General features: G+C 41.6%; 3 protein-coding genes, 1 long non-coding RNA gene and 1 pseudogene across 4 annotated transcripts; 1 reads left to right on the top strand and 4 right to left on the bottom strand.

Moving 5' to 3' along the window:
- The first annotated feature begins 13,098 nt into the window (after nucleotides 1-13,098).
- Nucleotides 13,099-14,639, top strand: LOC105924208 (annotated as a pseudogene).
- A 17,478-nt stretch (nucleotides 14,640-32,117) lies between these two features.
- On the bottom strand, nucleotides 32,118-33,241 carry LOC105916131 (forkhead box protein D2). The gene has a single exon (XM_021309488.2). The coding sequence runs from the start codon at nucleotides 33,055-33,057 to the stop codon at nucleotides 32,257-32,259; it is 801 nt and encodes a 266-aa protein (XP_021165163.2). The 5' UTR covers nucleotides 33,058-33,241; the 3' UTR covers nucleotides 32,118-32,256.
- A 2,966-nt stretch (nucleotides 33,242-36,207) lies between these two features.
- zglp1 (zinc finger GATA like protein 1) lies at nucleotides 36,208-44,985 on the bottom strand. The gene is made up of 6 exons (XM_036136613.1): nucleotides 44,955-44,985; nucleotides 43,679-43,754; nucleotides 40,424-41,752; nucleotides 40,211-40,323; nucleotides 37,091-37,184; nucleotides 36,208-36,918 (listed from the first exon to the last, which is right to left on the bottom strand). Exons 1-6 carry the CDS (start codon nucleotides 44,983-44,985, stop codon nucleotides 36,786-36,788), a joined length of 1,776 nt encoding a protein of 591 aa, XP_035992506.1. The 3' UTR covers nucleotides 36,208-36,785.
- A 392-nt stretch (nucleotides 44,986-45,377) lies between these two features.
- Nucleotides 45,378-50,480, bottom strand: fdx2 (ferredoxin 2). The gene is made up of 5 exons (XM_012850480.3): nucleotides 50,270-50,480; nucleotides 49,906-49,957; nucleotides 46,689-46,795; nucleotides 46,524-46,611; nucleotides 45,378-46,450 (listed from the first exon to the last, which is right to left on the bottom strand). Exons 1-5 carry the CDS (start codon nucleotides 50,454-50,456, stop codon nucleotides 46,294-46,296), a joined length of 591 nt encoding a protein of 196 aa, XP_012705934.2. The 5' UTR covers nucleotides 50,457-50,480; the 3' UTR covers nucleotides 45,378-46,293.
- Nucleotides 50,481-66,706: 16,226 nt separating this feature from the next.
- On the bottom strand, nucleotides 66,707-68,063 carry LOC118563069. The gene is made up of 3 exons (XR_004930991.1): nucleotides 68,042-68,063; nucleotides 66,927-67,117; nucleotides 66,707-66,781 (listed from the first exon to the last, which is right to left on the bottom strand). It is a non-coding gene; the product is annotated as an uncharacterized LOC118563069 (long non-coding RNA).
- Between the last annotated feature and the right edge of the window lie 3,836 nt (nucleotides 68,064-71,899).

Raw genomic sequence — 71,899 nt, 5'->3', positions numbered from 1 at the left:
GTGTTTTAAAATGAAATGCGTGTGTGACATCCTTGTGGGGATAATGCAGAGTTGTAAAAATGTTTCCTATCTAAGGAAACCCAGTAGATTAAAATTTAGTCTTTATTTGACAACATGAAGCTCATATATTTTCATTAAACATAGAGTGAAATATTTCAAGCTGTTATTTCCTGCAAATTTGAAGATTATGGCTCACAGATAACAAACAAAAAAAAATGTGTCTCAAAAATTGTGAAAAAGTTAAATATCAGAAACTTGTGTCACGTCCTTATGAACTAATTGACAATAAACACCAGCAGAGGTTCCCTGAGCCTCTACACTCAACTCAAGTTTCATTTCAATTTCATTTATACAGTGCCAATTGACAACATGTCAGCTCAAGGCACTTTACAAAGTCAAATTCAATCAAGTCCTACAGGTCTTAGTCTGGGTCAGTAGGCAGCACCATCATGGGGAAGACTGCTGACTGGACAGATGTCCCGGACACCCTTGTGAAGGAGCAGGTTGTTCACAGAGTGCTGTATCCGAGATTATTCATAGAAAGTTGTGTGGAAGGAAAAGGTGTTGTAGGAAAAGCTGCACCGGGATGACTTAATGACGACTGTGGCTTGATGGGTTGAGTAGTCATCTGGCACCCAGAAGGTTGTGGGTTCGATTCCAGCTTCCACATGTTGATGTGCCCCTGGGCAAGGCACTTAACCCCAAATTGCCTACTGAGCTGCGTCACGGTGTATGGGGAGTGTTGGCCTAGTGGTTAGAGCAGCGCGCTTGCACTCAGTACCCAGTTCAATCCCCAGCGCCTGCACTCTGGGTCCCTGAGCAAGACCCTTAACCCCAGATTGCTCCCGGGGCGCCGCACATGGCAGCCCACTGCTCCCCAAGGGTGATGTGTTAAAAGCAGAGAACAAATTTTGTTGTAATGTATGTTTCAATGACAAAAAAGATGATATTACTTGAAATATTATATATTACCAGTCTCAGGACCTTCAGTTTTTTATGTATATATTTTCATCATTTCCTTGTCATTTTCTTTAGTTTTTGCCATATTCAAGGTTCTTTATCATTAGACAGATACTGCTTCTTTATTTTATTTCCTTGTGCTTAGGAATTGTTGTGCCCGTTAATTGCTGTGCCCGTTAATCATATTCATGCCACCTATCTGTCTCAACTGCTATTTAGATTCTTGTTTTTTCTTTCCCCTTCCCCATTATGGGTCAATAAAGGTATTTCTTGTTTTGTCTAACTGCAGAGGAGTTTGGCCACGATAGTCAGTGTTATATTAGGAGGAAAAGGGGCGACAGCTTTACAAGACTGAAATCGCCTCGCCAACTGTGAGGTTTGGGATGGCGGTATGAGGTAAGATCACTGTCAAAATAAACTTGTACATAAAAGCACAGCTGTGTGCATATTAGTCAGAAGCTGTGCGTAACAAACATTTGTAAACTCATAATAATTGAAATATCATGCAAAAGATACAACATACACTTTAAACAGTTACAACTTCAATATCTAATATATACAAATTTCAAGTTAAAATTTGGGCTTTATTCTTCATGAACACAAACAGCGGCGGCTGTTTGAGAATACAGATTTTTTCTTTGAGAATACGAATTCACAACAGTGGTCTGACGTCACGGTTTCCAAGGCTGGTTAATGGAAACATGGGAAACAGGTCATGGCTTTCACGGAAGTGTGGTCTCCTTCCCAGCTCAAAATGAAGCTGCAGCAGAAGGTGTTGCAACCCAATTGCTGTTATACACCCACCCCAAGGATAACTGTAAAAGGCATAATTTAGGTGTGTTTCTGAACAAAACCCCATCTGATCCAAAGGCATGGAGCGAACCCTGGATCCTGTATCACGGACCCAGTGGTTACTCAGACCTGGCTTACCTTGGTGATGGTTGGTTTGCGTGTCTGTTTGAATGTGGGTAGAATCACGAAACTGAGCAGATAGCTTTAAAAATCTTTCACTTCACTGAAATTAAGGTTGACACCAAAGAAAGTAATTCCTGCACTTTGCAGGGGTCCACTATGTCTTTTGGGAGTGAAAATCTTTACTTGCTTTTCCTAAGTAAATAAAAATCCTGTACTTTAAACAAACTGATGATTCAGAAAGGCTGATGTAAAAGAAATTCTGAATGCACGAGATTATATTATAGTAGATAGAACTTGGTAAGTCCTGAACGGGGAAGAGAGACAGTGTCCAGTTTCACGGGCGGCTCTTGCACAGTTATTGCAGTGTACATGATTATTGCACAGGTTATTGCACAGTGTATGAAATAGTTATTGCACAGTGATTACAGTGTTATTACGGCAGGTTAAAGTGTAGTGACATTGTAAAGTCTGATGGCAGCGGGGATAAATGGCCTGCGATAGCGCTCCTTTTTACAAACCGGGTGTATAAGTCTGTTACTAAAGGAGCTGCTCAGCTCCTCTACAGTCTGGTGCAGGGGCTGAAAGGTCAGAATCAGAAATACTTTAATGATCCCAGGGGGACATTACTTTTGTTACATGCTCCAGAATACACACATTGTTATATATATGAAAAGTTTCATCGCAAAACGCGATATGCGCCAAATTTGAATTTTTTAAACTACCCGTACCAATTCATTGCTGATGGAGAGGGCAATGTGGGTGCTGAATCATTTTTCAGCAAAACAAGTTAAATCCCACAGACACGGAGGCTCTAAAACACGCCTTCTTTTCAAAACGCGATACAAGCCTGAACGTTTCCACAAAAACAGCGATGCATCCTCTCAGCCAATCAGCGCACGCGTTGGTCCGCCGCAGAAACAAAGAAGACGAAGCCCACGCTCGCCGCATTGCTAACAAAACATTGCACAAAACTGGCTCAAACACAAGAAAATTAACACTTTTGACAGCTTAGAGGAACCAATACTACTCGCCCCTCGTCCACGGAAGCGGGGGCGATCTACGGAATACCACGAACGCGAGAAAAAGCGCAAAATCAGGCATTCTGGTGGCGGAAAAATTCCCCAGATTTCCTGCGATCACAATGCAAGAGACAATCCTCATCTGTGTCATGCTGATCTCATTACGGACGCAGACCTGGCTCTAAATCATGCCAAATTCTATGACAATCCTAGTAAGGTAGTCCAGGATGCCTTTTTTCTGAGTTTAATGGACATTTCCGAACCAAAACACCGGCGTGTGCAAGATGAAATTGTTCGAAAACACAAGGATGTCACTATGAAGTACACACTCTGAGAAAGAACACCCAAAGAAGATTCCAGTTTGCAAGAAAACTTTTGTTAAAGTGTTTGGTAAGTCAGATTTGTTTTCTTGTTTTACGTAGTTAACTTTTTGATAACGTCAGCAGCGCCAATTCTGCAAGCTACTAGCTGCTAGCTAGCTAGCAGCTAGTAGCTAGCTGCTAGCTAGCTACTAGCTGCTCGTATCCCTAGTGCTTAAAGTAGCTGCCTTTCGGTGTTTATTTAGGTTAAGATGATTATGAACATTGAGGCTAAATTTATTTATGTCAAGCTGTCATTGTCTCGTGAAGTGTTAGAGAGGATGGGTACACACCATAATATAAAACGTTATTTTGTCACCATCACAAATACATTTATTTTGTTTTTGTGTATCATAAAATTGAGAAATAAGACAAACACACATTAAACAATACAGACAGGAAAAAATCTTTGTCCTCTTAGTGTCTACTTTTTTGAAAGTACTTAGTTACAATAAAAGCAAACACAAAAGATGGGTCAGGAATGATGGGTAAGAAGATGTCACAGTAGTATATCGCAATATTATTATTATTAATGTTATTATCATGATTATTTTAGGAGACAAACAATTTAGATGGGGAGGACATTTTCTACATTTCTGTTTAGTTCTGTAGGGGAAAGCCGATTGCGTAAGCAGTTATGCATCTGTTTGGATGAAATAGATCTTGGTTTCATGCATAGGCGTAACTTCCTTAAGGACTGGTGTGGACATGTCCCCACCAATCTTGACCGGTAGGGGGACAGTCCCCACCAATATTTTGTACACGTATTTTACTTTCGGTGCTGTGTATATCTGATTAAAACCCCATTCTGGCCGCTCCTCAGAAAGAAAATAAAAAAGTTCTCCCCGCTGCTCACCGTCCACAAACCCCGACAAAAAAAAAAAAAAAAAAAAAAAAAAAACTCCGCCGCTCCTCAGGAAAAAAAAAATCTGTTGCCTCTCGCTTTCTCCCCATCACCCCCCCCCCCCCCCCCCCCCCCCCCCCCCCCTGTCGCTTCCTTTCAAAAGCCCCCGCTATTGCTACTCCCACCATTTGATGTGATCGACAGGAGGAGAGATAGCTACACAGCAGTGTTCATTAAATTTAACCGGTAGCTAACCTATTGGACTCAGGGTTGGCAAAAAATGCCACCGAAAAAGCTGCCTGTCATCCGGAGCTTTTTCACCAAACAGCAGCAACGTGTAAGTTTTTTTGGGCGAATTAAAATCAGTAACAAAACATGACAGCATTTAATGCAGGTTATTCTTCTTTCTAACAGGGAACAAATATAATTCAGATCGCTTCCTCAGTGGAAGATGCTATGGGTTTTCAGGTAAAATGCAAACAGTGTTGTGAAAATATTCTTGATGAGATGTGTGAGATAAAGGAATAAAGGACATTTTAAGGTTCTATTGTTGTATATGTGTCATTCAGCAGGCCACAAGCATGCTAACCGATTCAGGGATAGCAGTGGACTCAGACTTGCAGGTGGGAGGGACTTGTGGAAATAATAAGACCTAATATTACTCAGGAGTGACTTAAAGTAGTAAAAGAATAGAGAATAGTGTATAAATAAGGGAATACCTTATTTAAAATATAACTGAACCGTTGGAAAAAAAACCTCAAACCACTTTTTTCCCGCCCTGTTATGTCAGCTGCACTACATTCAGTATCGTTACCATAGAAACAGACAACAGCGCCAATATATCAGAATTATACTAAAAGACACGCAAATAATTTCCCACATAAAAAACAGGACTTTCAGTCCATTACAGTTTTCCGTTTTTAGAGGGTTGTTTATTTTGCGTTTATTAAGTGATGGCTGTGGTATATTAGCTTTTACTGCAATAAGCTTTCGCAGCAGTGATTGAATAATTTAAACACCTGCTCTACTGAGCGTCTATCGGAGTTGGTATTTAGGTTGAACATAAAGAACACCTTTTATTTGAAGCTTCTTGTGCTGTTGTAATCCCGGCTTCACTTAATTAAAACTTTTTCCTGACCTTGTTATCTAGTTGTCATAGTGTTGACATTCAGTAGCAAGCACTGCGGCCCTTTTTCTTTTATATGTCCACGTACATTTAAGATTTAGCGTGTTATGTTGACAACTCATGAGCAAGCTGCTTTTTGCAATCTAGCAGGAAGGTAAGGATAGGATCTTGCAGGTGTGACGTCACGCTGCAGGGGGTCCAACAATGACTCAAGTAAGGCTTAACAATGCTGCTGTGTGCCATGTCCACCAAACAAAACTAGACAATTTAGACATTGATCAAATATGTCAGCGGTTTGTGTCAGTGAGTGACAGAAGAAGGCAGGTGTTTGGCACTTTTAAATGAGTCTGTGCTGGGGCTTCTTTCAAAGTTTAGGTTTAATGTCAAAATCTCAGATGGAAGGCAGGGGTATCAAGCCGTTAATCAATATTGAATCTGTTTTCCTGTTAATGAATATTGTAATCCTTTCCAACAAAAAAAAAAAAAAAATGCGTCGCGCAGGTAGCTCCCTTTCCCTATGAGCCGTCCCCACCAACATTCAACACAAAGTTACACCCTTGGTTTCATGACATGTATATTCTTATTCTAAGCTGTGCTTTTCTTGTGTCATTTCAGGCATCAGCAAGGACAGACCATCCCGCATCGCCCAGTATTACTCCACCAATGCAGAGCCTCGTCCTGAAAACCACGGAGGGCTGCGCAATACTGAAGAAGTGGTTAGGAAGCGAGAGCAGGTCAAGATACACATACAGACTTTCACCTGTCGTGCAAGTCATTATGGACGGAGAGGAGCCCCTGGACGCAAATATTTGCCTTCTGATATTTCAGTTTGACGCATGCATGAACTATTTAAACAACAGAACCACGACCAAGTCAGCTACTCTTTGTACTACACAATTTTTTCCAAAGAATTTAATCTCGGGTTTGGGCATCCAGCAACTGATGCCTGTGCCACCTGCACAAAACATCGACTCTCTATGAAGGATCCAAGTTTGACAGATGAAGAAAAACGAACAAAAAGTGCGATGTTCATCCTGCATCGAAGACGAGCTCGAGTATTTTACGACCAGCTGAATATTGTGGACCCCAATGCACTCACCGTTTGCTTTGACATGATGCAAAACATGGCTCTGCCACGAACACCGATCGGGCAGGCATACTATTCAAGGCAGCTCTACCTGTATCTGTTTGCCGTGGTGGTACATCATGGTGAAGTCAGTAATCAAACAAAAAATGATGTCCATCTTTATGTGTGGATGGAGCATGAAAACAAAAAGGACTCAAACATGATTGCCTCTGCACTGGACGACTGCTTTCGAGTTCGGTTGGAGGGTATTCTGCATCAAAAAACTAAACTCAGACTGTTCAGTGACTCCTGCTTTGGGCAGAAAAAGAATATGAATGTACTGTCCATGCTCTGTGCCTTACGAAAGTCTGCATTTCCTGACACTGAAATTGAATTCACATTCCCCATTCGTGGACATAGTTTTCTGCCAGCTGACAGAGTGTTTGGGCGGATTGAGCAGATGATACGTAAACAGGATACAATCCTGCACCCTAAAGACTACTATGCAATATTACGTAAGCACGGTAACTTGCACATCTATGGCACTGATTGGAATGCACGAGACTTTAAATCTGAAACACAAAACTTTGTTAAATTACAAAGGTCATTCAAGCTGAGTGACGCCCGGATGCTGTGTATCAGGAATGATCAGATTGGTTACAAAACGTCCTATTCTGCAGAATATTGCTACCATTTTGTTCTAAAACGTGGAAAGCAATGGAGGAAGTTCAACCCAAAGCCTCTTGAGATGGTGTCTACTGTGAAGGCAGCAAAAAAGACTGACGCTGCAAACCTTCTGTCTGAAATTGGAGCTTCAGCCGATGTCACTGAGTTCTATCGCCAAGCTTTGTCTTGTGCAAGTTATAACACCGAGGTTGACAGTGATGTTCATTCTAACCGGGAGACTGAAAATGAGGAATGAGGAGTTTATGAAGGTTGTTTGTTCTGATGATGCACTTTGACTTTGTGTCATTTGTTCTGATGATGCACTATGAATTTGTGCAATTTGCTTATTCTGTTCAGTTAGGATGGTGAAATACTAAGCTACTACAGTTTTACAGTCACTACACAGTGTTTTATATAAATTGTTTTAAAAAAGTTAATCTCAGGAAGTTATGTTGGTTTACTGACAGTTGAATGTCTGGGGGGGGGGGGGTCATAAAATCAGTTTGAATAATATTCAAGCAGTAGCAATGTGAAGATGCTGTTTTATAATCTATTTTCAATCCGAGATGGATATGTCTCACTTTGTGAAATTATTTGCACTTGGATATGTTGCGTTTTGCAAAAAAAGTTATGAAATTTACATTTTTCTCAAAAATGTTACATTTTCAATATATTTTTAATGCAGTATTTTTATGCACTTATGAAATAAAGTCTAAAAAAGATTATATGGTTTTCTTCCTTTGTTATATATGATTATAGTAAAAAAAGTAATTTTTCTCAAAAATGCTAAAATGGATATATCTCGTTTTGCGATGAAACTCTTCATATATTTACAACATTTCACACAAGGTATTACCATATCACAATAGTCATATCACTTCACCTTGGGAATCCCAGTGAAGTGATAGTGACTTGTGCAAGAACAGTGCAGAGAATGCATAAATGACAGTTACAGAGGGGGGTGTTAGAATAACTGAGGGAGGTGTTGTAAAGGTTGATGGCCACAGGCAGGAATGCTTTCCTGTGGCGATCAGTGGTGCATCTGGGTAAGAGGAGCCTTCTGCTAAAAGAGCTCATCTGCTGGGTCAGTGTGTCATGGAGAGGGTGTGAGATATTGTCTAAGATGGACTGTAGCCTGGACAGCATCCTCCTCTTTGCTACGGTCGTAAGAGTGTCCAGCTCCTCCCCCACAACATCCCCCACCCTCCTGATTACTTTGTTCAGTCTGTTGTTGTCTGCAGCCCACAGCCCACTGCCCCAGCATGTGACAGCAAAGAAGAGCGTACTGGCAACAACAGACTCATAAAACATTCTCAGCATCGTCCCACAGATGTTAAAGGACCTCATCCTCCTCAGGAAGAAGAGTCGGCTTTGGCCCCTTTTGTAGACCACCTCGGTGTTCCCGGTCTAGTCAAGCTTGTTGTTAAGATACACTCCAAGGTACTTATACTCCTCCACAGTGTCTACAGGGACCCCTTGGATGGAAACAGGGGTCACAGGTGTTTTTGTCCTCCTCATATCCACTATTAGCTCCTTAGTCTTTGTCACGTTGAGCTGCAGATGGTTCAGCTCACTCCAAGTGACAAAGTTGTCCAACACTGTCCTATATTCACTCTCATCACCCCCTTCAATGCAGCCAACTATTGCTGAGTCATCAGAAAACTTCTGAAGGTGACAGGACTCAGTGCAGTAGTTGGAGTTTGAGGTGAAAAGGGTGAAGAGGAAAGGGGAGAGGACAGTCCCCTGAGGGGCCCCAGTGTTGCTGACCACCCTATCAGACCCACAGTTCTGCAGGCGTACATACTGTGGTCTGCCCGTCAGGTAATCAACAATCCAGGACACCATGGGGGCCTCCACCTGCATCGCCGTCTTCTTCTCACCCAGTAGAGCCGGGCGGATGGTGTTGAAGGCATTGGAGAAATCAAAGAACATGATTCTCACAGTGCTCGCTGGCTTGTCCAGATGAGTGTAGACTCTGTTCAGCAGGAAGATGATGCTGTCCTCAACTCCCAGGCGGGGCTGGTAGGCGAACTGTAGTGGATCAGTGAAGGGCCTGACCATGGGACTTAGCTTCTCCAGGACTAGCCTCTTAAAGGTCTTCATGATGTGGGACGTCAGTGCTACCGGTCTGAAGTCCTGAGGGCCACTAGGACGCAGCGTCTTTGGCACAGGAACGATGCAGGACGATTTACACAGCACGGGGACTATCTGGAGGTGCATACTCAGACTGAAGACAAGGCCAAGTACACCACACGGCTGGTCGGCACAAGCTTTGAGCACCCTGGGGAATACACCATCGGGGCCTGCAGCTTTGCCGGAATGCAGTCTGGTAAGCTGTTTTCTCACCATGTCAGGTGTGAAGGACACTGTAGTGGCAGCAGTAGGGGGAGGGGTGAGGACCTTAGATCGTGGAGGACGTGAGCAGGGGGGGGGGGTCGATGGATGTGTATTGGGATGGTGAGGAGCAGACAAGGGGTCTATAAGGAGGAGGAGGAGTGGGGTGAGGTGGATCGGGCCTTGTAGGCAAGTCAGCAGTGGGGTGTTGTGGGGGGTGAGCTGCAGTATCAAACCTATCAAAAAATAAGTTCAGTTCATTGGCCCGGTCCACGCGACTTTCCAACCCCATGCCAGTGGACTTCTGGAACCCTGTTATGGCCCTCATCCCACTCCACACATCTCTCACGTTGTTGGTCTGCAGTTTCATCTCCAGCTTCCTCCTGTATTTGTCCTTAGCCTTCCTGATTTTACGCTTCACATCATGGTGTTGTCCATGATGGATGTAAGCTTGGACAACACCCTCCTCTCGGCTACTTCCTCCACCGAGTCCAGAGTGCCGCCCAGGACAGATGTGGCCTTCCTCACCCGGACTAATTCACACTCGGACAATAGAAACTAGCCCATCAGACCATCAGCCGGAAAGATCAGGAAGCAAAATGGCTAGTGTTGGTGCTAGCTTCTTGGAAAGGGACAGCTACCTGTTTCTACTGACAACAGAACAAATGACCCACCACCTCAGGTAGTGTTGAGCCACTCCAGCGCTGCGCTGAAGTCCGCTACAAGTGCAGCGCAACCCGCATCCTGTGTGAAAGGCGCACGAGCATTTCCCGGAGATCTGTTTACCATCAGACTCTTTGAGAAACATGTAATAAATCATGACCTTTTGGTTACGTCTTGTTGTAACATCAAGAAAATCATTGTTATATTATGTGCACTATTTCTGAACTGAAAAGTATCATTAAAAATCACTTTCATAATTGCTGTCTAGAAACATGTTTCCCCATCCTTTACATTCTGGTTAAATGTCCCTTGAGGATTGCCATAGGCTAGGCAGTAAGCTAACAGGTGTGTTGGAAAAATTAGACTCCATCTGAACCATGCGTCGACCTAAAAGCCCAGCACTTAGTCCAGTCTCCTTCCACCTCATGCGGTGCCATCAACAAACCCAGAAAGCTCGATTATGCTACTAATTAAATGTGGCTACCATCAGACTTCTGTCTGAACGGTTCAGGTCCCCAGAGCAACCCGGCTGCGCATATAACAGACGAAGAGGTCACACAGCAGTGAATACCAGCATCTCTGTGTTATTAGGAAGTTGTTGAGAAATAGGAGCAGATATTAAGACCATATTATGACAAGAAAGGCAAGAAGAAACAGCCCAGCCATTAACAGTGGCCCTTTTTGGAGCCGTGGCTGCTACTGCTATCAAGAAGTGTGTGTGGATGTGTAGTGAGAATCAGGACAGTGACAGAAACAGTGGGTGAACATCTTGTGAAAGTTGTTGCTGTACTTATCAAAACCCAATAAAGGTGACGCTAACCGGTCTACAAACCATTTCTACAATTAGTGTGAGGGATGAGGCAACGGATGAAAAGTTAGCTCAACAATTATCTGTTTGCAGATTAGCGTGACTGTGCCCATAATTGGGTGTTTATGTTTTTGCTTCCCCCGATTACGTCACCAAATGGAAGCGACGTTTGACCCATTTGCAACAAATAAACTCCAGAATGCGATGCAATTTATGGTAATGTGTCCTGGACCCTTTGATAGTTAAATACAATAAACAGAAACTAATATTTTTATATAAGTTACAGCTTCCAAACTGCTGGGATTCAACAGTTTATTTTGGCTAAAGCCTAAATATTGGTCTGGATCTAAGTATTTTTTAATAACAGTTACTATTAGAATTATTTTTACTATTCGCTATATGCTCTTTTATTTTACATATTCATTGTATTTACTCAATAGTATTAAAAAGGTTTTACGTTTGAGTTTATTCAGATATTAAAGTGTCTTTCAGATGGCTCATCTTTTGCAGCACTATCTGCAACTGTGAGTAATTGCACCTCGGCATATGAAGCAACTCCTTTCTCTGAGAACTGATTGCTCAATTGTTCTGTGTAACTGAACTGCTAATTTGTGAAGCTGAAGGTCATCATTGCAGTTTGCTTCCCTGGGAAAATAAAAAGTAAGGGGAGGCACAGGTTCACTTCAGAGCGATGGGAGACACACAAGTGTGTTCCTGCCGTTCTTCTTGCAAGAGAAGATCTGTTGTCTTTCCTTTTTGTGTTTTTTAATGAATGTCTTAGGTGTTTGAACCTGACATTTACTGTCTTGAACTGTTAGCCGCAGTACTTTCTTTAAAAGTATTGTGGTTGATAGTGGAGTTGAATATTTCATGATTATAATTTTTTCTCTCTAAAAAATTGAAAGGTCTTGAAAAGATGAAGAAAGAGAAAAGGGTTATCAAGGAAGACCATAGTTCACATTTACTGGAAGAATCACTAATTTCATTATTCTCTCACCAGGATTGAGTACAAGGTTTCCCTCCTCACACATCAATGCATCCATTGACATGCCCCCACATACCTCCAAGAACTTATCAACCCACAGAAGACAACCCGCTCCCTTCGCTACACTCACTCAAACCTCCTCCACATTCCCAGAACCAGACTCAGGACAAATGGAGATAGGGCATTTTGTTCTGCTGCCCCACATCTGTGAAATGCCCTCCCTGACACCTTGAGGGCACCTCAATCCACTGAGTGTGTTAAAAAAGGCCTTAAAACATTTCTTTTTAGCAAAGCTTTTGGTCCCCTTTAGATGTTTTTTTTTCTCTTCTAAAAATGGCCTTTTAATTACTATTTTTTATGCTTTTTTTCTTTTTTACCTGTAGTACTTTGAGATATTTTGATGGAAAGTGCAGTATAAATTATATGTATTATTATTATTATTATTATTATTATTATTATTATTATTATTATTATTATTATTATTATTATTATTATCTACTAATTAAATGATTTGCTAAAAGAACAAAAACTGTTGTGATTTGGTTGGAAAAAATTAAGATATTAGTGCATACAGTCGTTTTTATGTTGACTTCAGCTTGGTGAGATGTTCTAGTTCTGCTTTTGATCTTCTCAGGTTTCTGGTAATATTTCTGCAGTTGTCCTCGTCAGTTCTCAGAAGAGACAATTTGAACATTCATACTGCAATTTTTTTTACTGGGGACGTACATTTTTCTAGCTGAGATGGATTTTTAGGTGATATTATGTATCTTTGCAATGAAGTTAAACTTAAAAGCTTGAACTTTCTCTTTGTAAATTATCAAATCCACAATCTCAACAGTTGATGAAATGTTTTTTTTTTCCCCACCGTGCACAGTCAAAGTTCATTTAGTCATTGGCTATTACTCACCCATTTATTTGGAAACCGCTGTAACATGCATTCTTATTTAAGAAGATAAGAATAATAAGAATGCATGTTACAGCAGGTTCCAAATAAATGGGAACTTTGGCTGTGCACGGTGGGGAAAAAAAACATTTCATCAACTGTTGAGATTGTGGATTTGATAATTTACAAAGAGAAAGTTCAAGATCAGAATTAGTAATCTCCATTTTAATGGAGATTACTAATTCTTCCTTTTTCTCAAGATAATATTTATCTGTACAACAAGATAATCTGTAAACAACTGTTAGAGACAGGAGTTCATCTGATGGAAAATCTTCAGATGTGGTTGTTGTGTGTGTGTGTGTGTGTGTGTGTGTGTGTGTGTGTGTGTGTGTGTGTGTGTGTGTGTGTGTGTGTGTGTGTGTGTGTAAGAGAGGGAGAGATGGAAGCAGTGATTTTGACTCTCTCTTCTTCCTTCATGCACTGCCACTCCCAAACTAACAGTATAAAACCCTCAGCTAAACTGAGACCATCACTGAGCTGCTCTGTGCAGATCTCATAACGCACCAGCAATGGACAGATCATACTCCGAAGAAGTTCCACAAACTATATTCCAACAAAAGTTTTCACGGATTCCTGCGATTTCGAAGGTGGAAGAAAATCTTCTGGTCTTTGCTGAACAAAGGAATGGAAAAGCTGATGAGGCTGCAGAGAGGCTGATTATGAAAACAGGAGAGTTAAAAAAGGAGAATGAACGTTATACAGTGCAGGTAATTTGTCTATATTTTCCACAAGACACACTTTGTTTTCAGGTTTTTCACTAACACCTCTGAATGATGTGTTTTTCAGTGGACCGAGCAAAGAGTGGTGGAAGAGGCACACATTGATGGATACCGCACCATGAACCCCTGCCCAGTGTACGACAGCGCAAACAGGAAAAGTCTTCTTGTTCTTCATCTGTGTAGAAGGAAACTGCACTGAATGGTGGCAAATAGAAAATTACCACAACAAAGCCCGCCTCTGCTACATCACAAGTGAGAATTGTGGACAAACCTGGAGTGGACTGACTGAATTGACTGACCTTCTACCTGTTGATTGTGTCACTTTTGCTGTGGGGCCAGGTCATGGGCTTCAAACAGAGAATGGGACACTAATGGTTCCAGCTTATGTTTATGTAGGTGTGAAGCCTGCAAAACCTATTCCACGGGCTGTCTCCCTGTACAGCAATGATTCTGGTAAAAGCTGGCATTTTGGCTCTTTGCTTGAAGGAAAATCAATAGAGTGTCAAATGGCTGAGGTTTCTGATGCAAGTGGCAGATTCATCTACTGCAATGCCCGCAGTAAGGGACGGTATCGGGTGGAAGCTTCTAGTGACAGTGAAGGACAAAGCTTTACCATACATAGTGAGAAAAAGCTTTGGGAAACAGGTTGAGGCTGCCAGGGAAGTGTGGTCTCCTTCCCAGCTCAAACTGAAGCTGCAGCAGAAGGTGTTGCCACCCAATGGCTGTTATACACCCACCCAAGCCATAAGTGTAAAAGGCGTGATTTAGGTGTGTTTCTGAACAAAACCCCATCTGATCCAAAGGCATGGAGCGAACCCTGGATCCTGTATCAAGGACCCAGTGCTTACTCAGACCTGGCTTACCTTGGTGATGGTTGGTTTGCGTGTCTGTTTGAATGTGGGAAGAATCACGAAACTGAGCAGATAGCTTTAAAAATCTTTCACTTCAAAGAGGTTAAGAAAGGCATCGAAAGGAATAGTTGTACCCTTTTTTAACCGTGCCGAGAACGGTCTGAGTTCCGTACCTTAGATAACTATTGAGTGTAAATGGAACACAAACTGAAATGAACCAGACACAACCAGATCGTGCTAAATCTAGACCAGCTCAATAGGAGGGTTCGGCTCGGTTTTTCAGTAGCCCGGTTCTCTTATAACAAAGAGTGCATGAGCAGACTGCGTCATCTCCTTACAGCCAGCTGAAATTTCAGACATTTATAAAAATACTAGCTTCCCTAGTGACACGATTTCCAGTGATGATTCTGCTTAGCAGTGTGATGAACCTCAGCATCTGTCGTTGTTTCCTGCGTCTGTAAATCCTTATTAGACGTTCGTTTGTCTTATCCACGTCCCAAAAGCCGATTCTGTTAAGTAAATTCACCAAAAGTTGCCGTCTTCGCCTGACTCTCCGCAAACATGGAATATCATAATAATAATCAAGCATAACTTCCTGAATGTTACAGGTGCCGCCATTTTGATTCGCTTGATTCCCTCCTTCAATACTAGAGAGCAGTAGTACCGTAGATTGTCACTAGGAGGCGAGGAACCAAGGAACCGACATAGTGTGATGTGTAAATGGTCGTCAGAACCAAGCTCTGCTTGGTTAACTGATCCAAGCTCGGACCGAGCCCAGCATGGATCGGTTTAACAAGGGTAGTATAAATGGGGCTTAAGAAAGTAGAGAATCTCACCCCAGTTCTAAAGTCCTTACACTGATTCCCTGTATCTCAGAGAATAGACTTTAAAATACTTCTGTTAGTCTATAAATCCAGACAACTAAGGTCTTCTGGCTCCAGCCTACTCTGCATACCTAGAACCAGACATGGACAAGCAGCATTTAGTTCCTATGCTCCACTTATCTGGAACAAACTCCCAGAAAACTGTGAAAATGCTAAAAGCCTGGATTCTTTTGAATCAAGATTAAAATCACATTTGTTTAGGATTGCCTTTGACTGTTCTAGTTAAACTGTTTTACTGAAACATCATTAGTTCAACTTTGTAGTCCAACTGTATTTATTGTTTGCTTTTAGTTTCTATTTTTCCATGTTCTATTATGTTTCTACATTTTATTCCTACTTGCTTTTATTCTGTATTTTAATCATATAAAGCACTTTGCATTGTCTCTGTACTGAAATGTGCTAAACAAATAAATTTGCCTTTGCCTCTGTTCGTAAACAAAGCTCAGCCCAGCTCCATTCGTTTACTGATGTAAGAACTAAAGGAAAGTGAGCAGGTGTTGGAAGAAATGTATATAAACTTATAATACCTTTAATAGTTATGATGTATAATGTTGCTTGTGTATACTTAATCAACTTATTGTAAAATGTGTTTGTGCTATACTAACCTGTTTATCTGGACAATTCAAGTCCATTGTGAAACTGCAGAAGATCCTCTTTTTGAATATTTCTCGGAAAGATAAAATAAGATATTCTTTATTGATCTCACAATGGAGAAATTCACTCGTCACATCAGCTCATACAAGAAGGTGCAGAATAGGGAAGGTGCATTCAGTTATATACAGTGAATCTTCATATATACAATGGATCAAAAAGAATACCAAAAAAATACAAAAAAAGAAATAGGAATGGGCATATGATGTCTCATTTACATTCTTAGTGGTCTATATATATATATAAACATATCTATATACTTAAATATATACATATATCTATGTGCCTACATACATACATACCTACGCGTATATATGTGCATATACATTGTATACATTTGTACATACATACATACATACATGTGTACTGACTTATGTTCAGGTGTTGATAGCAGCAGAAGTCACTACATCAGGATTATTGCACGGGTTGTAGGAAAGTGTATTAATTAGATTATTGCACATTAGTTATTGCACATTACTTATTACACCAGTCAGATTTTACAATGCTGCAGTTACAGTGCAGCATTGTAAAATCTGATAGTGTCTGATAGTGAATGAATGACCTGCGGTAGCGCTCCTTTTTACAGACAGGATGTCTAAGTCTTGCACTGAAGGAGCTGCTCAGCTCCTCTACAGTCTGGTGCAGGGGGTGGAAGGTGTTATCCATGATGGATGTGAGCTTGGACAACACCCTCCTCTCAGCTACTTCCTCCACAGAGTCCAGAGTACAGCCCAGGACAGAAGGGGCCTTCCTCACCAGCTTATTCAGCCTCATTCTGTCCTGTTCTGTGCTGCCAGGAGCCCAGCAGACAACAGCATAGAGGAGGGCTGAGGCCACCACAGAGTCATAGAAAGTTTTTAGCAGAGGCCGGCTCACTCCAAAGGACCTCAGCCTCCTCAGGAGGTGGAGCCGGCTCTGGCCCTTCTTATACAGGGCGTATGTGTTGTGAGTCCAGTTCAGCTTATTGTTGACGTGAACACCCAGGTATTTGAAACTCTCCACAGTTTCTATGTCCTGCCCCTGGATGTTCACAGGTGAGTGAGGTGGGGGTCTTCTCCTGAAGTCGATCACCATCTCCTTGGTCTTACTGGTGTTTAAGCACAGATGGTTCTTCTCACACCAGTCCACAAAGTTCATGATGACCGACCGGTACTCCAGCTCGTTCCCCTCAGACACACAGCCCACAATGGCCGAGTCATCAGAGAACTTCTGAAGGTGGCAGCTGTCCGTGTTGTAGGTGAAGTCCGAGGTGTAAAGGGTGAAGAGAAACGGAGACAGAACGGTGCCCTGAGGGGCCCCGGTGCTGCAGAGTGCCACCTCTTACTGACAGCCGTGCAGCCGCACGTACTGAGGGCGGTTAGTGAGGTAGTCCATGGTCCAGTCAGCCAGATGTTTGTCCACCCCAGAGTCCTCCAGCTTCCCCCTCAGCAGCACCGGTCTGATGGTGCTGAAAGCGCTGGAGAAGTCAAAGAACATGACTCTCACAGCGCTCCCGGTGGTCTCCAGGTGGGTGAGCGCCCGCTGCAGCAGGTAGATGATGGCATCCTTTACTCCGATGTTGGGCTGGTAGGCAAACTGCAGCGGGTCCAGGGTGGGGCTCACCACGGTGCGCAGGTGAGCTAGGATGAGGCGCTCCATGGTCTTCATCAGGTGGGAGGTCAGAGTAACTGGTCTGAAGTGGGCCGGTTCCTTGGCGTGCGGCGTTTTGGGAACCGGCACCACACAGGAGGTCTTCCACAGGGTGGGCACCACCCCGAGGCTGAGGCTCAGGTTGTAGATGTAGCTGGGGACCTCACAGAGCTCATCTGCACATGTCCTCAGCAGCCTGGGGGGGGTGCCGTCCGGTCCTGAGGCTTTCCTTTGTTTCAGCTTCATCAGCTGACATAGCGGCGGTCGACTGCCGCTATGTTCTCTATCTGAAGCTGCAGCTGTTATGATCCCCACCCTTTAGTGCAGCTTCAGACATGTAACTAGGGACCACCCTAAACTAAATAAAGTTGTGAGGAGAACACTGAGTCCGGCAGAGTGGGTTGGAGATTGTAACTGCACTGTCTCTTCCTACTCTCCTCACGAGTAAAACTTAACTAACTGCCTCTGTGCCTTTCTTTCCCTGTTAGTATGATGTTTTAGGTGTTTAGACCTAACAGCAGGCTTTGGATAGTACTCTCATTTTAGCTGCCTAAGTTAGAACAATTTTAAGTTCAGCGTGTGCATACCCTAAAATACTATTTAGAAAGATTAATATGAAAGTTAAAATCTTTTTTCCTTGGAAATATAAACAAGAGAATTTTGTAGAAGCAGATAAATTCTCAGAGGATTTCCACTTCCTGGTTGGATCCTTCCAGGAAGCCAATGATAAAAAAAAATTCCAGAAGCACCAGTGTTTGCCAAAGACAAGGGAAATATGATTTTCTTTTGTGTAATAAATGCACTTTGTTGTTAACATCAAAACATAAACACGTGTAACATTAACTGGGACAAATAAATGCTCTGTACTTCTAATATGCATAATAAATTTAGAACCTATATTCAGAATCACAAAGAATAAAATGTATGCTGAAAATTTGTGGAAAATCAAATCAAAATGACAAGCAATGTTTATATTTCTTTTTGCTTAATTGTTTTGCTTATTCTTGTACCCGTGTGACTCTGTGCTCCGAAGACCAGTCTTCTGAATCCCTGCCTGCTCAGATTCTGCTCTGGCAATCTCCCCCTCTAACTCCCTTGGTGTTACCAAGCCGGGCACAAGGTTCCCCTTCCTGGATTCACCCTGGTACTTCTTGACTCACTCTGGATCTTCCAGCTGCTCCTTTTGCCCCCGCTGCTGTGGGCTGCTCGAGCTCCCCACCAGAATAACATCTGCCAGCCCTCCCGTCACTCAGCCACCTACTACCATCAGTGAGGTCACGGCCACAGAACTCCTTCCCCACTCATCTTCCCCAGATAGGTCCTCTTGACTAAGCGGTAAGCATTGCAGCATCTGGGGACTGCCCCTGGCTCGAACAGAGTTAATCTTGTTCCCCCTTTCCTCCAGTCCCTGACGTTCCGACCTCGCTCTTTGGTCTCTTTTGTGTGCAGTCCCCCGTTCCTGCCTGTTGCTCACGTTGTGTGCAAGAACTTGCAGAGCGTTTAATAAACACCTTAAAACTGTTTCTGAATCCGCTTCTGTCTGCATGTGGGCCAAACACCTTAAATCCATGACACTTGATTTAAGTGTCATTGATTTATCATGAGCTGTTGCTTTTTATTAGTCATTCCTACTTTATCCATTACAGATATACACGTGTAACTGTTTTGAGCAGTTTTATTAAAAGTACAAAGTGCTTCCACAAATGTACTTTGAATAAGATTGGTGACACCAAGACTGTAGACCGCACATTCTGGTTATGCCTGGAGTACCACTTCCAGACTCCTAAAGGTGCCATGTTCATCTGTTCAAACAATGCACCAGATTAAACATCACAGGGATGTCGAGTTATCAGGAAAGGACGAGTTCTGTCCCAAAGACGGATGTGTTTTGAAGTGAAATGCGTGTGTAACATCCTTGTGGGGATAATGCAGAGTGGAAAGTTCCCTATCTAAGGAAACCCAGTAGACTGAATTTAGTCTTTATTTGACAACATGAAGCTCATATATTTTCATTAAACATAGAGTGAAATATTTCAAGCTGTTATTTCCTGCAAATTTGATGATTATGGCTCACAGATAACAAAACAAAATTTAGTTTCTCAAAAATTGTGAAAAAGTTAAATATCAGAAACGTGTGTGTCACACCCTTATGATTTAACTGACAAACACCAGCAGAGGTTCCCTGAGCCTCTACACTCAACAATACAGCGCCAATTCACAACACGTCAGCTCAAGGCACTTTACAAAGTCAAACTCAATCAAGTCCTACAGGTCTTAGTCTGGGTCAGTAGGCAGCACCATCATGGGGAAGACTGCTGACTGGACAGATGTCCCGGACACCCTTGTGAAGGAGCAGGTTGTTCACAGAGTGCTGTATCCGAGATTATTCATAGAAAGTTGTGTGGAAGGAAAAGGTGTTGTAGGAAAAGCTGCACCAACCACAGGGATGACTTCACCAGTCTCAGGACCTTCAGTTTTTTTGTGTATATTTTCATCATTTCCTTGTTATTTTCTTTAATTTTTGCCATATTCAAGGTTCTTTATCATTAGATAGATACTGCTTCATTATTTTATTTCCTTGAACTTAGGAATTGTTATAAAATGCATAAAGACCTTGAGCATTTCTTTAACGTTCAAAACTATTTATACACTACACCATCATATCTTATCGAAAACGTTTTTTTATTAATTTCTAAAAAGTCTAATAAAATATTTAAAAAACATTACAGAACTGTGGGTATAAAACCAGCAATAGCGGGAATTTCTGGGGAATTGTAATTGTTGTAGTTGCAGAGGCGATTGAATCTTCTTTAAAAATCAGCACTTTGTAGAAGCAAAATAAGCAATACGAGCAATATTGCTGTTGCTTCGGTCGTTGGTCAGCTTTACCAGCAGGCTGAAGAGGAGGTGGCACAATTAAGGAGGCAAATCCGAGCAAGGAGAAGATTGATGCAACAGAGGAGGCTCAGAAGGCAGGCTTTGCTCACCCATCTATTGCCAACTGGTAGGCATTTTAAGATTGACAGCCTATTTCTGACTTTTATCTTTAAAAAACATTGAGGATGGTATTAAAAACGTGATGAGGTTGAAATTGTGACTATTTTTCTATAAATAATTAAATGAAGACCCAATTTTAACATTAGAAACAGTATGACAGTAAAGTTAAGCTACTTTATTGCACCTACTGACCTTCACAGCATTGATCATTAAGAAAGGGAAAAAAACACTTTTTTTATGTCTGTCCACCTTTACAGTGATTAATCTATAAATTATGTGCAGTTAGTTCAGCCAATTTTTTCAGTGAAATGGTACAAAATACCAGAGAAGGGAAGCCATTTGTTACATTTACTTTACTTGACTAGTTTTACAACACTATACATTTTACCTTTTCTTTCTTGAGAACTATAATTTCTGCATGTTAAGCAGTTATAGTTTTATGGTGTGAAAAGGTGAGAATTGAAAAAAAACAATTATGGTAACATTTGGCATTTTTTATTTACAGGAAGAAACAGAAACAAAATATGTGAGGATAAACACCTCTGTGCCAATCCTCCAAATATTTTTTTATTGAAGGGGACCTGAAACCAGCCTTCTAGCTAAACAGGGCCACCATCGTCCTCCTCCTTCAGTTGCTGCCCATCCAGAAGGTCCATGGATGGCCACAGGAGATAGAGGTGCTGCTGACCCTCTACTGGCTGGCCCGCAGTGAAAACAGCTTGCCAGTAAGATCTCCTACCTTCTTGTCGTTAAATAGAGCCAGCAATGACACACAATTGATACATAGATTATATAAATTGGATAGAAGATTAATATATTTGGTACAGGTCTAGTGGAGGCACGCTACAACAGACACCACGCCAAGGCTGATTAACATCATTGAACGTGCCTTTGGTGGTCTGAAGACACGGTGGTGTTCTATCTTCTTAAGGCATTGGAGGTCCGCCCGACGTTTGCCCAAAAAGTAATCGGCGCCTGCTGCATCCTCCACAATATTTGTATAGAGGCAGGGGACCAGCTACGTGGAGGATGAGGAGGTCGACCCAGAGGAGGATGACCATCCAGCGGCTGAAGACAGGGAGCTGCTCCAGCTGGCTGCATGTTTAAGTGAACATGACTACACCTGACCTAACGTAGATCAGTTCTAGTCATGTTCACATGCTGCTTCATTTCATTTTTTTTCACCACCTGTAAAAATACATAAAATAATGAGTAAATTAATTTCCATTTTAACTATTTTTAATTTTAAGTTTATTGGCATTGTCTATTTGCATGAGATCTTAATAGGAGTTATTTCTTTGTTTTAAACCATGTTAGTAACTGTTAATAATTTGTTGAATATATTACACCTTCAGTCTTTTCCAAACATTAAACATTTGTATAAAATAAATGTCTGTTTTTTCATATACTATTATTACTATTGTTTCCCTCTTTCTCCTCTCAATTATCCGTGTCCTAACTCAGAATAAACTCACTTAGATAGGAAAAACATTTATAGAATTTATTTATTTTATATGCTGCTGTCGTCCTTGGCAGACATATACAATTTATTCCAGCAAGTATTGAGTTAATAAAGCAACACACGTCAGTCAGATAAACACAAAACAAATAAATCATAACCAGCAGTATTATGCACACTACTTTTTATTAAAATTACGCACTAACTCTGTAAACAGGCCACATAGGGAAGCTTAAAAGTATAATGTTCTCGCCTCAAACGATCAGAAAACTTACTTTTGAACAACAACAGCAGCAGAAAAAGAGAATTTTTTAACTTACCGCTGTGAGCTCTGTTTGCGCTGTCTCGAATCAAGCTGCGGCCGCGGTGCATTCTGGGCAAGCGGTCAGTCTGAAGAACGCACAAGTCTGCTCTGATGCATGCTCGATAAAGAGGGCGGGCGAGAACAACATCCGGGGAATTCGTGCGTTCTCGATTTGGCGTTCTTGGGTATTGGAACAGTGCTCGGGCTGAGGCTGATGACGTATCACGAGCACACGAGCACACAAGAACGCTCAAGAACGCATATTGAGAAACGGCCGTAGTCTCCTCAAGTCCATTCTTGGCAAGAACACAGGAATATCCGACTTGACAAGATCGCGAGCATGCAGAACGTATATCTGTGTATTGGAACAGAAGCGTATTCGTTTACTCGTGACTATGAGGTAAGATCACTGTCAAAATAAATAAATTGTACATAAAAGCACAGCTGTGTGCATATTAGTCAGAAGAATAAACATTTGTAAACTCATAATAATTTAAATATCATTCAAAAGATACAACATACAGTTTAAATAGTTACAACTTCAATAACTAATATATACAAATTTCAAGTTTAAATTTTGGCTATATTCTTCATGAACACAAACAGCAGCGGCTGTTTGAGAATACAAATTTTTTTCTTTGAGAATACGAATTCACAACAGTGGTTTGACATCACAGTTTCCAAGACTGGTTAATGGAGCACAGAGTGCAAAGATAAGTGTGCGTTCTTAATTTAAATTAATTTAATGAATTTACTGATTATTTAATGTATTTTTACAGGTAGTGAAAAAAATGAAATGAACCAGCAGACCTAGGTTAGGTCAGATGTAGTAGCCATGTTCACTTAACCATGTAGCCAGGTCTGCTGGAGCAGGAGGCAGCTTCTAGACAGCTTCCTGTCTTCAACCGCCAGATGGCCATCCTCCTCTGGGTCAACCTCCTCATCCTCCACGTCAAGCTGGTTCCCTGCCTCTGTACAAATATTGTGGAGGATGCAGCAGGCAGTGATTATTTTTGGGGCAAACGTCAGGCAGACCTCCAGCACCCTTAAGAAGATGGAACACCACCGTGTCTTCAGATCACCAAAGACACGCTCAATGATGTTTCTCGCCCTGGCGTGATGTCTGTTGTAGCGTGCCTCCACTTGACCTGTACCAAATATATAATTAACTTGTAATTTGGGTAATATGCTGATAAGTCTTAATCTTCTATCCAATTAATATAATGTATGTATCAATTGTGTGTCATTGTTGGTTCTATTTAAGGACAAGAAGGTAAGAGGTCTTACTGGCAAGCTGTTTCCCTATAGGATGCACCACAGGCCAGCCAGTAGAGGGTCAGCAGCACCTCTATCTCCTGTGGCCATCCATGGACCTTCTGGATGGGCAGCAGCTGAAGGAGGAGGATGATGGTGGCCCTGTTTAGCCTGAAGGCTGGTTTCAGGTCCCCTTCAATAAAAAAATATTTGGAGGATTGGCACAGAGGTGTTTATCCTCACATATTTTGTTTCTGTTTCTTCCTGTAAATAAAAAATGCCAATTGTTACCATAATTGTTTTTTCAATTCTCACCTTTTCACAGCATAAAACTATACCTGCTTAACATGCAGATTAATATTGTTCTCAAGAAAGAAAAGGTAAAATGTATAGTAAATGTAACAAATGGCTTCCCTTCTCTGGTATTTTTACCATTTCACTGAGAAAATGAGCTGAACTAACTGCACATAATTTATAGATTAATCACTGTAAAGGTGGACAGACATATAAATTACTTTTCCTTTCTTAATGATCAATGCTGTGAAGGTCAGTAGATTCAACAAAGTAGCTTAACCCTACTGCCATACTGTTATATATTCAAATATTTTCATTTTAATTAGGCTGTCAATCTTAAAATGCCTACCAGTTGGCACAGATAGGATAGCAAAGCCTGCCTTCTGAGCCTCCTCTGCCATCAATCTTCTCCCTGCTCGGATTTGCCTCCTCAATTGCGCCACCTCCTGTTCAGCCTGCTGGTAAAGCTGACCAACGGCCAAAGCAACAGCAATATTGCTCGTATTGCTCATTTTGCTTCTACAAAGAGCTGATCTTTTTAAAAGATTTAATCGCCTCTACAACTACGACCAGTACAACTCCCAACAAAGAAATTCCCACTATTGCGGGTTTATACCCACAGTTCTGTAATATTTAAAAAAATAATAATTTAAGCTTTTTAGATATTAAAAATATTGTTTTAAACATGTTTTCAATAAGATATGATGGTGTAGTGCAGGGGTTTTCAAATTCATTGAATGTGAGCCTCCCCTTGGAATAGGTAACCCCCCCCCCCGCCCAAACACAAACATACCACACACAGGTCTCTGCAGTAAATGCATCTTTCTTTTGTGTTCCTGGAATGCTGTGATTCATAAACAACTGATAGCCCGATAACTGTTTTTTTTTTTGTTGTATTTCTTTGAACAAAGTACATTCATAAAAAAGGCCTATTCATAAAATATCCATCCAAATATTTCCATTTTACAGGCTACTTTTACTGAGGCATCACAGACAGAGGGCCTAGTTTGTAAATGTAACTGTCATTAGAGCAAATTCATAAACGATTGTTTTCAACACCAGACAAACTGAACTTAACAGACGGCAATGTCAAACTGAACTCACGTCAACAGAAGACGTCAACTGAAATAATAATAATAAAAAAGAAAACCTGAATTTAATAGATGTCAACATATTCCATATTCCGATTTAATTTTTAGGCTAATTATACACAATTTAGACACTTTGTTTTTACCTTTTGTTAAAGTGCTTTTTAAATAACCATGACAATGATAATGATTATGATCAGAATACATTTTTGCATCACCTCCCAGAAGCTGGAAGAAAAGACAAAACTATTTTTCACACCTCACTTAATAACTCTTAGTAACTCTAATATTTTAGTCTTAACATTTTAGCCTAAATATTTTAGGCTAAAATATTAACTTTTTATTTGTTTCTTTTTTTTTCTTCTATCCCACGGTTATATTTAGTAATTTCCGCCCAAGGTGATTGGCTGGTGGAGAGCACAGTTTTTGAAGTTGTGAGCGCAGAGCGAGTGCACAGCTGGTGTTGTGCGTGGAATGAGCGGGTGTGCACGAGCAAAGTCGTGCGTGAGCAGAGATGGAACTGAGCGCGAGGACAGTAGGTTGAGAAGAGTTTTGCAGAGTTGAGCCCGCGCCAGACCGGTTTTGAGCGTTGAGAGTTGTGTCACTGTGCGCTTGGATTGGTTTTATATTTTACTTGATGTGTAAAATATTCTCACATTCCCCATCTGGGACAGCCTATTGTTGTATAGAAAGACCCTTCACAGAGTTAGAGCAGCATAATTTTTCTCATTAATTGAGGAGAATAAAAATAATCTTAGATTTCTCCTCATTACAGTTGCCAAACGTACTCAGAGTCAAAGCTCCGTTGATCCATCCATTCCCTTAGCTCTTAGCAGTAACAACTTTATTGGATTCTTCATAAATAAAATTGATTCCATTAAAAATAAAATAATTGGCATCCTTCCAAACATGATTACCTCATCAGAGGCACTATTTTAGACATGATTAATCTATCCTTGGTAAATGGATATGTACCACAGGCTTTTAAAGTAGCTGTTATTAAACCTTTACATAAGAAACCATCTCTTGATCAAGAAGAGTTAGTAAATTACAGACCTATGTCTAAAATTCTTGAGAAAGTAGTTGCTAATCAACTATGTGAACATTTAGAAAGTAATGACCTACTTGAGGAGTTTCAGTCAGGCTTCAGAGCTCATCATAGCCCTGAAACAGCACTGGTGAAGGTCACCAATGATATTCTCATGGCCTCAGATACTGGAATTGGGTCTGTACTTGTCCTGTTAGATCTCAGCGCTGCATTTGAAACAGTTGATCACAATATTCTCCTACAAAGACTTGACCATGCTGTAGGGATTAAGGGGAAAGCATTAGGTTGGTTTAAATCTTATCTGTCGGACAGATTCCAGTTTGTTCATGTTAATAATAAATCTTACTCAAACTCTAGGGTCACCTGTGGAGTACCACAGGGTTCAGTCCTTGGACCAAATCTCTTTACTATATACAGGACTGTCTCAGTAAATTAGAATATCGTGAAAAAGTATACTAGTAGGCTATTCAACTAATCACTTGAATCGTCTAATTAACTCGAAACATCTGCAAGGGTTTCCTGAGCCTTGAAAAACACTCAGCTTGCTTCAGTAAACTAAATCACAAGTATGGGGAAGACTGCTGATCTGACTGCTGTTCAGAAGACCATCATTGACACCCTCCATCAGGAGGGTAAGACACAAAAAGAAATTTCACAAAGAGCAGGCTGTTCACAGAGTGCAGTTTCAAAGCACATTCACAAAAAGTGTGTTGGAAGGGGGAAATGTGGCAGGAAACGCTGCACAACCAAGATCTGGCACCTGCCCACAGTGCCAAAACCACCAGTAACGGGTGTACTGACCATGGCATTACTGTCCTTGATTGGCCGGCCAATTCCCCTGACCTGAACCCCATCGATAATTTGTGGGTTATTGTGAAGAAGAAGCTGAAAGACGCCAGACCCAACAATGCAAATGAGCTAAAGGCCGCTATTGAAGCATCCTGGGCATCCATAACACCTCAGCAATGCCACAGGCTGATTGCCTCCATGCCACGCCGCATTGATGCAGTAATCTGTGCAAAAGGATTCCCAACCAAGTACTGAGTGCATTAATGGACATTTTCAAATGTTTGATTTTGTTTTGCTGTTATAATTTTTTTTACTTGGTCTGAGGAAATATTCTAATATTTTGAGATAGGATTTTTGAGTTTTCTTCAGCTGTATGCCATAATCAGCGATATTAAAACAATAAAAGGCTTGCGATATTTCAGTTGATTTGTAATGAATCCAGAATGTATGACATTTCATGTTTTTTAATTGCATTACAGAAAATAAAGAACTTTATCACAATATTCTAATTTTCTGAGTCAGTCCTGTATATGCTTCCGATTGACAAAGTTATCAGACAGCATGGGATTAATTTCCACTGTTATGCTGATGACACTCATCTATATTTATCCATAAATCCTGATGAATCCAATCAATTACTTCAACTGCAGTCATGTCCTGATGACATCAAAGCTGGATGACTTTAAATTTCCTGCAATTAAATTCAGACAAGACAGAAGTTATCATCTTTGGACCAGAGTCCTCAAAAAATAAACGTATTAATCAATCACTTAATCTGGATGGCATTAACTGGGCCTCTGGTAATAAAGTAAAAAATCTTGGTGTTAATTATGACCAAGACATGTCATTTAAATCCCATATTAAACAGGTTTCCAGAGTTTCCTTTTTTCCCCTCAGGAATATCGCCAAAATTAGAAACATTCTGTCCAGGGGTGACGTTGAAAATCTAGTCCATGCATTTGTTACTTCAAGGCTGGACTATTGTAATTCTTTACTATCAGGAAGTCCATAAAATGCAGTTCAAAGCCTTCAGCTGATCCAAAAATGCTGTAGCAAGAGTTCTGATGAAAATCAACAAGAGGGATAATATTTCTCCAATTTTAGCCTCCCTTCATTGGCTTCCTGTTAAATCAAGAATAGAATTTAAAATTCTTCTTCTAACATATAAAGCCCTTAATAATCAAGCTCCATCATATATTAGAGCTCTGATTACCCCGTATGTTCCTAACAGAGCACTTTGCTCTCAGACTGCAGGTCTGCTGGTGGCTCCTAGAGTCTCTAAAAGTAGAATGGGAGGCAGATCCTTTAGCTATCAGGCTCCTCTCCTGTGGAACCAACTCCCAGTTTTGGTCCGTGAGGCAGACACCCTGTCTACTTTTAAGACTAGGCTTAAAACTTTCCTTTTTGACAAAGCTTATAGTTAGAGTGGCTCATGTTACTCTGAGCTACCTCTATAGTTATGCTGCTATAGGCTTAGGCTGCTGGAGGACATCAGGGCATATTTTTCTCACTCTACTGAGTTCTACTGTTCTCTAGTTTTGCATTGCTTGTTATCGTTTTAACTTTTTGCCCTCTCTCTTTTCTCTTCATAGTAGGTACACCTGGTCTGGCGTTCTGTTAGCTGTGACATCATCCAGGGAAGACAGATCATCTGCTATTACCATCTAATGTAGAACAGATTACTGGATCAATGTGTGCTTCTGTCCTTTTTTTGTCTCTCTTGTTGTGACTCTGCTCTGTCTTCTGTAACCCCCAGTCGGTCGAGGCAGATGACCGTTCACACTGAGCCTGGTTCTGCTGGAGGTTTTCCTTCCCGTTAATGGGGAGTTTTTCTTTCCACTGTCGCTTCATACTTGCTTAGTATGAGGGATTGCTGCAAAGCCATGTATAATGCAGACGACTCTCCCTGTAGCTCTACGCTTCTCCAGGAGTGAATGCTGCTTTTCAAGACTTGATGCAATCAACTGGTTCCCTTATATAGGAAATTTTTTACCAATCTGTATAATATGATTGAATTTGACTTTGTAAAGTGCCTTGAGATGACATGTTTCATGAATTGGCGCTATATAAATAAAATTTAATAAAAAAAATTTGTCATTTAGTAAATAGAAATACTTTTGCCAATCCTGGCCGACCCAAAACAACAAAAGTTTGGTCTGGTTTAATATTAGAAAATAAGAAAGAAGCGTGGCTTTTCTTCCATTGATGTAAATATCTGGTTTGACCTGTATCTGAATTCAGTCAGCACAGATGTAATGGCCTTTATTTCCCATAGTCCCCATCATCACTATACTCATCTTTAGCTGTTTGTTTTTGTTTTTTTGAAAATGAAAAGGGTGGATATAGCTAAAGCAGGAGTCGTCCAGGACTTCCTGTTACAGGAAGGCAATATGTGTGAAAGATAATGTAACCGGAAAAAAATTTGGTTTCCAGCGTGGAGCTTTTGTTACACATTAGGAATGTTATCAACAGCAAATCACTCCCAGTAAGTGTTCTGCATCTCTTACTCTGTGTGTATATCACCTTGTGGGAATAATTAGCAAGATACTGTTTATGGATCTCAGCTGTCCTTGGACATATGATGGCAAATCCAGGATGTTCTTGAAGGGCTTTGAGCAACGGCACAAAATATGAGGGGAGCCAATGGGAAGCACATGGGATAAACCTGCAGACGTTTTGAAACAGCAGCATTTTACAAACAAGAATCATGATTAGTTATTAAAAATGTGCTCATCATTTATCTGTCAAGACTACAGGATGCAATGAAAAGGAAGCAGTTGATAGTTTACATTGTGAAGTTAGTATTTTGCCAGCAAACATTATTGCGGCTGAATGTGTATCCTTGTTGTCTTTACATACATTCAGCGCTCCCCATTACTTCTATCCTGAAAAAAAAAACACTGATGCTGAGTATAGATATTTCTTTAATAGTTTGGTTCCTTTTTGTGGATTTATGATTAAAGGTTTTACGAGTTTTTTTTCTTTTTCAGTTTATTGATACTGCAGTTGATGAAGCCTAAAAGTGGTGCTCATCTCCTGCTCATCAGAATTAGATTACAGCAGAAAACTAACAAAATTCCCCTGGCAGCACTTGGGTAGACGCCTTTTATCAATTATGTTTTTCTTTCAGACGGGCTGCTGCACCATGAACATGTGAACGTCTTTGACAAGGACCAAACTGTGGGTTTTTTCAGAGAATCTCTAAAACAGCTGCTTTTCTATGCTTCCCAGTTTGCAGATCCTCCCTCCTGAGCTGTGCTGCATCTCTGATGAACGTTCTTCTGGTCAGGGCAATCAGCTCAGATGGAGGTGTAATGTCTTGATGAGTTTTCTGTGAAAAATGGAAAGCCCAGGGCAATGTTTTTATAACCTAACCATGTTGAAACTTGTCCAGAACTTTCTCTCTGAACTCTCTGCCGTATTCATTGGTTTTCATCAAGTTGTTTGTTCATCAATGTTCTCTAACAAACCTTCACAGAACAGTTGAATCTATAGCAGGATTAAATTACCCACATGGACACCATTTAATTATTGGGTGACTTCTGAAGACATTTGGCTGCTCTTGATTGTGGAAAAACAAATGAATGGAGATCAACGCAAATGCACACCACTCTTTCTCAAAACGTTTTTAAAATGTCTATACATTTTCTTCCATTTCACAATTATCTACTATCTTGGGTCTATTACAAAAAGCCTAACTTAGATCAGTGCTAACTTAGGTCTAAAGCAATCAATTAATTGTGCCAGCACATTTCTTCTGAGCAAAAGTAATATCAGTGTTTTGGAGCAGCCCAGCCACGACTCTGACCAGAATCTGAATCTGTGAAGGGAGCCAAAAATTAGGGTGACAGAAAGGAGGCCTTCTAGCCTCAAAATCAATGGAGCTCATCACCAAACATACATGATTAAAATACCAGTAGAAAACATGTACAATAAAGAAAAAGTCAGCAATCATAAGGGTTTGGTTGATGTAAGGACAACAAAGACTTTTCCGTTGATTATTGGGAAGGGCAGAAATAATATTTGACATGACACTTTATAAGAAATATATAAGTGTAAATTTTTATTTTCAAAATCATGACTCATTTCACATTGTTTTAGTTTTTGTAAGATGCCTGCCTTCATTCCCCCATCTGAAACAAATTTCACAATTGGTTGAAAACACTTTTAAATGTAGATCTGCCAGTTCTATGAATAGTTTTGGACTTAAATGTGTTTCCTGTCAGACTTCGTCCTTTAGGCCTCCCAGAGACCCAAATGTCATTTTCCTGACTTATTAAAAGAGTGCAACACGTGGCAGCAGATGTCACATTTAAACTCAAGATGTGCTTACCATTACATTCTTACATTTAAAATGTGTTCTTAGAATATTACTGTTAAAACTACAGAGAAACATATATTCAATCTATGGAGAAAAAACACTTTTCCCACTTCACCATAATAAGAATATTAAAATAATTTAAAATATCTATTTAACTGTATCCTGTCCGTTTTTATATTATTATTAATTATTATTATTATTATTATTATTAGCTCTGAAGCAGACGTTGGAAGTATAACGTTTTAAACAATTCTCAATTATTTTAAATGAATGGAGCAGGATGGCCTTCTGCAGCACAACACCTCGTTTCAGATCATTTGCAAAAACCTGCTGAAAATACTCCGTAGCTGTCCCATGCTGAAACAGCGAAACACTGAAACAAAGCTTCACGTAGAAATTGACGTTTTAGATTTTAATTCAGCAAATGCATTAACATAATCACGAGGCTCTGAACAGCTGGTCTCCCTAACTCTAAATCTTTAGAAAATCTCATACCTTGCTGTGAGTTTTTTCGTTTGGCAGGTTATATCTTTCTTTATTCGTTAACTATTATTAAATGTGAACATTTTCCAATGCCGAAACACACGAAACAATCTACGTAAACTTGTCAATTTAAAAAAAAATTAAACGATTAAATTGTTATTAATAAATTTGGTCTTTTGAAACGCGAACGCCCACCAGCCGCAGGTGATCACCTTTGTGACCAGAAACTCGATTTGTCACTTCTTTGGTGTTGAAAAAAAAAAGACAAACATTTATCCAAGAATATATAGCGTTTAATCCGAATACAGCAAAACTACTCTCTCTAATCGTCGTTTCTTTCAACCCTAAATGATTCCTTGTCGCGCGTGGTTTTCCTAAAGTAGTTTGTTGATTCTCCAAAACAATACAAAATGTCCTCTAAACAACAAATATGCTGTTTGTTGCTGCGAAAATGCTGTATTATTATTATTATTATTATTATTATTATTATTATCATATTGTTATGATTACTACTGTTATTGGGCTGTTTATTTTTTGTAGGTTTTAGACCGTGTATTTTGTTAAAACATTTAAGCTTGATTTTAACCATTTCTGAAATAGCATAAATTGTGAATTTTGAATTGTGGAATTTGACTGAATTCAAACCGCACACAATACATTTATAATGCACCAGATTTATTTAAACCGACACTAGTGTGAGACATCAGTCAGGTGATGGCGCACCCTGCAGCTCCTAAAGCGGACTGGCTGGTGTAGAGGAGGCTCTAGTCAAATCAATGCAAGTAAAAATCCTGATCTTACAACAAACTGGGGGGAAGTTTTAAGGGGAGAAATGGCATCTGGGGGGTCGGGTAGGAAGGTAATCCGTGCGCCGAGGCGGAAGGAAGGAGGAGGTTTGGCGCTATCGACGGGGATCCTAAGTTCCAGTGTTCAAACATGAGCATTGAGCTCCTGGAGAGGAGCGAGGAGAGCGCTGGCACCATGCGGCCCGCAGGTGGGATCCCGGGACAAACCTGGAGTCGTAGCCGACCTCCTGAGCTCGCTGGGGGGCTTGGATCGAGACAGTGGAGTCCGGGGCCGAACGGGGCCGGGCCGCGGCGCTCCTTCAGCGCGCCCAGACAGCGCTGCCGCTTGAAGCGTTTCCTTCGGCGGAGAAAGCTCCCGTTGGCGAACATGTCGGCCGACAGGGGATCCAGCGTCCAGTAGTTCCCCTTCCCCGGATTCCCGGGCTCCCGTGGCATCTTCACGAAGCAGTCGTTGAGGGACAGGTTGTGGCGGATGGAGTTCTGCCACGCGGGGAACCTCTCCCGGTAGTAGGCGAAGCGCTGGATGATGAAGTGGCAGATCTCGCTGAGCGTCAGCCGCTTCTTCGGGCTCTGGAGGATGGCCATGGTGATGAGAGCGATGTAGGAGAACGGGGGCTTGGAGGCGGGTCTGCTGCTGGGAGCGTCCTGCGCGGGGACTGCGCCCTGGGGAGCGACAGGAGCGCAGGAGGACGCGGCTTGGCCCCTGAGCACAGAGCACTGCGCGTCCCCGCGGTCGGTCCGGACATCCACGTCAATGTCCGTCTCATCCATGGGTCTGGGGTCCAGGGTCATGGTCCAGAGGGTGGCCTGTGGAGGGACGGGGCCCCAACAGGCGAGATCAGAGCCCGGCTAAGGGTACAGACCCCCCTGCTCCCTCGTCATTACCATGAGCAGACCGTCTGACTGCATCTGACGGCAGCCAGCCTCCCACTCCACACATCCTCCCTCCTTTGCCCCCCTAGAGAGCTGCGGGCACGACCCAAAATACTAAGAGCAGACAGAACGCCTTCCACCTGCCAGAGAAACACTAACTCAAACGCTTCACCTTTACTGAAACATTTCAGAAAGCAGGCCTGCTTTTTTTTTTTTTTTTACTTTTATCCACATAACATTTCACCCCCTTTATAAACTGGCTACCCAAGTTTATCCTGGTACATTTCTGTAGGTTTGTTTAATATCAGCCGTTCTTAAAGGAAAATGTCCCGGCCTTTGCCTCAGCAGTCATTATTAGCTATGGGAAACATTAGAAAGAAATACTGAAAAACAACTTTTTCAAGCACAGTTCTATTTTTGCAGTGCATGTAAATATACTGAATAAATGAGTTTGAATAGAGTTTTACTGCATTCAAAAGCATTGTTCAAATCAGAGTAACGTCTCTCCTTCTTCAACTTCCATGTACTTTGAGATTTTATATAATAGCTTTTTTGTGTTGTTGCATTTTTATACATTGCAATGAAATATGTTCTCTGCATTACACCCATGGCTTGGGGAGCTGCGGGACGCCACTGTGCGGGGCCCCACAGAGCATTCTGGGTCTGAGGGTCTTGCTCAGGGACCTTGGGGAGCAGTTTGAGGGATTCCAACCTGCAAACCTGAAGCATTCCCAGGATGCAAGCATCCTGCTCTGGCTAAAAGTCCACAGCATCCTCCATATAACAAACAAAAAATAAACGTGGAATAAAAATAGACGTGTCTCAATTTTTTCCCCTACAAAATAAAACTAAAAACTGAAAAGTGTGGCAGGTTTTTTTTTTTTTTTTTTTTTTTTTTTTTTTTTTTTTTTTTAATTCAGCTGTCCTCAATCAGTTAGAACAAGATTCTGCCTCAGTTTCAGAACTTTTGGGTTACGTCTCTACCAGCTTGCACATAAAGAGACTGAAGCGTTTGAACAAGCGTTTTTAAGATCAAGCAGATTGGAAGAGCTCCGTTGGGTTTAGGTCTGCTCTGGGTCAGATGAACCTCCTCCCCCAGAATCAAGCCTTTTGCGGAGCCCAACGTGACTTTGTCCAGGATTACTATATTCAGCTTTATCCATCCTCTCTGAGCCGGCTGAAGGAAAGCCTCCTCAGCATGATGCTGGTAAGTCCGTGCTCACCAGCAGGATGGTGTGTTCAGTGTGATGCGCAGTGTTAGCTTTCCACCACACGTTGCATGCAAGGCAGAATGTTCAGCTTTTGTCCCATCTTATCAGAGAACCCTGTCCCACATGTTGTCACAGTCCCTTACATCATGGCAAGCTGCAAAATTGACTTATTTTCTATTTATATTCAACAATGCCTGCCGTTCCACCAGGTGTGTAGAGGGCACAGCTAATCAAGTCCCATCAACAGACTCTCCCACCCGAGCTGTGGATCTCTGCAGCTCCTCCAAGGTTACCATGGCCCTTGTGGCTGCTTCTCTTATTAATGCTCTCTTTCTCTTGTCCGTCAGTTCAGGAAGACGGCTTGTGTCTGGGCAGGTTTGCAGCTGTGCCTTGCTATTTTCTCATGTTCAAAGCCTGGAATATTGTTTTTAACCTGCTTTAAATGACTCTACACGACTTTCACCTGAACCTGTCTGCCACCTTCCTTGGTGATGCCATCATATAATCATTTCACTAACGTGAAACCCAACAAGGCACTCAGAACACAGCTGGATTCCAAAAATCAGATTACCCACAGAAGATCTATCATTTTGGTCTGACATGCCTGCACCTGATATTATTCTATTATTATAGAAAAGCAGGCTGAATACAAATGCAACTGGACTTTTACGATTTTTCTCTGCTAGAAATAATACACTTTTAAGAGATTACATCCTGCAAATTTCATTCTTTAAGCCCTTATATACATTTTGTTGTGTACTTGGAGTCTCTAGGAGTGCAGAAAAGTTGAATATAGTCTCTCCAGGTGCTGTATAGATATCTTTATATTCTGTTTAGGTCATATTTTTCAAGCTGTGCAGTTTTCTCCATTACGTTTTTGAACAATCATGTCACAGTATTTGCTGCGGACATACTAAACAAGGTCATGGACTTTCTGGATGAACAATTTCATGATGCTGCCGCGACAAGCGAATAGGTGAAAATATTCAGTTCTTGGGTGTATTGAGCCCAAGAATACTGCAAAAATGGCCGAATAGGGTGGAGTGCAACGCTGTGCGTCCTGGAGGAGGGTGGGGTGTGAAGTGCCTCCTTTGCATTTAAAGGGACAGCACCAAAACGAGCTGATCTCAGACGCACCTCAGAACAGAGGTAAAAGAGGGGAATGTGGGTCAACAGCAACGAGGAATTCAGGCCACACACTGAATGGTTTTAATGAGGCAAAGGAAGCCATTAAAAGCCAAAGTCAGCTTTCTCACAATTATGTGCTGCATTCTGTTGGTCTCATTCCACTGACTAAACGTCAAAGTGTGCGTATGCAACGTAACAAAATGAGAAAATGGGTCAAGGGGTGGGAAAACTTTTGCAAAGCAACGTAAACATGATCACTCGGGTCACGCAGTCAGACGTTTGCCTTTGAAAGGAGCATTTACTCCAACCCCGTCCTTCATTAGTGTTTGTATAAACCATTTGGTTTACCGCTGTGTTTAAGGGACGGCAACAGGTGTTTGTTTTCTATATGAAACCTGAGCGGGGCACATGGAGCTCGTGAAGCTGCCGCTTGTTTTCCGTTCTTGGCTTACACGGCGCTCGTTTCCGTCAGCGTCCCTCTTTCCTAAATGTTTTGGCACATGGCGAGAGAGGAAACCGCTGAAGACGTAATCCGTCTTGATACGAGAGAGCTGCGCCTGCATCAAGCCGTTTGAGGCCACCCACTTGGACGGCGGGGGAGAAAACTGTGGGAAGCCTCATTATGGAGAATTTGTTACCTCCAGTGTAATCTGTGCACCTCTGGAAAACCGTCATTTGGTTCTGTAATCACTGTAATTACGGCGGCGGATTCGTGTCAGCTGTACAGGCTTTATTTACACACACCACACACACACACACATACATGAAAGAACTCGGGGAAACTCAAGATGTTTCGTTTTGAATTTGAACACACAAAATAACTGCTTTTCTGTCAGAAAGAACAGGAAGAAATCAGTGCACAACATGCATTTGGTACAATATTCTCTTAAATACAACAACCCAAACGTAAAACAGAACTCACAAATACAACAAAAAAGGCAAAAGAACCCACTGGGTTTAGCAGACGGTGTCAGAGGTAGGAAACCGAGGCTAGATGACGCAGGGCAAAACCTTCAATCCCCTCATGAGTGAACGGTTCAATTCCCACACAAAACCTCATCCAGGCAAACATTCAGATGCATAAGCTGGGAACACTGTTACAAAGAGGGAGTAGAGAGAAATTCTTATTATTTTTTCCCTTTCTTAAGCACTCTACTACTCTGTTTTCGAGTTCAGCTTTTCTTCCGCCCTTCCTGTTTGTCCAGAACTGGAAACAAGTAAATAAAGAAGCAGCAAACGTGGCCCTTGATCTCACGTGTTCATAGCTTTTGTTAAGGGGGAAGCTAAAACGCGACACTCGTGTGCTCTCTAAGAGTGATGCTTCCGCTGAGCCGAGGTGAGTCTCACAAAGTTTCCACACCTGATGCAGAGCGAGTTGGAGTTGCCCTCTTTCCGGGGGATGTGCCAGCACTTCACGCAGCGCACCCTGTACTTCTTATACCTTGAAAAAAAATACAACAAAGGAAACTTCACGCTATAGATTACACACCAATCCCTACCACAGGGTATAGTTTTATTACATTTGTGCAAAATATGTACGATTAGCCTTAATATAAAAAGGAGAATATTATTGTTTTAAGACTAAGTATCTCCAACTGTAAAACAGAAGCTACCTTATGCCGCAGGCGTTACAGAGAGGAGTCCCGTCCTCGGCGTCCCTCCACATGGGCGTCTTCCTGGTGCAGCAGGACGCACAGACTTTGCCCTCTGGTCAGACACAATTAAAGCCTCCGTTAGCTTTGTATCACAGAGGCAATGAATAATCGAACAGCATCAGTTTCGAGCTAAAATAAAACTACTTGTTACAGCACAGAACATTTTGGGATTTCTTTGACCCATCAGTGACCAACGTGCTACACCATATAAAGTTGACCTTAACATGAAAGCAAATGTAAAACTAAGAACGTAAAGCGTGTTAAGTCCTAAAATACTGTGACTCAGAATATAGTTTAAAAAAAAGGCAATATTGGTTCGACATAGAGAATGAACGCTTTAGTTGTAAGGGCTAACTACGATGGTTACTTATTAAATTTACATAACCTTTATGTTTCATTTTATGGCACTTCACAAACAACTGAATAAAAGTTGCATCAGCAGCAACATTAGAACCACAAAGATTTAGTGATCAGGGTATGTGAGAAAAACAAAGTATTTTACTTGTGAAATACATATAGAGTTTATCTTTGATTTAAATCAATTGATATTGGATATGAACTAGTAAAAGTATTTTTAAGTTTACCCTTTGCCAGGGAGCGAAACCAAATCATTGATAGAAAGCCCTGACTCAATGGTTGCCCCATCTGACTTTTGGACATACTTTTAAATTAAGACGGGGTTCTGCTTGAACCCAGTTGCCTTCACCAGGTCCGGCTGTCTGTTCTTTTCAACAGAATAAAATGTTTTATAATAAACCGAACATTTCTGTGGTTTTACACTGATTGCACCACCTGACACTGAAGGTGTGCCAAGCAGCCTTTAAAATGAAAAGGAACGTTCGGGAGAAAACCTACAAACCTTTTGGCCCGACCATAAAGCCCAGTTGGGTTCCTTTACATGACGCTGCCTCCTGCCCTCAAGGTTAGCTCTCAATTTCCCAATAAAAGCCCAACATTTTCAGCTCTGCAACCCTGACATGTGAAAACCTACAGACCAAATGCAGGACCAAAGTTTTTTCAGTTATTGCAAGCACTTTAAAACTATTGGTTTTAGTATAATATGGATCATCTGAAGGCCTTCAGAAATAAAATCAGACCATGTTTATAACCATTAAAGCTTTTTTTTAATAAGTGTTAATTTGCCCCACAGGCAGTTTTACCATCCGACAGTCAGGAGGCTGAAGCTCTCAAAACATGAAAGCATTAATGTTGTTTGAATGCAGTAAAACTCTATTCAAAGTCATTTATTCAGTATATTTACATGAACTGCAAAAATAGAACTAAAAATAAGAAAATATTTCTTGAAATGAGAGTATTTTTCTTTGATTTGAGCAGGTAAATAAGATTATTCACCAATAGAATAAGATTTTTACACTTAAAATAAGAACAATTCATCTCCGTCATCTTATTTCAAGTGCAGAATATTTAATTTTCTTATTTTAGGGGTAAAAATACAAATAATCCCATTGGCAAATAATTTTATTTACCTGCTCAAATCAAGGAGAAATACATTCATTTCAAGAAAATTGTACTTATTTTTAGTTCTCTTTTTGCAGTGTGGCATCAAGTGATAACACAAAATTAAGGAAATAATACATTTGAACACAATAGTATGTGAGTGGTGTTCATGATCCGTTACTAGTATCTAGCTAGAACAGCAGCCAGGCCTCCCTTGTGTTAAATGCTTCAAGAAAACCAAAAGCTCCAGTCAGAGATGAGAAATCCTTTTATGTTCCGAGAACATTAACTTAGTAATTAATTGTGTTTAGAAAATGCATTAATATCTGGAAGCTTTCTCTAAATCCCCCCCATGTTTGGATGACTACTTCGGTCACTCTTGGCCTTCTCTCGGTGAGCTTCAGGTTAGTCACCTGAAATAGTTTTCCAGCTGCCCTCAAGGAGCTCCCAGAGGTAGTGATAAAAATAAAGAAACGATTCAAAGAGACGGTGGGTCCAAACCTTTGACTGCTAGAGCAGTATTATTAAATCAAAGGGTGAAACACTGATCGTTCAGGCTGTGAAAGGTTAGTCGTTTACTTGTCTTTGTGTTTCAGGACCTGAAGGGACATTTAGAAAACTTCCTTGTCTGCTGGCTTCTGTCCCAGCATCGGGTTGATCCTGATTAGTAGTCTGAGTGTGAGTTAAAACAGCGTAGACTCGTGCTTTTAGGAAAGATGCATTAGTGAAGCTCACATTAGTCATTTCATTTATACCAGAATATTAGGTTATAAGGGACTTAAAAGAATGTAAAGTCTAGTGGCGCCCCCTAGTGGCACCAGTAGACTTTTGTGTTTTACTTCGGAGTTTACCAATGAGATTGTAGTGTTTGATATTTAAGTTTCAAACTGCTGTTAAATCTGCTTAAGATTCAGATGGCACAACAATTTCTGCTGTAGCCTGCTATGGTCTTTACAAAGACTACTGCACATTTTGCATCTCCACCTTTCCATTAATTAATCGGCTCAAACTAAAAAGGGCCTCTTCCCTAGGGCGCTTTGTTTTAGCTTCAGTAGAAATCAGATAAAGCAAACCTGAACATGATATTTGATGCATACATTAGGATAACCTTGTACTTTCTTATTTTTTGTTGCATATAAAGCAACCACCTCTATGGAAGCATTTTTTGTTCTTTAATATCAGCTCCACAGTTGTGGAATAATCTGCCCTAGATGTCAGGCAGGCCTCCTCTCTTTCCTTTCAGAGTTTAAGACTCTTCTTAAAGCACTTACCTTTAACAATTTTAACTCTTATTTTTCTATTCTAGCTTGTCTGTGCTTTACTTGTCTATTTTAGTTTTACTGTTATTTTCAGTTGCACGTACAGCACTTTGACAAGCTTTGTTATTTTAAAACGGTTTATTAATAAAGGGGGTATTCTATGGTATGTAACAGTTAAATTAAGACAAAGGTTTACATGGATTAGTTTGCCTGCTTTAGACTACTTAGAAGGTAAAACAAAAAAAGATAAAAGTCAGAATACGCTGACCTCCAACCGTCAATCGATTTAAAAAAAAAATATCATTAACCTGATAATAATAAATATTTGTACCAAAGGTTCTGTATTGCAGGCATTACTTACTATTGATATTAGTTGCTTGGTCGTTGTCCTCCTCTGAGCTGCTGGTGGTGGCTGATTTCTGGGAAGTCCGCGCCCTCAGCTTCGGTTTTCTCACACTCCTGCAGAGCTCCTTGCTGTGGTGGACACACGTGCAGCAGACCGCTAGCTGTGCCGCCATCTCAAATTCAAAACACGCTGAGGACCAACACCGAAACGAAGCGGCGCCACCATTACCTGTGCTTTGAGGTGATGAGGAGCCGGCAGCGTTCCCTGCTGTCATCCAGCTCGGCGTCGATCCTGAAAAACACGCCCTGGAAGTCCGGGTCGTGAACGTCAGCGCTGCGAGACGGGTGAGGCTGCTTCCTACGCGTCTTGGTCCTACATTTGTTGCCAGAGAGCTGATCATCATCATCTCTCACCCTCCAAAGCTCTGGTGAGGTGGCAGACGACAGCGAATGCTCAGCCGTGGCGTGGTTTACCTCCAGGGGAAAGCATTCAGGTTTAGATGCTGAGGGTTTGGGGGAGCGGTGGACCCCTGCTGCATCTGAGATGACGGACCCCGGCTGTGACGACAGCAGCCTAGGGGTGAGCTGGGTAGACCAGGTAATGTTTGCATTGTGATCCACTTTTAGCGTTGGTTTTAGCCCATCTATGCACTCCATATGGGCTGAACTAAAAGTAATCTGGGTACTAGCTGATCCCCCCGGGGGGTGTGCTTGCTGCAAATGATGCTTTCCAGTAAACAGACATCCCGTGTCGCCCTCCTGGTTGGACTCTAGCTGCTTGTCATCACTGGACGTCTCCTTGTAACCCGGTGGAGGCCGCGGAGTTTCTGCTGAACTGCGTTCATGCGACGCCTCAGTGAGAGGAGCTCGTTCCTCAGCAGCGTGCGGCGGCCCTCCGCCCTCCAGAGCCCCTCCGGAGCGCCCCGCTCTGAAAGTGTCCGCGGCTCGGGTGGACAGAGGGGACTTTTGGCCCTCGCACAGTTGAAGACCGCCAAGACCGTCTCTTGTGCTCCCCCCTGCTGTTACGCCCGCCGCCGCAAAGGCGGCATTCAAGTGGCTGGCTGCCGAAGCAGACAACCCTAAGCTGAAGCCTGGCTCTATAGCATCTCTGTCATGAAGAAGCCTTTCACAGTGCAGGTTGATCAGGCTCAGCACCGTCCAGGGGCTGGTCCAGTCCCCGCGAGGGTCACGCGAGGTTGAGGCGTCGCCACCGCCGGGACCTTCCTCCGTCCCGTTTTCCCCCTGACTGTACGGCATCACGCAGCACAAACCGCGTCGGTGATAACCACGAGACGACTGAAGCAGGTGCGCGCCCCCGTCTCTTACTACCAAAGGATCCTCCAGAGAGCTGCAAGTAACTCGCTCTGGCTTTCCGGTCATGCGGTCATCGTTTGCCACTTCGTCTGCCTTTTTCTTGTCCAAGAAACCGGCGTGGATCGGTGCTGCAAGCTTGGAGACTTCACGGCAGAGGTAGAAGAGGGCCGGGGGAGAGTCATGGTGTTCCGCTTTGCACTGGTTGTCCTGGTTGGAGGCGGCCGTGCTCATGCTAGGGCCAGGTCTGCAGAACGGGCAAAAACAAGCATGCAGGTAAACGGCAGGCATCACAGACCCCATGGGTTTAACACGTCTTTCCATGCTTCTCTGAGTCTAAACCAACATGTTGCTTAAAGCATGGCCACCATCTGAGCCACTGGAGACATCAACTACATGTTCTCCATCTACAGACGCAGTGTTCCTTATCATTCTGTGTATGAGCGCCCCCACACCTTTCCTGGACAGCCCTTATGAAAGAGCTACCGGTGTTACTAATGCCGTTTACTTTGTTTGCTCCCCCACAGATAATCCAGCTGTTTCTCTACTATCTGGTAGGCACACCCGCCATCTTTAACTCTGTGTACTCAGTTTATCGTTCCCATGGACACGACCCCTAAAGGTGTGCGTCCGTTTTTAGTGGGTCTTCTTGGCTCCTCTTGGCCGTAGTGGATGGACCAGAGCCTGGTTCTGCTGGAGGTTTCTACCCGTCAGGATGGAGTTTAAGTGCAACACATGCAAAGACTTTCAATCTGTCAATATGACTGGATCCATCTTGACGACACGGCAACATTTCTGTAACCTGACTCTCGCCAGATGGATGTCATTCCGTCGAGCTCCAAGCGGCTCCACACATCCTTATGGAGTTGCTGCCGTTGGGGGGGGGGGGATTTCAATGCCCCATAAAACGGACGAGCCAATCAGGATCGCCGGGTGGGATTTTCGTAGAAGTGGCGTATCAGAGAAGCTACTGTTTAGATTCAGACAACAATGGCGGCTCGCTGTGAGAAAGCAAGCCAGGGTTAGCTCCATCGTATTTTAAACACGGCGAGCCGCCATGCTTTACTCGCCCCCCCCCCGTCAGGCAATGCATGTGTTTAGTTTAAATAAGTCAATGTTTGAGAGTGACATAAAGATGACATAAAGGCACGTCAGTAAGGATGACAGGCAAGTGGTTTATCCAATCATGTGCAAGGATTTTTGATAAGGCCCCTTCTTCTGAAATACATCTCCAGTAGAGCGAGTCCAGATGGACGTGTGGAGCTCGGCGGATTGAAATCCCTCTGGCGAGAGTCAGGTTAACATTTCTGTGTAACCGCATGTGAATTTGACCCATTTGAGACGACGTTGGTTGTAAATTGCTGCTGAACAGATCGGACCCCATGATGGAATTTGTTGCTGTCGTTCAGTTCTAAATGTAAAACTTGCATGTGAAAACGCTCTTACAGTCGACAAAACAGACGAAATTCACGTTTCCCTGAATATTTTGATTCACACTAAACCAGGAAAAGATTCTTGATGCAAAAAGGTTCCGTCAAAGGCTCAAGCAGTCATCCACGACTTGACTTGATAATTGTCCAGCAGACGGCCTCCACGAAGAGAGCAGGCGTCAAAAGGCCGTAGCTAAAATAAATAAATGAAATAAAAAAGCAAGCTTGTCAAGAGTGCCGTACCCAAACATATGCTACCCAGGATGCTACGCAAGCATCTTTCAGTTTAACCAGCAGTTTCCAGTGGCATCAGTGTTTCAGTCACAACTTGGATCTGATAAAGATTAGTACGCTGGTCGGACCGACCTGGAGGACCTGGAGCTTAACGACAAAACAGCAAAATACCAGTGGAAGCCTGCAAAACGCTGCTCAGCAACTATAAGAAGGTTCTCATTGCTGGAGCCGATAAAATAATTTCCCACTCATCACTGACAAGAGGAGGAGGAAAATAATCTTGACATGCCATTTATAAAAAGTAAATAAAACCAGGTTATAACTGATCAAAGTTGATCCTCTTAATACTTTTGTTATGTTTTGGAAGATGCCCATTTCATTCCAAATTCTAAAAAAAACTGTTTTCTAGGTTAAATGAAAATATTTTTTAATCTAAAGATCAGCCGGGTGTAGAATTATTCTGGGTATAACTGTACAAATGGAAAAACGACAAAGTGAGGTAGAACAACCGCAGCATTGAAGGGATTGTGAAGATACGTCCACTCAAGAGTTCAGGGCTAGATTCAGACGGTTCTGGCATCAGAGCTTCACACAGATGCATGCAGAACGTTACAGGTTACAGCGGTCACATTCAGCAAGTCCTGAAATGGAAAACAAACAAACAAAGAAAAAAAAGTCTTGGGCTAGAGAGAGAGAGAGAGAGAGAGAACGAACCGGACTGTAGCTCCTCTCTTAAGATAGAATGAAAGTTTTGCATTTCATTTGGAGAAAAAAAAAAATCAAGGTCCAAGAGTCTGAAGGAAGTATGGACAGGCAGATAACCGAAGATGTTAAAAAGGTCCAATAAGAAGTGAAGATTTAGGGGAGCCATGACAGCTGGTGTTGGTCCACTGGGTCTAGTAAGCGGACTACAGCAATTTTTCCACGGTTCCCTCCACTGAAAGGTTTTATGGAGACACCAATTTCATTTCCTAGCAGGACCTGGTATGTGCCCACACTGACAGTGGCAACAGTACCGAACTGGACTGGCCAGCAAGACGAGCCGTCCAGTCCTGGCCTCATACCCATAGGTACCTGTGGAGTATTATCTGGAGGAGGATGACAGACACCAGAACCACCAACAAGAGAGCTAACTCGGCCTTCTTTAACACCCCAGAGCCATATAAGTGTCACTATATTCATGTCTGAATAAAAAAAAAAAGAAGTGATTGGTCCAGTTCAACATTCTCACAGTTCAACATAATTACAGAAAATACGTTTAACAGCAGACAACAGCAGGAACTGGTTTTAAATATAAAAGCCGAGCAAAGCGAAGAAAGGAGGGGGAAAAAAGACGTTCTAATCTAAAACGTTATTCTAATTTAGGGAAAAGTTTATTTTGAACTCACCAGCGAGAACATGAGCAACATAGTATTTTTCGGGGGCCTCGTTTAAAGTGGTGCTGGAACATTAATGTTGCATTTTTAGCGTTCTAGAACGTCGGAGCTCTTTTTTTTCCCCTCGCGGACATTTGTCGCCGCCTCGAACTCACTTTTATGTGTCGCGAGCGCGGAGAGGCCCCCGCGGCGGCACCCATCAAAAGACAGGGCGCCCCAACCTCAGAGGAGCATCACTCCCTGCCGCTGCTCACCGGCTTTCCTCACGCCGGGCTAGTTAGGAATGAAAACTTTTCAGTCCGATGAGTCGGCGCGTTACGACAAAGAGAATTCAGCCGAAATCAGACATCAGGAGCAGATTCCCTTTAAAAAGTAGCTACTGGTAAATCTGGCCCATCACGTCGCTCACCTTTAGCGCCGAACAGCTGCATGATTAACATTGCGCCCGATCTAGTTTAAAACAGCACTGAATTCACATATTGGATGACGTACATGCCCCGTTGGTGTGCCTGTTCAAAACTCACCTTGGATCGTGCAAAATCGCCCTAAAATGTTTAGGAACCGGTGCATTTGTTTGGAATTCAACCCGATTGAACGGAGTGCTGTGAATCAGCCGGGTTGTGGGTCGGCCTGTGGGGGTCACACGTGATCTTGGTTTAGCAGATTGCACCGGCTCGGTGTAAAACGGCAGTTCGGTTTTACCTGCAAGCTGATGTGCAAAGCGTGCATAGCTGCAGGATATGGACAGGGTTGCTTGTAAGCATTTGGTTATTATTTTTCAATTGGTAAAATCGGTGATTTGTGTTTAAGCCTGAAATGAAATAGATGCAACTCAAGAGTTTTTGAGCGGATTTTATTGCACAATGTGAAATATTTTAGCCAAAAACTGAAAATAAAGACATTTTGTGCGTATGTTGGACAAGTGCAGCTGACTTGAGTAAACCCATCGTGAGGAAATGTGAATGTTCCCAATCTCAGCTAAATCTTGAATAACTGCTGAAAGAAAAACAAATAAAACAAACAAACAAAAAAACATCTTTCAATTGAGTTTTCACTCAAATTCATTGCACCTGAAGCGTTTTGATATGTTTAAACAAATAAGCATCAAGTGTCAGCATCCATCCGGACTTCAGACATCGAGTACACTTAACTTGTATGGCTTTTCTGTCGGGCTCCAGAGCCAAACAGCAGGGACTTCTAGAACGCTGCGGTATCTATAGGTGACTACGGTACATGAGAAAGAAATCCAATGCATAGTAGAACGTGTGACGACTGAGATCAGAACGATTAACACTTTGTGATACTTGTGCGTATATAAGCTGTAACGAGGAATGTCCCATTCACCCGCACAGACGCAGACTCTGCTCATCGGCGTGAATCTTTAACTTTTTGAGCGGCGAGCAGTCTGTGAGGTTGAATGATGTCTTCGCAAATGGCTAGAGAAAGGCTCCACTTAAATAAATATATCAGTTGAACCACCACAGTTTCTTTTACACGTAACCCTTTGAGATCACCACTGTCTTAGTGTTTACAGACCTGATCTCGTCTAAAGTCTGTCCCGGATTTGGTTAAACAGTTGGAAATGCCAGCAAGATGCTCTGGGAGCTGCTAGGGATAACACCACCCTAGCCGTCGCATCTCTTCAGTCACCCTCCATCACTCAACCAGGACGTGGTGCTTTGCTCACAGAGACACCTTCTCATTTTTTTTTATCCAGTCCCCCCCCTGTCCAGTCTCTGTTTATCTGCTCAATGAGGTTTGGGAACATGGCCGTCCACATAGAAGTTCCTCGTGACCTTGGGCAGGGTGAGCTCGATGCCGTCAAGATCCGGAGTGAGAACGATCTGACATCCCAGGCGGGAGTTCTCCTGAAGCATGGGCGCCATGTCGAGCATGTCGTCCTCCCTGGGGAGCGAGACACGTGTTAGCATTTGCCGAGAACCCGGGGCACACAGGACGCGATCGGCGGCCTCCTCACCTCTCTTCGGGCTCTGGAAGTTTGTCGAAATGGGAAGAGCTCACGTAGACGTGGCACGTAGAGCAGGCCAGCGATGCCTCACAGGCTCCTGCAAGACAACATCAGGGGCGACGGTTATCCAACTACTCCAGCAGGACGCTTTAGTGGAGCCCTGTCCACCCTCACCTTCAAGGTCCACTCCGTGTTTGTGAGCCAAGTAGAGGACGTTGTCGCCAACTTTGGCCTTAACTGGGATCCTCTTGCCAGACCGGTCAATGTAGACCACGTTGACCCTAGAGGTTAGAAATAATGTCATTAACAAAAGAAACGAGTCACTTAGAAGATGCAGACCGGTGCCTTGCGAAAGCATTCGTGCCACGCCTTGGATGGTTTCTTTCTGTCATGTTAGAACCACAATAATCAAGGTTGTCACTGGGATTCTAGGTGGTAGACCAAGACAAAGCAATGCATAACTGTGATCTAAACGCAACAGTTCTCAAAGTGATATTTTTACTCTGCCCGACATGAGTTAAAGGACCAATAAGTCAGATATTTACTTTAAATTAACCTAAATCATTCTCCTTTGTCACCTGGCACGGAAGTAACATTGCCAATAAACAGTTGGTCCTCTCCAACAATGTCTTAGTAAAGGTTTTCTCATTTCAAACTTAGAGGTATGTCCAGGTAGGCCCGTCACGATAAATTTAGCTGGAGCGTAATTTTTTCTGAAACTTATAATGTCTTACTCAACTAATATGATAATGGCACAGTAATGCAAGCATATCCTCTCGACCTGCCGGCTCAGACAAATTAAACGGGTGCCGTCATTTGGTTTCAATCCAAAAAACTCCCACCCTGCAGTGGTTCTGTTTGGCTTTGAAACCAATTTAATTTCTTTTCAAACAAGTGTTTCTCTGGCTCTCTTTCACCAGGCTCTCATATTAACTTTGAGCGTGTGCCTACCTGAAAGCCCCCCCCCCCGCACGTTTCCTGGTTCGCCAGGCGTGGAGTAAATCCCAGACAATTATACCTAGATAACATTTTGATCATATAGGATTAAATAATACTTTGTATAAAATGGGAAAACATCAAACAGGAAAATGGGATTTTTGTTTTCAGGAAGAAAAAGTGAAACATGTTTTAAAAACTCAGTTGAGAGGCAGCAGCTGGTGCAATATAGAAGACCTATTGGACAAACTTTCTAGTTCTGAATCTTTTTCTGTTCTATCTTAAGAAGACAAAATTATTGAAGAGAATATACTTTGTTTTTTGGCTCAGTTTATAAATTGTTGTAATAATCTCGTAAATTAATTACATTTCTAATGCACTTTTCATCAGCAAGCTCTCAAAGTGCTACAGAGTTAAAAGAAAAAAAGACAAGATAAAGGAAATTAAAAACATACTCAATTAAAAACAGTAAGATAAGGTTAAAAATCAGTTTGTGGTTAGCATTCATAGGCCCTTTCTGCATGAAAACGTGTTCAGGCCTGTTTTAAAAAAGGACACGGTTCTGAATGGCCCTCACGGGTTGGTTAAAGGCGGCTCTACCTAACTTCACTTTAGCGAGGATAAATATTACAAAAAATGTTGGATAATCATGGATAAAAAGCGGAGACATTTACAAAGAATATATATAAAAGAGGTGAGGAATTATTTTTGGTATCACATGGTTATTTTAATAGACCGATCATCTAGAAGTTTGCTTGTGTGACGCCATCTGCTCACTTTGATTGCTGCAGCGCTTCTCACTTTTCAGGCTGGTGCGTAAAAAAAAGCACCAAAGATGCGCAGAGAAAGAGGCGCATTGATCTGTGGCGTTATGATTCAAAGGCTGTGAGTTTGTGCCGCGGTCCACGCACCAATTTACCTTTAAACATTCCTTCGCCGCCCAGAGCAGAACGGACAGATCTGTTGCCGCTCGCCTTTTCCATTTTTTCCCCTCTCCATCTCAGGCCGGCCATTTTGCCAAATACGACCGCTTTATACGAGCAGACAATCCCAGTAAAATGCCGACAGGTGAGTGCGCATTTGTATCAACTACATAAGGTGGTAAAATGACTGGCAAATGAACATAACAGTGAGCAAATCAGAATAATGATGAGGATCTAAATACGGTGCTTTATAACATTTTCATGCTGTGTGACGATCAATAAATTTAGTTAGTTTTCATCATCGTAACACAGTTCATAATCTGCTCCAATATCGCTCCTTTGATCACTAGGAGCGAATTGGTGTTGTTTTTTCTTCTTGTAGTATCAGCCAATCACAGCTCTTAAAAGACAGCATTGTCTTCTTCCTCAGAGTCGCTCTCAGCAGCTATCGGAATCGCTCCTAAACTAAACTAAGACTCCCAGGTAGGAATTTTTAGGCTAAGATAGGAGCTCCCTGAGAGGACTCTGAGAATCTCTGTGAATATGGGCCAAGGTCCTCAGTGGGCCTTCGTAGAACTTGAAATCTTGAGGAGGTAATTCAGTCATATGGTTCAGTTGTGTTGAACTTAGATCGATGTTATCATGGCAACTGTGCCATTCTCTCTCTTCCATTATCAGAGGACGGATTGAACAATCCTCTGCAAGGCGTCCAAAGCTTGGCCCGCTGTTTCCTAACCTAACCCTGCTTTAAACATTTCCAGAGCGTCCCCCCCGGCCGTTCCGTGTTCCTGTCTTCACGCTGCTGCTTGTTCTCTAACAAACTTCCAAGGCCCTCACCGAACAGCTGGCTTAAAGGCATACTTCTGGGGGGAGCCTCGCTGGAAAATCAACCCCGGTTCCATAGTATACCTTTAATACTGAGATTCATTCGGACACAAGTGGACACTTGGTTGGTTTCAGAAGACATGTAGATGAACTAGGTTTTAATTGGAGGCATCAGTTCACTTATTTCAATTTGGATTTTTTTTTTTTAAAAAGGAACTAAAAAAAACACCCCAAAAAAACACACCTTCCACTTCCAAATGACTCCCAAATTTGTGTTGAGTGCATTTGCAATTGTAACTGTTTCCGTGTTTAATTGTGTCCACATGATGATGATGATGATTATTATTATTATTATTATTATTATTATTATTATTATTATTATTATTATTATTATATTAATTATTATCATAATCATCATTGCCCACATTAATCCTAATAATGTTGACCCAAACGCTGGAGCATTTGCAGATAAGAGTCCTAATCTGAATAACCCATTTATTTTGTTTTTGTGCTCTGTGATCAACCCAGACCCACATCTTAACTATAAACTGCTCTAAATAATTGAGAAATCAGGATTTGGTCAGTTTGCAATAAAACATTTTCAACTTTTCAGTGGTGGATTTTTATTGTTAACGTCTAAAGTCGTCTTTGGTAAGTCCCCGTTTATCGCTGTGTAGAACTTCACAATAAAAGCCCTTTGGACTTACACATCATCTGGGTCCTCCGCGTTGGAGCTGCCCTCTTCAGCCTGGTAGAGACCTTTTTTCATAGAGACAGAAACGGAAACTTAATGAATGAAGGGGCTGATTAATATCAGTGGAAATGCAAAGACTTGTTGCACAGATCTTGCAGAAGTTTCATAACAACTCCAGCCGGCAAGAAGTTACACAAGAGTTATTAAACCATCCAGGGATGGAAATATTAGCTGAAAGCCAAACTTTGCACGCACTAGGAATCAGTCAGACAGGCGACTTGTTATTAGTTATCGGGTATTTTGGAACAAACATTTCACAGGTAACGAACGGACCCTAAAAATGAGGCTAAAGACTGTTAGCAGGCTGCTCCACTCACATATACTCGTCTGTAAATGGCGACTGGTGGTCCGGAGGCTATCCAAGGAGCCCGTCCTCTGGGAGCCGGCTGCGCTGTGGAGGCAGCCCTTAAACCTGTACAGCGGACATGAGCGGCAGTCCGGGATAACTCTGGAGAGCCTCAAAGTCAGACCCATGCTCGACCTGGCTGCTGCGGCCGCCGCCATGACTCTGTTTTGGTCACATGGGCCAAACCGGCCAATAGGAAAAGAGAGACGCCAAGCAGCCGCTTCCTGTTTTTGAGCGCTTCTTCGACAGCAGAGGGCGCTAATGCACCGCGGTCAAAACGGGAAATAGAGACTTCGATGTTTTTTCGTTTGTTTTTCATTTTATTTGGGATCAACGCAGAGTAGTGCATGACTGATAAGTGGACGAAAAGTTATAAACTGTTTTCAGAATGCAAATGTTGTGCGTTTGTATTTGAATCGCTGTTATAGAACCAATTTGTGCTGCAATTACAAATACAAGTCTATCGTGGTTTATCACTACCAATTTTGCACATCTAAATACTTAGCATTTTACCTGTTATTTTAATTTAGGTTTTTTTATCTTATTTATTTTTTATTTATGTTAAAATGGCATAATTTTATTCATGTTGGATTGATAGAGCATGTGTGCATCAATTTTTAATTCTTAATGAGATTTAATGCCCTGATGTTAAGCAAGCTATTTTAAAACATGAATGTGCTTTTATCTAAACCATTACTGTGTAGTTCTGCCTGTGTGTCTGGGGTCATTGTCCTGAAGGATGTGAACCTTTGCCCCTGTCTCAAGACCTTTGCTGATGAAAGTCTCCCCCACAGCATGATGCTGCCCCCCACTGTGGCTCACCATGACAGTTGTCTACACATAGCATTTTTTTTTTTTTTAATGTTTAGAAAGTTCAGTTATAGCATCTGTGCCCTCTACTTGGCTTGTGGAAAAACCTTAAACAATACTTTCTTGGGATTTTAATTTAAAATTGCTTTTTTCTTGCCCCTTTATGATGGTGAAGATTCTCAGTCATCCAGGTCATGATCAATCAAAACATTATTATATACAAATTTTTATTTATGAGGTGAACTCTAATTTCTACAGAACATAAAGTTAAAAGTTGAAATGACAACAAACAATGCAAAATTGGGGAACTGTGGGAAAACTGATAGTGAGAAAAATAGACCCTGATGTCCTCCAGTAGCCTAAGCCTATAGCAGCATAACTATAGAGGTAGCTCAGGGTAACATGAGCCACTTTAACTTTAAACTTTATCAAAAAGGAAAGTTTTAAGCCTAGTTAAAAGTAGACAGGGTGTCTGCCTCACAGACGAAAACTGGGAGTTGGTTCCACAGGAGAGGAGCCTGATAGCTAAAGGATCTGCCTCCCATTCTACTTTTAGAGACTCTAGGAACCACCAGCAGACCTGCAGTCTGAGAGCGAAGTGCTCTGTTAGGAACATACGGGGTAATTAGAGCTCTGATATAAGATGGAGTTTGATTATTAGGGGATTTATATGTGAGAAGGAGACTTTTAAATTCTATTTTTGATTTAACAGGAAACCAATGCAGGGAAGCTAAAAAAAATTGGAGAAATATGATCCCTCTTGTTGATTTTCATCAGAACTCTTGCTGCAGCATTTTGGATCAGCTGAAGACTTTGAACTGCATTTTGTGGACTTCCTGATAGTAAAGAATTACAATAGTCCAGCCTTGAAGTAACAAATGCATGGAAAGGTTTTTCAGCATCACTCCTGGACAGAATATTTCTAATTTTGGCGATATTCCAGAGGTAAAAAAAAGGCAGAAAATGTGCTTTTGTAAGGCACTTTATTACTTGGCATGCAAAATAATTTCTAGTCTTTATCTTTGTGTAAATGTTGGTGATGAAAATTTACCCAATGGCGAGAAATGGCAGATTTTAGCTTTTAAAAATTATGACTTTCAAAGAAAATAATTATTTTAGTTTCCAGTTGTAAATTAATTAAATAAGAAGAAAATCAGTTTTAATAATCAATAAATGAACCATTTTAAAATGTCTTTGTTTTCAAATTCTTTTTGGCAATTTCTCTAAATTCATCACAAAAAGTTTGACATTTTCTTATCTCTCTTTTCAGTTAGAAGTTGAGCACTCCCTCTGCTGGCCTGGGGGCTGAAAGCAGCAGCTTAGCCTGCTTATGCCTCGGGCCAATTCTGACTATCTGTTGTGTCTTGCCTCAAAGAGCAGATGCCGAGGAAAGCCTGTCAATGCAAAAGGTTGTAATTATGAATCATAAGTCACAAAAAATATGTGCCTGTGGCACCATGACGTTGTGATAGAGACCTCATTTCAACTGCTTTGTTCATTGTCCGGCAATTGGATTATTGATGCTTGATAACACTAATAATATATAACTATATCTTCTGTGTTCTGTAAAACATAACACCATAAAGGTTTGTAGCTAAATGTGTGAGACATGCATGGAGGTGTGAAAGCCACAACAATTTCAGTTCCATTTTGTCTGAGGTAAAGTGAGGATGACAAAAAGCAAAGAGTTTCAGTTTGAATAAATTTGAATGTATAAAATGCAAAGTCCTCATTCTGGCACTGACGCAACTGAAAAAAATATTATTTACACTTACTGTAAAATAGTCACTAAACCGTATTCCCTTCTTGTTTCTGGGAAAGTCTTTTAAATCCCTGTGGTGCTTATTCAGTACTCGGGTTCATTTCACCATCTTTTCAAAGGATCAGCGGATATGACTATACGTACACAAATAACGTGTTTAAACACACAACAGTAGTGCTTTGAAATTAACATTGTTTTTTTTACAGTGGAGCACATCTTATTTGGGTAACCGCATTGTATTTCTTTGCAGTGGCAGCTGTGACTTATCTAAACCTATTGAAGCTCTTCCCTAATGTTTGGAAAAGGTCTCAACTCATTATTTTTCTCCTTCGCCCGCTTACTACAGAGCCCTCCATAGTTATTCCTACTAGCAAAAAACAAAGCCCAGCCTGCGGTGTAATCTATTGGAGTTTTATGTCACAGTCCAACACAAAGTAATGCATACATTTGAAACTATTTGAGAAGGATTCTTGGTTTTAGATCTAAAATTCTGAAAAATGTCAGACTTGGATGTCAGACAAGGAAACCTGGCTGTGGCCTGGCTCTGGCCTCGTTGTTCTGTCAGGATGGGGTCATGACTCTCTACAGGCCAGTCAGGCTCTTCAGCAATAAACTGTCTCATTCACGTCTCCATAGACCTTGCTTTGTGCGATGGTTTGCAGCCATGCTGAAACAGGAAGAGGCCATCCGCAATCTGTCCCAACAGAGTCAGGAGCAAAGTATCCACAATATCCACTGAGGTGCATATAGAGGTTTGCTTTTAAGTGACCTACAGCATCATGGGTGACTTGCTGTCATTCATGATTTTTTAATACCACTTAAAGATTGTGGTGGAATATTTAATAGTGAGGAAGTGTTCTAGCTGAACTTATTGCATAAAAAACACAATTAAATAACACAACTTAACAGCTTGGTATGGTACTAGACACAATAACTAGTGTTTAGTTTCTGTTGAGCAGTCTCATAGCCTGTGAAGGAAAAAAAAAACATTATTATATGTTCTCGATGTCTTTGCTTGTGTGAAGTGTTTTTCCTTGTTTGATGACGACAGACAAGAAACAATCCTTCAGCTGGATGACAGCAGTCCTCGGTGATAGGTAGAGCTTTTTATTACTACAAGTATCCTTGTAGATTTTTTTGTGTTTTGTGCTCTTATAGGATACCTGAAGGCTCCTAATCTGCCACTTTACTGCCACTGGCCACCATCACTACTGGAACTCTTGCAGGCCTCCTGCTAACTGACACTGCTTCCTTCATCACCTTTGTTTGAAAGAATTTCTAAATCCACATAATTTTCCATCTATTTAAATTTAGTAATTTACCATTTTTATGCATTGGCTATATTCATATAACAAATATTTTTTCAATCTCACTGGGACTTTACCAGGTCAAATACATAATAATAATATAACAATCATTTCAATATTTATAATTTATTAGTGGAGTTTATCAAAGGTACACTAAATCTGAATTCCTGGACATTTAAGCCTTAAATATTTTTTTTCCCATATGTTACACATTTCAAACCCTTAAAAACTTTGTTTTATTCAGTCAGTTTTACCCCCCTTGGTTCCTCAAAGTGGAACTATTCTCATTATTTAGCTGTACAGGATAGACTATGCTAGCGCTTTCACTCTTTCCCACTAGTGTTTGTATCTTACCTGCTCCATGATGAAAAATCCATCGCTTCAGTGCATTTTGCTGATTCGACAGCTATTACTTTTTTCTTCTTTCTTTTCTCTTGTGGCTCTTTCAACACTAACTTTGATCTTCCCACTCTTTCATGAAGTTGATTTTTGTCTAGAGCAAAACTAAGAGATGTCCTGTCAACAGATGCAGATCTGAGCTCTAGATCTCTGCAGCTCTTCCAGAGTTACCACGGGCATCTTGGCTGCTTCTTTGATTAATGCCGGATTTTATTTAGGGTTGTCAGGGTAAAGGTGATTTAATACAATTGCTCAGAATATGATTCAGTGTTTTATGAATACAAAAGCTATGCATCGTTACCCTACCACTGCACAATTAAACAGTGCTTGTGTTGATTGATCCCCTAAAATTCCAATACAGAGATTTATGGTTTTTGATGTGACAAAATGTAAAATAGGTCCAGGCGTGGGAAACATGTTTGAAGATCCCATAGAAATACGTGGAAGTTGTGTTTAAATTTCGTAACATCTTGTTTGCGTAACTGCTTTGTATTTGCAGCTCTGACTTGTCCAGACTCGTTTAAGATTCACTTAATGTGAGAACAAAAGTTTTCACTTCTACTCAGTCATCATTTATTTTTCTATTACTCACAGATTGTAGGTCAGGAGACTCAATAAAAGGCTTCCATTTATTCTAAGCACAGCACAAGCCAATTTTATCCCGGAGTGAGAGATTTTGTGTTGCGTCCTGTCTGTTTCTTGGCTGTAGTTTAGGGAGATTACGACCACTGATGTGTGAAGACAAATAAGTGATGTTATGACTGGAGACAGGTAGGGAGCCCAGGCTCTTTCATGCCTCCTTATCCATAAGAAATAGGGGGAGCTGCATAGGAAGAAAAAAAAAAAAACAGCAGTGCCAATTACATAAATCTTTAGCGAGGGGGAGCTTTGTTGGTATTCGCGAGGTGATTCATCAGCTTGGCTGACTCTTAACAACCTGTGACCTCATCCTCATGGATTCCCTCTAAAATTTCACTTCTTATCTCCACCTGATTACCTCACAACGAGCTTTGCTCAGAAGGATCCGTTGTTACGAAGTGGGCTGGAAGACGTATACAAGCCTCCCATCTGGAGCTGGAGGCAGGGGGTTCCTCCCAGGTTGTTCGTCATAAAAAAGCAAAATGGGCCACATTGTCAACTTTTTTGCTTTATGGTGGAGTCAGCTTGGAGTCAACTGACTGGCATATAAATTCATCAATTTTATAGACTCTAAATTCGCATAAATGAAACAGTATTGCACTTTTTTACGAGAGCTTTCTCTAACAGTCGTACACCTGAACGGTACTATTGTCCGGGGACGTTTATCTGTGAGTGAATTCAGAGTTTTTATGGTTTTGTTGGGCCCTGGATGCAGTTTTATGTGTGACTGGGATATAAAGTGGCCTTTAGCTGCTAGACTCCCTTTACTCCCTGGTGACCATGTAGTACAAAAACACATGCACCCTCTTGAGGCCCTCTGCAGGAAAGCTATGCAATTAATTTTGCTCCCCTCACCAGCGATGCTTAGACATTTTCTCACTGACTCTCTGGAGACCATGTACACACAAGGTTCCAAAGGCAGAAAACGTATGGAAAAGTTCCCAGCTGTCCATCGGGTGTTCTCAATCACTCCTGTCAGCATTCCCATTGTTGTTGTTTTTCTAGTTGACTTTACTTTACCTCTCACAGCAGAACCTTTCAAGCATTTAGAGGCATAACACCCAATCCTTTCCTGTCATGATCCAGTTAGACTTTGAGTTTGCATTTTGGATTTTAGGACAAATGTTTAGTTGTGTTTGTCGTTTTTCCTTTTAGTTAGACAGTTCTCTAATCCCGGGTGTTTCGTTGTGTATTTATTCTGTTTCATTAGGTCAGTATTCATAATGTTTTGACTGTCTTCTTTGGCATTACTTCTGCTCAGACCTGGACTGACTTAAAATGACAGTTTTGTCATTTCTATTTGGTATTAATCCAGTCCACATAGAACAAATGCATCAAATCCGCACTTATTTAAATTTCAAATGTTTGCTTTGGAAGGCGCTGATGTTAAAACTACTGTGTTGGATGTGTGTCAGTAGCAGTGGCAGGAAGTTTACAGCAATCCTGCTGATCCACGGGACCTGAAAAACTTCAAAGGAAATGTACTGACAAGGAAAACTATGTGAACTGCCGTAACCCACTTCCATTCCGTTTAATCTTATCTGGATGTTGATCTTAATGGTGGAAACCTCGGCGTGTGCTAACCTGCGTATGAGCAGCATTGTTGGAACTCCCTCTCTCCGCGATGAGTCACAAAACCCTCAGAGAGCAGGTAATTAGAAACAGGTTAAAATAATTGCCCTATGGCCTTTCTTTCCCCGTCGATGTGGGAATGCTTGTTTTTCAGTCAGAAAAAAAAAAAAAGCAAAACCCATTGTAAGTGAGTAAACACAGAAGCAGCCAGCGAGCTGTGATTAATGCAGAGAAAGCTGACTCTTAGTCCAACCTTAGGAGATCTTAATGTTCCTTGAACACTTTTTCTGCATTGCACGTCACACGTTTAAATGAGAGAATGTCTTACGAGTCTCTGCGGGGAGGCAGGCTGCTGTTGCTGGTAATTGATGACCTTTCCTACACGCTCCACAGAAAACTTCCCACTGCTAAATAAGATGTTGGCTCAAACCGCGGCCTGACTGACTACCGTCTGGCCTGTGATCAGCGGCTCTGACCGCTGGTTGTTGACCTTTGACAAAGGATAAAGAAAAGTAGAAGAGAGAGGTCAAAGGTTTAATAGGTCAGGAAGGCCTGTCAACAAATCCAAATAGTTCACGAAAGCCAAAATGATTAGCCCAGTTCAGGGATTGTTTTTTTTTTTTTGTTTGTTTGCTTGTTTTTTGTAATTGCAAAATTAAAGAAAAAAAATATCTGAGATTTAAAAATGAAAATAAATACACCCCTGTCTGTCATCCCTGTCTGCCTGTGTGGTCCTAAAGTCAGCACAGAGGTTGGATTAGGATGTTGGATCAGCGTTTCTGTTCTTGTTAGTCCTTCAAAACCTTGAAATTTGAGAGCTGGAGCTCTCACCAAAAATAATCCACTGAAAAAAAGAAGAAAAAAGCCCACGTGTTCCTTGGATGAAAAGCAAAGAGGAACGTCTGTTATTTGTATAAAAGACATCAGCTGCAACTTTTATGTACATTTAGAGGGAAGCATCACTAATGCAGGAGGCTCTTCTTTTGAATTGTTTTAGAAAATTAACTTCTAACTGCTTCTAAATCCTTATAGAAAATACAATAATTATCCACATTTGACAATAATAGCACTGATCAAAGATGGAAAACTCTACTTCAAGGCACTAAACTGTAGGATTTAAAACCAAAGCACTACTAATTAGTCAATGTTTTGCATCTTACTATTAAACATAACTAAAGTAAAATTAATTCAATTGAAGAAATGAAAGGGCTGCACAGTGGCGCAGTGGGTAGCACTGTTGCCTTGCAGCAAGAAGGTCCTGGGTTTGAGTTCACCCCTGGGTCTTTCTGCATGGAGTTTGCATGTTCTTCCTGTGCATGCGTGGGTTCTCTCCGGCTTCCTCCCACAGTCCAAAAACATGACGTTTAGGTTAATTGGCTTCTCCAAATATTCCTTAGGTGTGAATGGTTGTTTGTCCTGTCTGTCTCTGTATTGCCCTGCGACAGACTGGCGACCTGTCCAGGGTGTACCCTGCCTCTTGCCCGGTGAACGCTGGAGATAGGCACCAGCAACCCCCCGTGACCCCATGAGGGATAAAGTGGTTTGATGGATGGATGAAGAAATGAAATCTATATTTTATGATGTAGTTAAAATGCATTAAAACCTAATGTTTTGGTTAGAAGTAAAAACACTAATTATGGGCATCATCAGTTTTTTTCAATCATAAGGTCTTTGCGATGAAAGGACAACACAACCAGTAATCGGAGTCAACTTTAAAAGCAAAACCTTATTGTGGATTTTCTCTAGTCTATGCAAGGCTCAGATGATACAGAGACTGAAATATATGCATGCACCCCACTAATGTTTGGCTCATTGTCTCGTACAGAGTTGTCCTCAGTCCCGCACTGTTTGCCATCAATACGTTTGTAGTGTTGAGTTCAAATAGCACAATGCCTGTTTCTTTTGATCATAAATATTTTCTTCAGATGCTATTTGGCTATGGGTGAATATTTGGGTCAGATGGCTGAAAATAGGACAGTTAGGCATTCTCAACAGGGCAGGGACAGTGAAGAGCATCGATAGGCTAATATCAGAGCTCCAAATCATTTTCATTAAAAATGTTGTGTATGTTTATAGTCAAGGTCTCCGTCCGTCCGTCCGTCCATCCATCCATCCATCCACCCATCCATCCAGCCATCCATCCAGCCATCCATCCATCCATCCATCCATCCATCCATCCATCCATCCATCCATCCATTCATCCATCCATCCATCCATCCATCCATCCATCCATCCATCCATCCATCCATCCAGCCATCCATCCAGCCATCCATCCATCCCAAGTGACTCCTTCCAGCTCATTCTGAGGGACCCAAATGCATTCCTTAGTCATATGGGATATGCAGTCCCTCCAGGGGGTTCTGGGTCTCCTCTCAGTGGGGCTTGCCATGAAAACTTCCAAAGGGAGGTGCCCAGGGGCCTTCTGATCAGATGCCTGCACCACCTTGACTGATTGCTTTTGATGTAGTAAGTAGCAGCTCTACTTTGAGGATGAGTCCAGTCATTCTCTGGAGGAAACCCATTTTGGCCACTTGTATCCTGGATTTTGTTCTTTCATCCATCCATTTTCCGTCAATCTTGTCCCTAGTTGGGTTGCGAGGGGTGCTGGTGCCTACCTCCAGCATTCAATGGGCGAGATTTTCAATGGGTGGATTTTGTTCTTTTGGTCATGATTTTTTCCTCGTGACCATAGGTGAGGGTAAGAATGTAAACTGACCGATAAATCAAGAGCTCTGCTTTTTGGCCTTTTCTTCACCACAACAGACCAGAGCAGCGCCTACATGACGACAAAAGAAACCCTGATCCGTAAGTTCATTTCTCGTACCATCCTACCATCACTGGTGAACGAGACACCCATAGTCTTGTCTCTGCTTGAGGCAGAGATCCAACCCCAACCCAGAGAGCACAATCCCACTGTTCCCAGCCATGGGGTCAGACTTAAAGGAGCCGACTCTCATCCTGGCTGCTTCACACTCAACCAATGCATGCTGGAGGTCATGGCCTGAAGAAGCCAACAGAACCACATCATCCGCAAAAATCCTGAGGTTCCCAAACCAGACACCCTCCTCTCCACAACTATGCCTTGAGATCCTGTCCGTGAAAACTGGATTGATGACAAGAAGTGGCTTACAGTGATTGGATGGCCCTTAAAAGCCAGCCAGATACCCCCATACGTCTGCAGCATCCCCCACTAAATCCCCCTGGGTACACGGTTGTAAGCTTTCTCCAGATTCACAAAACACATGTCAACTGGAGAAGCATACTTTCATGCATATATAAACATAAACATATAATTTAAATATAGTTTATCAATTCTGCCAACAAGAGTGATCACATGTCCGGACAGAATTATTCCAGAAGGTTGTTGCTGAAAGTGTCTGGTCAGGGTTCAACTTGCTCACAGAGATTTTAGAAAAAAAAAATTGATTCGAGAAAATTACGAATAAATTTAAATTTAGGATATTGGTTTTAAGGTTAATAAAGTTTATGCTGTCTTCATCATTCCTCCTTTTGTAGAATTCAAACAAAGTGAATACAACACGCATTGCCCATGAAGGATGGAAGGTAAACCAACTGTTTTGGGAAGTTTTCTACTTCCCAAATTTCTTGCTATACGACAGCAGGATGTAGCGGGCTGATGTCTTAGCTCCAGGGTTGAGGGATTTGTGTCAGGAGAGACTTCTGTCTTGGGCTGCGTTTTAGATTATATCATTTCCTCCCCTGTAGACATTCACAGAGAAGTTCGAGCTTCTCTCCACTTACAGTAAAAGTCCGGTTTCTAATCTTGTTGAATGTCTGATCATCTTGTCAAACTAATGGAAAAAGCTGTTACTGTTAAAAGTAAACTTGTGTTCTTTACGATAAGAAGACACAGTCCCCAGAAAAAGATTTTTCTTTGCTGATGTATTCTGTAAATCTACCAGTGCAGATTATTCTTTTGCCTTTGGTTTCATTCCCGCTGCTGTGTTGGTTGGGTTTCTGTTTGACACTTCAAGAGGTTTTTAAAGTTCTCTGTCTGTTCCTTAACCTCTTGTTCCCATTTCTGTTTGCATTGCATGGTTTGGATTGTAGTTTTCGTAAGCTGGTCTTGCTTTCATGGTTCTGTGACTCTGTTTTGACATTGCAGTCTTTGCTGCAGCCAGGTCCCAGAGTATGTCTTGCTTTACGCTCTCCTTCCAAAGAGCGTAAAGCTTTGTCCTTGTAGTTGTTATTTAAGTTAAAGGTCTGTTATTCCCTTTGCATCCTGTCTTTCTGCTCACAGATGGGCCCTCACATGCTCCATTTGTAGTTGTAAGAGAATGGAAATATAGCCCCCAGCAGATTCCACGTGATACTTGACTGCACGGATGAGCATTTTATTTAAAGCCTACAAGTACACTACTATCACAAAATAATGCAATCCTTGATTGATCCAAGTCCAGCTGTAAACCGGCAGTCCGCTCTGAATCACTCCTGGTGGAAGGAAGAGTGGCTGGCAGAAAGCGCAGCACTATCGCAGTGCTTCTGCATTCAGTGGAACCCAGCGCTAAGCCAGAAACAGTTTTTTGGCCAGGCCTAATAAAATTGGGTGGGTCATATAATTATATTTGAAAGTAAGCGTAATTACACATGCCAAAGGTTGAGTTTGAAATTGTTCTCCAAGCAGATGTTTCATGGTTGTTCTCCAAGCAAACCCAATGAGGCATGGACTCCCGATTCACCTTCACTAGCATTAGTCTTTACCCTACAGGAAATAGCAACATAGGAAATAACACTTTTATTTATCAATCGTATCCCCAATTTCCATAAGTACAGGCACAGCCTTCTAGGCGCTGCGTTTCACCGCGTTTAACTTTTCTACACAGCCTAGATGGCTATAGAAAAACAATAGGCAATTTGGCAACTGATTGTCAGGTCTCAGCATAATTTATGTTCAATGATATCCAGTTGAGGCAGTGAGGCGACTGAAACAATTCTTCTTTTCAGCTCTGCGCTGTGTGCGAGGGATTAACATCATGGGGAAAACGCATTAATACAGAATTAAAAATGTAGGAAGAGGAATGAGGAGTTAATGCTGAAGCTCCCAATGTTATAAGACCCTAAAAATGCCCATTAAAAGTACGCACTGACTAAATTGAGTATGTGCACCTGAATTGTTTCTCTGTGCCCCCTGAAAGAAGGGTCCCGTCTGGCACATATGACAACATCCAATACTACCTTCACATGCTGACGGTTTCTCAACAAATGTGATGTTTCCAGCATCTAATTGCATTTGGCTTATAACCGTCCCGCAGCGCTTAGGCGAATGACTTTGAAAACTGTAATGGCGGTCTGTCAGTGTTTTTCCCCCACACCATAAAGACGTGTAAATAAACATTTCCTTTGTAAAAAATTAACAACAAAAACTGTAAATTTAATCAATAAATAAAAATGCATTGTAATGATCCGTATTCGACTTTATTGCTAAGTGCTGTTGCACACTTATTGTTTCTTTAAATTAGGTTGTTTTGGGTTTATACCAGAAGAAATGTGTGGCTTCCGGGGGGAAGAGTGGTGATTCTGGGGACTGGTGGATTACACTGTGAAAGCAGGTTCTGTTCGTCCTAAAATAAAATGTTAGCAGCAAAACCTCAGTCTGGTGCTTGGGTGTCATAACGGAACTATACATTATTAACACGAAAATGTATTTATTTAAAAAGAAATCTTCCTCTACGCTTCATTTTAAGATGAAATATACACATTGTCCTGTAAATGCGCACCTAGCTTGTGCCCTCCACTTCATACATTCAGGCAAATATGCTGAACTGACTGAAACCAAGGAAATGTCATGAGACATCTACGGTCAAAGATAGTGATGAAGGAGGAGAGGAACCGAGAGAGAGAGAGAGAATTGGAGGCATCAGAGGAGAGAATCGCAACGGATCTGGGAGAAGAAAACAAGCGAGAATCAGAAAATGTCTCTATCTCTCTCCTGACTTTATATCGTTTACGTCAGCAGAGGAAAATTTCAATTTGAGCCGAAAGATTTATTTCTGAGATTAAATTGAGTGAGTGTCTCTGTATCGATCGTGCAGCACCTACCAACAGCTGCTCATGGTGCCGCGATTGAACCGGTGACGATCACTGATGTACATGTCAGGGAAACTGGTGGTGGGGCTGCGGGGAGCTGAGGTGTGCTGCCGTGGGCGTGTTTACCTGCTCAATGTAACCACTGTGAAACAATCAGAAAATAACTTTTTCTTTCTCTGATTAATTACAGCTTTATAGATCGTTCTGTTATTGTTAACAGAACGCTCTACCAGTTCTCTCTCTCGCTCGTCATCGGACACAAATCAAATCAATCTTCTTTGTGTTTGTATTTAACCTTAGCTTTATTGTAATTTAATTCAAATTATGTTCTAATTTTATTAATAACCTTTGTCATGACGATTGTTTTATTTTCTGAAAGTTGCCTGTGTGTGCGTGCTGCGCATTTCTGCCTGTTTCCCTGTGAGTTCCAGCTGCTTGCTCTGCCCGTTCTGGTGGTTCCTCGGTCCACATCGCCTGTTCTGGTCAGCCCCTGTCTTCTTCGTTGGTTTGGCCTGTCACTGCCTGCAACCCCTGGTCAGTCTGGTTCTGCTTGCCTGACTCACCTGCCACTACCCATCCCCTTCAATAAACCTTTTAAAACGTGACTCTGTGTGTGGCTGAATATCGGGTTCACCAGCGTCATCCATTACAACTCTGAGTAGTTCTACCTCACGCTGTCATACTCATCGTTTCGGTTTCAGAACAGGTGATATCAGTCAGGCGTCCTATCAACCTGGAGTTGAGCACGAGCCTGAAAATAGCCCTCCTCAATGGAACGCAGATAAAGTGATTCACCATGACAACGGCAGGAAATAAAACACATAAATTAACTACAATGGCAGCAACTAGAGATAATAAGCATAGAAGAAAGACATAAAAAGGCTCAAACACCTAAGGTTTGTGACACTTTTGCACAGTAGATGCCATAGAAATCATTTATTATTAGATTTCTATGTGGGGGCAGACAGATTTTTTTTGTTTTTCTTTCTTTTGGCTGCATTCTAGTTTGTTACACTTTCAGGGAAAGCTGGTTTTTAGACGGGGTCTTCTTTTCTCCTCTACCATGCAGACACACCAAAGATTTACCCTCATTTTACTGGCATAATTGTCTTCCCTCACACTTTTGAAGCTCTTCATCTGTCTTCCCCCTTTCAGACCAAACCCCCATCCCTTTTTTTTTACTTCACAACCTTATCAACACACAAGAACAGTCTCGTTTTGGGAATCAGACAGGCACATCTGCAGAAAGGCCAGTCTAAACAGTGTTATCAGGGCCTGCAGGCTGCTATCACAGTGACACAGGGAACCAGTGTGTGTCCAGAATCACTTTAGAGCAGCAGATATTGAGTGCAGTTTTTAGAATATGTACGTAAAAAAAATCTTTTTTTCTAAATCTTTTACAGGAAAAATAAAGTTTTACTTTCTTTTAGACAAAAAACTATTTTTAATGTAGTGCTTCTTCGGGAGGGTTGTGCTGTGTAGACCATAAATGAGGTAAAGTCATATGTGTGTGTGCGTGTGTGTGTGTGTGTGTGTGTGTGTGTGTGTGTGTGTGTGTTTCTGCATTTTGCATCAGGGTTGTTTTCTGTTGCTGATTTGTCTGTACCTGAGTTATTTGTCATTGCACAGGAGCTGACTCAGGATCTGGCCTTGGGGGCACAATTTTGTGTGCCTTTGTCTAAAGCCATGGTTCTCAAACTGTGGCGCATGTAACACTGGTGGCACTCAGGCTGCCTTTATGGGAATTTACCAGTTAAATATTCAGCTTATACATCACAATTTAAACCAAGAATTACTATAAATAAGCACTAAGAGATGTTGTTACCAATTTTCATTCCCTGTTTTTTGCAAAGCCTGCCAATATTGATTTTTGCCAACTCCAATCGCTCTTGAAGAATTATAAATATCAACAAAGTAACTTTTTGACTTTCTAGATACATTTAAGCATTAAAGTGGACATTCAATGCTTTTAAATCGTTCCTTTTTTACATTAAAATATTTCAGTTGTGGTCTATATGAAGCAGAGCTGCAACACTTTGGTCTGAATACCCCATTAATTTGCTCCCACTTTCTGCCTTTTTACCCCTGTTCTGAGGTGCGTCTGAGAGTAACTCCTTTTGGTGTGGTCTCTTTAAAACGAAAAGAAACATTTCATTCCCTCTTCAAGTCACAGAGCTTCACCCCGTTTGGCCATTTTTGTAGTATGCTGGGGGACGGTGTAATGAACAGCCGAATGCTTATCCACGCTTCAGCATCCTTCAGCTCAGACTTCAAATTGCTCCGAGAAATAAAAAGGGCAGATTAACGAAATTGCTTATCCAGAAATCCATGACCTTGATTAGCGACGCCGCAGCAAATACTGTGACGTAATTGTTCAAAAAACATAATAGAGAAAAGATAAAACTGAACGTCTTGAAAAATATGACCCAAACAAAATATGAAAATATCTACGCAGCTCTTGGAGAGACTAGATTCAAATGTTCTGCACTTCTGGAGACTAAGTACACAACAAAATGTACTTAAAGGGTAAAAAAAGGGGAATCTGGCTTGATATATAACTTTTAGCTGTCTTAACAACATATTAATGAATAATGACTTTTTCCCAAATTGCCAAAAGTTAAGACCTTTAGGTCATGGGACAGATGTACCTGTACAAAGCATGGATGGCACTACTAACTACATAGAGCTGTCTCTCTGTGTTCCCTGTGAAGATTTCACAAAGACTGGCAGCTCCTAATCCAGCATGATCTATGAAAGAGAGAATGAAACTTTTCAAAAGCACATCAAATAACTTTGCTGCAATAGGCCTACATGCAGCTTCCTCCTAGGTCGCTGTCGATGTTGTGGCAGCAAGAAGGAACAGACGACATATCAAAAAATACATAAATAAAAATACTGTTCCCCTTTTGGAATGTTCTTCTTGCAACTTTTTTGCCTTCCCTGATTTTACTTCTGAACACTTTTTTCACCACTACTGAAAATGGCTAACTTTGGGTCTTCGACAAAACTACTTCCGCACAAAAAGTGTTGTTATCAATGTAATCTTTTTAGCACGTATGAATGGTGCGTTCACAGATCCGAAAGAACGTTTCCTCGTTAGTTTAGCAGAATCTTTTTTATTAGTGGTTTAGAACCACCAATGCTGGCATTAAAATCGTACAATTCCAGTTACCCACTCATTTCCCGCCGGCACCTTTAAGCCCTAATTGTCGTGTTTTGCAAGCAACCTTAAACGATCGCATCAGAGGAGAGCTGTGAGCAGCATGAATCCCTCTATGGGGTAATTATAAAGTCGGGTGAGTGGGGTGACGGGCAGGACACTGATTTTAAAACTGTAATTTAAAATGTTTCTGCAAACTGCAGCAGATTGTTCGAGCGGGTCTGTTAAATCTTCATGTGGATCCTTTTCAGCAGTTTAATGTGAGGAAATCCCCGAGCATGATGTTTCATGTGTCAACACCTGATTCATGACATAAGTGCAGGTGCTCTTTGGCTCCATGTCAGCTTCTCTTTAACAAGATGATTTAACCTCAAGCCGTGCAAGATGACTATGCCGACCGCAACTCACGAAAAGTGTAGCGGGCAAGAGGAAGAAAATGTGGACCTTTTTTGACAAATTCTTTTTCACAGAGTGGGAATTAAATCTGCAAACATCAAGTTTTTTTCTTCTTCTCTTTATATTCATATTTTATCAAGGTCAATTTTAAACGGTGACTAAATATGCGCAAAAAAATAAGTCTCTGCAACTTGATTTTAGGATTTAGGGCACTTAGGGCAACTTAAACTAAGGCTTCATTGTTCTTACATCTTGGAGGTCCGGGCAGCTGAGTGGAGGTGGATTACGTTGAGAGAAATTTACAAGGGGGTAGAGCGGAGAACCACACTCAGGAAAGGTCGTTTACTCCCACATACAGACTGGCCATGTGCATAAGCTGCTGTTTTCTTTCTATTTGAGATAAAAAAAAATTTGTTAGACAAATGAACACCACTTTTTATCAGCCCTTTTTTTTTCTTTTCACAACACACCCTTTCTCAGACAAAGTGGATTTACTTTCTCCCCTATCAGAGCCCACATTGCACCCCACACATACGTTTAAAGCAGGATAGGCCGGCTATGATAAAGGCCTGGCAGATGACAGTTGAACGGTCTGCTGTTCCTCTTCCTGGAGAATGGGCAGCTGCGAGCGGCGGGGCCTCGGGGCTCAGCCGTATCTGTACAGGCCATCGCAGAGGCTCCTGTCACCGCGCCGTGAGTTATTACGCCGAGGTTTTCCTCCACTTGCTGTCAAACAGGAGAGGTACGGATCAGGCCAGACGTTTACATGTGCTAATTATGAGCCCACATGTCATGTTAATTTTGGGTTGATTTATTTGAAATGGTCTTTTTACAGAGTGGAATGATGATACTACAAATAACTTCTATGTTTTTTTTTATTGAATTTATATACTCCAGTGTCTATACATTCATGTACATTATACATGCAAGCTCAAACATACATACATACATGCACTATTCTTAAGCAGTGACTGTTCAGTCATGACACCGTATCTCTCAGCAACAGGCTCATCTCCAGTCCGCCAGTGGACTGGAAACTACAAATCATCAACTACAAATTAACACAAATAGGATGGAGGAGATATTAAAGGACTCCATGTCAGTCTCTCTCTCTCACACACACACAGACACACACACACACACACAGATACACACACACACACACACACACACACACATAAAATGAGGCGCTTCTTAAATTCAATACAGTACAATAATCAGAAATGCTGTTGCTAATGTCCACAGAGACGAACATAAATGGGTCTTCACTCCACGCCTCCTGAAGTGTAAAGGTCTGTAAGACACGATTTGAAAATAATCGAATTTGTAAAACTTGGTCTCCAAAATATAATACATTTTAAAACCCTGGAGAAAAATGTAAACTGACGAAATCTGAAAGAAAAAAAATAGCAAACCGCAAAAGATGTTGGTTAAACTTTTGCGTACTCATCGTAAATGACTCTCAATTTGAGAGTTTCTCAAAGTTCCATTTTTGACATTGACATTTTTTTTCAAATGTCCCTTTTTCGAACATGTTTTTTTTGCTTGTAATAATATGGAACAAATTTCTCTCCATATAAATAAAGCTCACGTAATATCAATTTCGGAGGTTCTTTAATAACAATGTGTTATTGTGGAAAACAAACTCACACAGAAGCACAGCTGTCTTTCCTCCCCACCAAATGGCCAAAGACAGACCCAGACACCCAAGGAGGTGACGTGTCCTGTGCAGGTGTATCCCATGCTGTTTTTTTCTGCCTGTGACTGGGTGCCACCCTAATGCTGGTTTAGTCACATGCATTCCAAGACATGATAGTATACATCCTATCGAAATAAATAATCAGACACAAAAGAAATCTCTACACCAATCTTCTGTCTACCATTCGCTTTCCCACACACTGAGAGCCATAATTCTGACTCACTGACATCATCCTTTCTCTCAAAAAGGTAACACCTGCGTCTTCAGTACGACATTATAAGTCTGCATGTCCGTACTTGCCGGCAAGCCTCTTTCGGTTTGTATACTTGTAAACATATTTTGATGAAAAAAATGCTCCTACCCTGACAATGCAATCAGCAAACATGCTAAGTGTAAACAGATCAGTGATAATTTTCAAAGGAACCACGCTGTAAACACAGAATAAAGCTATCAGTAAAACACGCAAACAAAACATGGACAGTGACAGTGTTTTTACTGGAATTGAAGCCGTAGGGTGTTTGGCAAGGCCATGATTGCTCACTCACAGTTTTTTACCATAACTCATTCAGTAGCACTTTTTTAATTAATTTTTGCAACACAGACAAGGCTTTCACCATTAATGTGTGGCTGATTACACGATACAGCAGCAGATAGAAGCCCGCTGAGATAGTAGGATGTGAAGTTTGGGCAAGTATCAGTAACCTAGCATGTGGAAATTCCCAGGAAAGAATTCCTCACTAATTATTGTAGACGTTGCCACTAAAATACTCAAATACCCTAGCTCTTCTCAGTGAGTGAGTTACATTATTTCTATAATTCAGCACCACTTTCGCATTACCATTTCTGTTACATTAAATCAGTTCAAGCAAAACGTATCGCATTTTTAGACTTTGCTTTGCAATTGTTAACATTTCATGCCAAAACGAAGAACAATAACCCAGACTCCTGGTCAGCCACGTCTTTCCTCAAGCTGCATTCAGTCTCCATGGTAACCAGTGATGCTGGTAAAACGTTACTTAGTAGGACATTACTCTACTGTGGTTGCTTTTTTTTTCAATAACGACCAATCAAACGCATTACTATTTCAGAAATCAGAAATACTTTAATAATCCCAGAGGAAAATTACAGGTAGGAGGAAGATGTGCATTTTCTAGCTCGCAATATAGTCACTAAAGATGATAACATTAAAGTTCGTTGCACTCTCTGTGCTGCCGACAAAGAGCTAGCCAGCTTCAAAAACATGAGCTCAAACTTGAAGAAACATTTGGAGCCACAGCACAGTCAAACCTACAGAGAAAGTCCCACCAGGTGGTTTGAAGCTGCTGTGCAATCAAGCCATGAGGAACAACCAGACAGTTTTACAGGCACCCAGGGACTGCCTCCCACAGCAGGGGGCTCACTGTATAAACCAGAGACCACCAACCTTTTAGAAGTTGACTTCTGAGCTACTTCCTTGGTACTAAGTGGTGGAGAGTTAAAGCAATATGTTGTTGAAACAAAATGCTGCCCTTAAACGTTGTTGATTCGCCCTCATTTCGTGTTATCATAAACAAGATCCCCACTATCAAATGGTGAGCTGCCCACATCTTACCAGGAGAAGTAGTAGTCAGAGGGAAACCTACACTGAAGGAGGTCGACTTTGTGTCAACTACTGCTGATATTTGGACTGCTAACAACAGAAGTTATACGGGGGTAACGGTCCACTGGATCAGTTAATCCACACTGGAGCACAACAAGGTTAAATTAACACATCAGAGAATTTGTGATGCACGTATGATGCCATTGGTAAAGAAATCGAAAACATTCACGCTTCATATAGACCACTCAACCAAAGAGTTGCAACATGGACTGATAGTGGATTTAACGTTGTCAAAGTTAGATCATTTCAAGTTTATCAGCCTGCCAAAGCGTCTGATAATGATGAGGAGACAAGGGAGGAAGAGTCCACTTCCACAGATGATGTCACTTTCTCAGATCTGTGAGAAATCCTCTCAGCTGAGAGCAAAAGTGATGGCCAGCTCAGATGGATGAGAGCTGCAGGTAGGAGGAAGCGAGTAAAAGAGCTTCTAACAGACGAGTGCCGTGGATCTGCTCCTGCAGCACGGAGTCCTCCCAGTGTGCCCCCCACATCTGCCAGCCAAGGTGAAACTGGCTTTTTCCTCTTTGAGGTGGAGCCAGAGGAGGACACCTACTCTGGAGAACAGGAGGCCATGGACTTCCTGAGATTAGCCCATGACCTTCAGTTTCTGCATCAGTTTTCAAACATGAAGAACATTTTCTTCAAGTATATCACTCCAACCCCATCAAGCACCCCTGTGGAGCAGCTTCACAGCCCCGTGGGTTTGCTGCTTACAGCTAGAAGAAATAGACTTTCTGCAAGCGGTTTGAAAATCTTCTGTTAATGAGGTACAATCACTGTTCACTCGCACCTCTCGACTGTTTTCCTCATAGCCATTACGGCATAAAAATGAGACAAAGTAGCAAATGTAGACAACAGAGCTCCCATGTGCTGTTATAACCGGTTTGGGTTTGAAAAACCAATTCTTGCTGCTCTAACGCTGTAAACAACAGGTTAAATGTTCATAAAATGTTCAATGTTCTTAAAAACATATTTTCCTGCTAGATTTATGAGCAGTGATTATATATGGCACATTTAGCCATTACAGTGTTAGTTGCTAAATATGTCAGGTCAGTAAGATAGTTATTTTTTTTTATTTAAAAAAAAAAAGAATTTGTTTAGTGAAATCACAAAATCCATGTTTTTTATTTTATTATCAAAAAAGTATTTGGTCAAGTAAAGTCAAGAACTGTTTTTTTATCAAACAAGTATTTATGTAAGTAAAATAAAAAAACTAACTTTTATTTAATTTATTTAAAAAAATATTTAAGTAAAGTCAAGAAGGACTCGCTTTTATTTTTCGAAAAAATGTATCTAAGAGTTCATCTTGTTTACTTAAAATTCTGAATGGTGCTAAAATCGAAAGTCATTGGACCACAGGATTTTTTTCTGTACTTTTGGTGAGTCTGTACAAATTTTTGTCTTTTTTTTCCGGATTGTAGGAGGCAGGAGAGGCACCTGGTGTGGTCTTTCATTGCTGCAGACCATGTACTCCAAAGTTTGACATGTTGTGCATTTAGAGATAGCAACGTGGCCAATTAGTGCCGGCAGATCCACTGCTTTGATGTCTGAAGGACGTGCGTTACCAGCTTGCGAGTTTGTTCATCTGGATTCTGGATTCAGAGATGTTGCCTTGAAGAAGCAATAACAAAAACATTTCTTACAGGTAATTGACATCAGCAGGAGAGATATACGTGCTGGAGGTATTTGCAGGTCAGCTTTAAGGCGTACTGGGCCGACACTTCCATTACCCAGCTGCCGTCTCCAAGAACACTGGAGATGGAGGACGAGTATCAGTGAGAAAAAAAAACTCACTGATGCACAAATAAATGAATAGAAATCTGATGAGTGGCCCCTATACTAGGAAATATGCTATTGTGCTCTTCTAACAGAGTGAGGAGTCTTGGGAAGAGAATGCATGTGTCAGAAGTGTGGTTGGTCTTATTAAGTAAACGCCTCTTGATGATTAACGTGAAACCACAGACTGGGAGGATTTATTTCACTGCCACAGCCTGAACTCCCTCCTCACACCGTAACTCTCCTTGAGATCATGATTTCTCTTTCTCTCTTCCCAACTTCCATTCTGACCACATTTTCATTGCTCCATAAAATGACTATAGCTGGAAAGCCCCATGTAAGGAACGTGACTGCATCCATGTATAATATATATATATATATTTTATTTTTTTTC

Source organism: Fundulus heteroclitus, chromosome 5, assembly GCF_011125445.2.
Source record: "Fundulus heteroclitus isolate FHET01 chromosome 5, MU-UCD_Fhet_4.1, whole genome shotgun sequence".
Taxonomy (NCBI): domain Eukaryota; kingdom Metazoa; phylum Chordata; class Actinopteri; order Cyprinodontiformes; family Fundulidae; genus Fundulus; species Fundulus heteroclitus.
This window is presented reverse-complemented; position numbering and strand designations above follow the sequence as displayed.

Coding starts and splice junctions, on each gene's coding strand:
- LOC105916131 (XM_021309488.2), bottom strand. CDS start 33,057: ATGACCCTGGACCCCAGACCCATGGATGAGACGGACATTGACGTGGAT.
- zglp1 (XM_036136613.1), bottom strand. CDS start 44,985: ATGTTAATCATGCAGCTGTTCGGCGCTAAAG. Junction 41,753..43,678: donor ACAATCCCTTCAATGCTGCG/GTTGTTCTACCT, acceptor CCCGTTCTGCAG/ACCTGGCCCTAGCATGAGCA. Junction 36,919..37,090: donor TGTAACGCCTGCGGCATAAG/GTAGCTTCTGTT, acceptor TTTTTTTTCAAG/GTATAAGAAGTACAGGGTGC.
- fdx2 (XM_012850480.3), bottom strand. CDS start 50,456: ATGGCGGCGGCCGCAGCAGCCAGGTCGAGCATGGGTCTGACTTTGAGG. Junction 46,796..49,905: donor GCGGAGGACCCAGATGATGT/GTAAGTCCAAAG, acceptor TCTAACCTCTAG/GGTCAACGTGGTCTACATTG. Junction 46,612..46,688: donor ACACGGAGTGGACCTTGAAG/GTGAGGGTGGAC, acceptor GTTGTCTTGCAG/GAGCCTGTGAGGCATCGCTG.